Raw genomic sequence first — 58,793 nt, forward strand, 5'->3', positions numbered from 1 at the left:
TTGAACTCTTCAGGGAATTCAATTCTGGCCTCTAGGCACCTCGTGTAAACTTTTGAGCAATTTTTTGTCGAGTTGGATTTTTGGGTCAAAAACTGACTTTTTCGATGATGCCGGCTATGGAAAACGTTGAAGTTTTTGGGGGCATTTTGTAAAAAGCCAAAAAGTTTTGTTTTCTCACTGGATACTGAATGTAATGAGTTGAACTCTTCAGGGAATTCAATTCTGGCCTCTAGGCACCTCGTGTAAACTTTTGAGCAATTTTTGTCGAGTTGGATTTTTTGGGTCAAAAACTGACTTTTTCGATGATGCCGGCTATGGAAAACGTTGAAGTTTTTGGGCATTTTGTAAAAAGCCAAAAAGTTTGTTTTCTCACTGGATACTGAATGTAATGAGTTGAACTCTTCAGGGAATTCAATTCTTCTTTCTGGCCTCTAGGCACCTTGTGTAAACTTTTGAGCAATTTTTGTCGATTGGATTTTTGGGTCAAAAACTGACTTTTTCGATGATGCCGGCTATGGAAAACGTTGAAGTTTTGGGGCATTTGTAAAAAAGCAAAAAGTTTTGTTTTCTCACTGGATACTGAATGTAATGAGTTGAACTCTTCAGGGAATTCAATTCTGGCCTCTAGGCACCTCGTGTAAACTTTTGAGCAATTTTTGTCGAGTTGGATTTTTGGGTCAAAAACTGACTTTTTTCGATGATGCCGGCTATGGAAAACGTTGAAGTTTTGGGGCATTTTGTAAAAAGCCAAAAAGTTTTGTTTTCTCACTGGATACTGAATGTAATGAGTTGAACTCTTCAGGGAATTCAATTCTGGCCTCTAGGCACCTCGTGTAAACTTTTGAGCAATTTTTGTCGAGTTGGATTTTTGGGTCAAAAACTGACTTTTTCGATGATGCCGGCTATGGAAAACGTTGAAGTTTTGGGGCATTTTGTAAAAAGCCAAAAAGTTTTGTTTTCTCACTGGATACTGAATGTAATGAGTTGAACTCTTCAGGGAATTCAATTCTGGCCTCTAGGCACCTCGTGTAAACTTTTGAGCAATTTTTGTCGAGTTGGATTTTTGGGTCAAAAACTGACTTTTTCGATGATGCCGGCTATGGAAAACGTTGAAGTTTTGGGCATTTTTTAAAAAGCCAAAAGTTTGTTTTCTCACTGGATACTGAATGTAATGAGTTGAACTCTTCAGGGAATTCAATTCTGGCCTCTAGGCACCTCGTGTAAACTTTTGAGCAATTTTTTCGATTGGATTTTTGGGTCAAAAACTGACTTTTTCGATGATGCCGGCTATGGAAAACGTTGAAGTTTTGGGGCATTTGGTAAAAAGAAAAGTTTTGTTTTCTCACTGGATACTGAATGTAATGAGTTGAACTCTTCAGGGAATTCAATTCTGGCCTCTAGGCACCTCGTGTAAACTTTTGAGCAATTTTTGTCGAGTTGGATTTTTGGGTCAAAAACTGACTTTTTCGATGATGCCGGCTATGGAAAACGTTGAAGTTTTGGGGCATTTTGTAAAAAGCCAAAAGTTTTGTTTTCTCACTGGATACTGAATGTAATGAGTTGAACTCTTCAGGGAATTCAATTCTGGCCTCTAGGCACCTCGTGTAAACTTTTGAGCAATTTTTGTCGATTGGATTTTTGGGTCAAAAACTGACTTTTTCGATGATGCCGGCTATGGAAAACGTTGAAGTTTTGGGGGCATTTTGTAAAAAGCAAAAAGTTTTGTTTTCTCACTGGATACTGAATGTAATGAGTTGAACTCTTCAGGGAATTCAATTCTGGCCTCTAGGCACCTCGTGTAAACTTTTGAGCAATTTTTGTCGAGTTGGATTTTTGGGTCAAAAACTGACTTTTTCGATGATGCCGGCTATGGAAAACGTTGAAGTTTTGGGGGCATTTTCTAAAAGCCAAAAAGTTTTGTTTTCTCACTGGATACTGAATGTAATGAGTTGAACTCTTCAGGGAATTCAATTCTGGCCTCTAGGCACCTCGTGTAAACTTTTGAGCAATTTTTGTCGAGTTGGATTTTTGGGTCAAAAACTGACTTTTTCGATGATGCCGGCTATGGAAAACGTTGAAGTTTTGGGGGCATTTTGTAAAAAGCCAAAAAGTTTTGTTTTCTCACTGGATACTGAATGTAATGAGTTGAACTCTTCAGGGAATTCAATTCTGGCCTCTAGGCACCTCGTGTAAACTTTTGAGCAATTTTGTCGATTGGATTTTTGGGTCAAAAACTGACTTTTTCGATGATGCCGGCTATGGAAAACGTTGAAGTTTTGGGGGCATTTTGTAAAAAGCCAAAAAGTTTGTTTTCTCACTGGATACTGAATGTAATGAGTTGAACTCTTCAGGGAATTCAATTCTGGCCTCTAGGCACCTCGTGTAAACTTTTGAGCAATTTTTGTCGAGTTGGATTTTTGGGTCAAAAACTGACTTTTTCGATGATGCCGGCTATGGAAAACGTTGAAGTTTTTGGGGCATTTTGTAAAAAGCCAAAAAGTTTTGTTTTCTCACTGGATACTGAATGTAATGAGTTGAACTCTTCAGGGAATTCAATTCTGGCCTCTAGGCACCTCGTGTAAACTTTTGAGCAATTTTTGTCGAGTTGGATTTTTGGGTCAAAAACTGACTTTTTCGATGATGCCGGCTATGGAAAACGTTGAAGTTTTGGGGCATTTGGTAAAAAGCCAAAAAGTTTTGTTTTCTCACTGGATACTGAATGTAATGAGTTGAACTCTTCAGGGAATTCAATTCTGGCCTCTAGGCACCTCGTGTAAACTTTTGAGCAATTTTTGTCGAGTTGGATTTTTGGGTCAAAAACTGACTTTTTCGATGATGCCGGCTATGGAAAACGTTGAAGTTTTGGGGCATTTGGTAAAAAGCCAAAAAGTTTTGTTTCTCACTGGATACTGAATGTAATGAGTTGAACTCTTCAGGGAATTCAATTCTGGCCTCTAGGCACCTCGTGTAAACTTTTGAGCAATTTTTGTCGAGTTGGATTTTTGGGTCAAAAACTGACTTTTTCGATGATGCCGGCTATGGAAAACGTTGAAGTTTTGGGGCATTTGTAAAAAGCCAAAAAGTTTTGTTTTCTCACTGGATACTGAATGTAATGAGTTGAACTCTTCAGGGAATTCAATTCTGGCCTCTAGGCACCTCGTGTAAACTTTTGAGCAATTTTGTCGAGTTGGATTTTGGGTCAAAAACTGACTTTTTCGATGATGCCGGCTATGGAAAACGTTGAAGTTTTGGGGCCATTTTTTAAAAGCCAAAAAGTTTGTTTTCTCACTGGATACTGAATGTAATGAGTTGAACTCTTCAGGGAATTCAATTCTGGCCTCTAGGCACCTGTGTAAACTTTTGAGCAATTTTGTCGAGTTGGATTTTTGGGTCAAAAACTGACTTTTTCGATGATGCCGGCTATGGAAAACGTTGAAGTTTTGGGGCATTTGGTAAAAAGCCAAAAAGTTTTTTTTTCTCACTGGATACTGAATGTAATGAGTTGAACTCTTCAGGGAATTCAATTCTGGCCTCTAGGCACCTCGTGTAAACTTTTGAGCAATTTTTGTCGAGTTGGATTTTTGGGTCAAAAACTGACTTTTTCGATGATGCCGGCTATGGAAAACGTTGAAGTTTTGGGGCATTTTCTAAAAAGCCAAAAGTTTTGTTTTCTCACTGGATACTGAATGTAATGAGTTGAACTCTTCAGGGAATTCAATTCTGGCCTCTAGGCACCTCGTGTAAACTTTTGAGCAATTTTTGTCGAGTTGGATTTTTGGGTCAAAAACTGACTTTTTCGATGATGCCGGCTATGGAAAACGTTGAAGTTTTTGGGGCATTTTTAAAAAGCCAAAAGTTTTGTTTTTCTCACTGGATACTGAATGTAATGAGTTGAACTCTTCAGGGAATTCAATTCTGGCCTCTAGGCACCTCGTGTAAACTTTTGAGCAATTTTTGTCGAGTTGGATTTTTGGGTCAAAAACTGACTTTTTCGATGATGCCGGCTATGGAAAACGTTGAAGTTTTGGGGGCATTTTGTAAAAAGCCAAAAAGTTTTGTTTTCTCACTGATACTGAATGTAATGAGTTGAACTCTTCAGGGAATTCAATTCTGGCCTCTAGGCACCTCGTGTAAACTTTTGAGCAATTTTTGTCGAGTTGGATTTTTGGGTCAAAAACTGACTTTTTCGATGATGCCGGCTATGGAAAACGTTGAAGTTTTGGGGCATTTTGTAAAAAGCCAAAAAGTTTTGTTTTCTCACTGGATACTGAATGTAATGAGTTGAACTCTTCAGGGAATTCAATTCTGGCCTCTAGGCACCTCGTGTAAACTTTTGAGCAATTTTTGTCGAGTTGGATTTTTGGGTCAAAAACTGACTTTTTCGATGATGCCGGCTATGGAAAACGTTGAAGTTTTGGGGCATTTTGTAAAAAGCCAAAAAGTTTTGTTTTCTCACTGGATACTGAATGTAATGAGTTGAACTCTTCAGGAATTCAATTCTGGCCTCTAGGCACCTCGTGTAAACTTTTGAGCAATTTTTTGTCGAGTTGGATTTTTGGGTCAAAAACTGACTTTTTCGATGATGCCGGCTATGGAAAACGTTGAAGTTTTGGGGCATTTTCTAAAAAGCCAAAAAGTTTGGTTTCTCACTGGATACTGAATGTAATGAGTTGAACTCTTCAGGGAATTCAATTCTGGCCTCTAGGCACCTCGTGTAAACTTTTGAGCAATTTTTGTCGAGTTGGATTTTTGGGTCAAAAACTGACTTTTCGATGATGCCGGCTATGGAAAACGTTGAAGTTTTGGGGGCATTTTGTAAAAAGCCAAAAGTTTTGTTTTCTCACTGGATACTGAATGTAATGAGTTGAACTCTTCAGGGAATTCAATTCTGGCCTCTAGGCACCTCGTGTAAACTTTTGAGCAATTTTTGTCGAGTGGGATTTTTTGGTCAAAAACTGACTTTTTCGATGATGCCGGCTATGGAAAACGTTGAAGTTTTGGGGGCATTTTGTAAAAAGCCAAAAGTTTTTGTTTTCTCACTGGATACTGAATGTAATGAGTTGAACTCTTCAGGAAATCAATTCTGGCCTCTAGGCACCTCGTGTAAACTTTTGAGCAATTTTTCGAGTTGGATTTTTGGGTCAAAAACTGACTTTTTCGATGATGCCGGCTATGGAAAACGTTGAAGTTTTGGGGGCATTTTCTAAAAAGCCAAAAAGTTTGTTTTCTCACTGGATACTGAATGTAATGAGTTGAACTCTTCAGGGAATTCAATTCTGGCCTCTAGGCACCTCGTGTAAACTTTTGAGCATTTTTGTCGAGTTGGATTTTTGGGTCAAAAACTGACTTTTTCGATGATGCCGGCTATGGAAAACGTTGAAGTTTTGGGGGCATTTTCTAAAAGCCAAAAAGTTTTTTTTTCTCACTGGATACTGAATGTAATGAGTTGAACTCTTCAGGAATTCAATTCTGGCCTCTAGGCACCTCGTGTAAACTTTTGAGCATTTTTGTCGAGTTGGATTTTTGGGTCAAAACTGACTTTTTCGATGATGCCGGCTATGGAAAACGTTGAAGTTTTGGGGCATTTTGTAAAAAGCCAAAAAGTTTTGTTTTCTCACTGGATACTGAATGTAATGAGTTGAACTCTTCAGGGAATTCAATTCTGGCCTCTAGGCACCTCGTGTAAACTTTTGAGCAATTTTTGTCGAGTTGGATTTTTGGGTCAAAAACTGACTTTTTCGATGATGCCGGCTATGGAAAACGTTGAAGTTTTGGGGGCATTTTTTAAAAGCAAAAAGTTTTGTTTTCTCACTGGATACTGAATGTAATGAGTTGAACTCTTCAGGGAATTCAATTCTGGCCTCTAGGCACCTCGTGTAAACTTTTGAGCAATTTTTGTCGATTGGATTTTTGGGTCAAAAACTGACTTTTTCGATGATGCCGGCTATGGAAAACGTTGAAGTTTTTGGGGCATTTGGTAAAAAATTAAAAAGTTTTGTTTTCTCACTGGATACTGAATGTAATGAGTTGAACTCTTCAGGGAATTCAATTCTGGCCTCTAGGCACCTCGTGTAAACTTTTGAGCAATTTTTGTCGAGTTGGATTTTTGGGTCAAAAACTGACTTTTTCGATGATGCCGGCTATGGAAAACGTTGAAGTTTTTGGGGCATTTTGTAAAAAGCCAAAAAGTTTTGTTTTCTCTCACTGATACTGAATGTAATGAGTTGAACTCTTCAGGGAATTCAATTCTGGCCTCTAGGCACCTTGTGTAAACTTTTGAGCAATTTTTTCGAGTTGGATTTTTGGGTCAAAAACTGACTTTTTCGATGATGCCGGCTATGGAAAACGTTGAAGTTTTTGGGGCATTTTGTAAAAAGCCAAAAAGTTTTGTTTTCTCACTGGATACTGAATGTAATGAGTTGAACTCTTCAGGGAATTCAATTCTGGCCTCTAGGCACCTCGTGTAAACTTTTGAGCAATTTTTGTCGAGTTGGATTTTTGGGTCAAAAACTGACTTTTTCGATGATGCCGGCTATGGAAAACGTTGAAGTTTTGGGGCATTTTGTAAAAAGCCAAAAAGTTTTGTTTTCTCACTGGATACTGAATGTAATGAGTTGAACTCTTCAGGGAATTCAATTCTGGCCTCTAGGCACCTCGTGTAAACTTTTGAGCAATTTTTGTCGAGTTGGATTTTGGGTCAAAAACTGACTTTTTCGATGATGCCGGCTATGGAAAACGTTGAAGTTTTGGGGCATTTTGTAAAAAGCCAAAAAGTTTTGTTTTCTCACTGGATACTGAATGTAATGAGTTGAACTCTTCAGGGAATTCAATTCTGGCCTCTAGGCACCTCGTGTAAACTTTTGAGCAATTTTTGTCGATTGGATTTTTGGGTCAAAAACTGACTTTTTCGATGATGCCGGCTATGGAAAACGTTGAAGTTTTGGGGGCATTTTGTAAAAAGCCAAAAGTTTTGTTTTCTCACTGGATACTGAATGTAATGAGTTGAACTCTTCAGGGAATTCAATTCTGGCCTCTAGGCACCTCGTGTAAACTTTTGAGCAATTTTGTCGAGTTGGATTTTTGGGTCAAAAACTGACTTTTTCGATGATGCCGGCTATGGAAAACGTTGAAGTTTTGGGGCCATTTGGTAAAAAAGCAAAAAGTTTTGTTTTCTCACTGGATACTGAATGTAATGAGTTGAACTCTTCAGGGAATTCAATTCTGGCCTCTAGGCACCTCGTGTAAACTTTTGAGCAATTTTTGTCGAGTTGGATTTTTGGGTCAAAAACTGACTTTTTCGATGATGCCGGCTATGGAAAACGTTGAAGTTTTGGGGGCATTTTCTAAAAAGCCAAAAGTTTTGTTTTCTCACTGGATACTGAATGTAATGAGTTGAACTCTTCAGGGAATTCAATTCTGGCCTCTAGGCACCTGTGTAAACTTTTGAGCAATTTTTGTCGATTGGATTTTTGGGTCAAAAACTGACTTTTTCGATGATGCCGGCTATGGAAAACGTTGAAGTTTTTGGGGCATTTTAAAAAGCCAAAAAGTTTTGTTTTCTCACTGGATACTGAATGTAATGAGTTGAACTCTTCAGGGAATTCAATTCTGGCCTCTAGGCACCTCGTGTAAACTTTTGAGCAATTTTTGTCGAGTTGGATTTTTGGGTCAAAAACTGACTTTTTCGATGATGCCGGCTATGGAAAACGTTGAAGTTTTTGGGGCATTTTCTAAAAAGCAAAAAGTTTTGTTTTCTCACTGGATACTGAATGTAATGAGTTGAACTCTTCAGGGAATTCAATTCTGGCCTCTAGGCACCTCGTGTAAACTTTTGAGCAATTTTTGTCGATTGGATTTTTGGGTCAAAAACTGACTTTTTCGATGATGCCGGCTATGGAAAACGTTGAAGTTTTGGGGCATTTTCTAAAAAGCCAAAAAGTTTTTTTTTCTCACTGGATACTGAATGTAATGAGTTGAACTCTTCGGGAATTCAATTCTGGCCTCTAGGCACCTCGTGTAAACTTTTGAGCAATTTTTGTCGAGTTGGATTTTTGGGTCAAAAACTGACTTTTTCGATGATGCCGGCTATGGAAAACGTTGAAGTTTTGGGGGCATTTTCTAAAAAGCCAAAAAGTTTTGTTTTCTCACTGGATACTGAATGTAATGAGTTGAACTCTTCAGGGAATTCAATTCTGGCCTCTAGGCACCTCGTGTAAACTTTTGAGCAATTTTTGTCGAGTTGGATTTTTGGGTCAAAAACTGACTTTTTCGATGATGCCGGCTATGGAAAACGTTGAAGTTTTGGGGCATTTCTAAAAAGCCAAAAAGTTTTTTTTTCTCACTGGATACTGAATGTAATGAGTTGAACTCTTCAGGGAATTCAATTCTGGCCTCTAGGCACCTCGTGTAAACTTTTGAGCAATTTTTGTCGAGTTGGATTTTTGGGTCAAAAACTGACTTTTTCGATGATGCCGGCTATGGAAAACGTTGAAGTTTTTGGGCCATTTTTTAAAAAGCCAAAAAGTTTGTTTTCTCACTGGATACTGAATGTAATGATTAAACTCTTCAGGGAATTCAATTCTGGCCTCTAGGCACCTTGTGTAAACTTTTGAGCCATTTTTGTCGATATTGATTTTTGGGTCAAAAACTGACTTTTTCGATGATGCCGGCTATGGAAAACGTTGAAGTTTTGGGGCATTTGGTAAAAAATTAAAAGTTTTGTTTTCTCACTGGATACTGAATGTAATGAGTTGAACTCTTCAGGAATTCAATTCTGGCCTCTAGGCACCTCGTGTAAACTTTTGAGCAATTTTTGTCGAGTTGGATTTTTGGGTCAAAAACTGACTTTTTCGATGATGCCGGCTATGGAAAACGTTGAAGTTTTGGGGGCATTTTCTAAAAAGCCAAAAAGTTTTGTTTTCTCACTGGATACTGAATGTAATGAGTTGAACTCTTCAGGGAATTCAATTCTGGCCTCTAGGCACCTCGTGTAAACTTTTGAGCAATTTTTGTCGAGTTGGATTTTTGGGTCAAAAACTGACTTTTTCGATGATGCCGGCTATGGAAAACGTTGAAGTTTTGGGGCATTTTCTAAAAAGCCAAAAAGTTTTGTTTTCTCACTGGATACTGAATGTAATGAGTTGAACTCTTCAGGGAATTCAATTCTGGCCTCTAGGCACCTTGTGTAAACTTTTGAGCAATTTTTGTCGATCTGGATTTTTGGGTCAAAAACTGACTTTTTCGATGATGCCGGCTATGGAAAACGTTGAAGTTTTGGGGCATTTTCTAAAAAGCCAAAAAGTTTTGTTTTCTCACTGGATACTGAATGTAATGAGTTGAACTCTTCAGGAATTCAATTCTGGCCTCTAGGCACCTCTGTAAACTTTGAGCAATTTTGTCGAGTTGGATTTTTGGGTCAAAAACTGACTTTTTCGATGATGCCGGCTATGGAAAACGTTGAAGTTTTGGGGCCATTTTTTAAAAGCCAAAAAGTTTGTTTTCTCACTGGATACTGAATGTAATGAGTTGAACTCTTCAGGGAATTCAATTCTGGCCTCTAGGCACCTCGTGTAAACTTTTGAGCAATTTTTGTCGATATTGGATTTTTGGGTCAAAAACTGACTTTTTCGATGATGCCGGCTATGGAAAACGTTGAAGTTTTTGGGGCATTTGGTAAAAAGCAAAAAGTTTTGTTTTCTCACTGGATACTGAATGTAATGAGTTGAACTCTTCAGGGAATTCAATTCTGGCCTCTAGGCACCTCGTGTAAACTTTTGAGCAATTTTTGTCGAGTTGGATTTTTGGGTCAAAAACTGACTTTTTCGATGATGCCGGCTATGGAAAACGTTGAAGTTTTGGGGGCATTTTCTAAAAAGCCAAAAAGTTTTGTTTTCTCACTGGATACTGAATGTAATGAGTTGAACTCTTCAGGGAATTCAATTCTGGCCTCTAGGCACCTCGTGTAAACTTTTGAGCAATTTTTTTCGATTGGATTTTTGGGTCAAAAACTGACTTTTTCGATGATGCCGGCTATGGAAAACGTTGAAGTTTTTGGGGCATTTTCTAAAAAGCCAAAAAGTTTTGTTTTCTCACTGGATACTGAATGTAATGAGTTGAACTCTTCAGGGAATTCAATTCTGGCCTCTAGGCACCTCGTGTAAACTTTTGAGCAATTTTGTCGAGTTGGATTTTTGGGTCAAAAACTGACTTTTTCGATGATGCCGGCTATGGAAAACGTTGAAGTTTTGGGGGCATTTTCTAAAAAGCCAAAAAGTTTGGTTTTCTCACTGGATACTGAATGTAATGAGTTGAACTCTTCAGGGAATTCAATTCTGGCCTCTAGGCACCTCGTGTAAACTTTTGAGCAATTTTTGTCGAGTTGGATTTTTGGGTCAAAAACTGACTTTTTCGATGATGCCGGCTATGGAAAACGTTGAAGTTTTGGGGCATTTTCTAAAAAGCCAAAAAGTTTTGTTTTCTCACTGGATACTGAATGTAATGAGTTGAACTCTTCAGGGAATTCAATTCTGGCCTCTAGGCACCTTGTGTTAACTTTTGAGCAATTTTGTCAGTTGTGATTTTTGGGTCAAAAACTGACTTTTTCGATGATGCCGGCTATGGAAAACGTTGAAGTTTTGGGGGCATTTTCTAAAAAGCCAAAGTTTTGTTTTCTCACTGGATACTGAATGTAATGAGTTGAACTCTTCAGGAAATTCAATTCTGGCCTCTAGGCACCTCTGTAAACTTTTGAGCAATTTTTGTCGAGTTGGATTTTTGGGTCAAAAACTGACTTTTTCGATGATGCCGGCTATGGAAAACGTTGAAGTTTTTGGGGCATTTTCTAAAAAGCCAAAAAGTTTTGTTTTCTCACTGGATACTGAATGTAATGAGTTGAACTCTTCAGGGAATTCAATTCTGGCCTCTAGGCACCTCGTGTAAACTTTTGAGCAATTTTTGTCGAGTTGGATTTTTGGGTCAAAAACTGACTTTTTCGATGATGCCGGCTATGGAAAACGTTGAAGTTTTGGGGCATTTTTAAAAAGCCAAAAGTTTTTTTTTTCTCACTGGATACTGAATGTAATGAGTTGAACTCTTCAGGGAATTCAATTCTGGCCTCTAGGCACCTCGTGTAAACTTTTGAGCAATTTTTGTCATCTGGATTTTTGGGTCAAAAACTGACTTTTTCGATGATGCCGGCTATGGAAAACGTTGAAGTTTTGGGGCATTTGGTAAAAAGCCAAAAGTTTTGTTTTCTCACTGGATACTGAATGTAATGAGTTGAACTCTTCAGGGAATTCAATTCTGGCCTCTAGGCACCTCGTGTAAACTTTTGAGCAATTTTTTTCGATCTGGATTTTTGGGTCAAAAACTGACTTTTTCGATGATGCCGGCTATGGAAAACGTTGAAGTTTTGGGGGCATTTTCTAAAAAGCCAAAAGTTTTGTTTTCTCACTGGATACTGAATGTAATGAGTTGAACTCTTCAGGGAATTCAATTCTGGCCTCTAGGCACCTTGTGTAAACTTTTGAGCAATTTTTGTCCTTCTGGATTTTTGGGTCAAAAACTGACTTTTTCGATGATGCCGGCTATGGAAAACGTTGAAGTTTTGGGGCATTTTCTAAAAAGCCAAAAAGTTTTGTTTTCTCACTGGATACTGAATGTAATGAGTTGAACTCTTCAGGAATTCAATTCTGGCCTCTAGGCACCTCGTGTAAACTTTTGAGCAATTTTTTGTCTAGTTGGATTTTTGGGTCAAAACTGACTTTTTCGATGATGCCGGCTATGGAAAACGTTGAAGTTTTGGGGGCATTTTTAAAAAGCCAAAAAGTTTTGTTTTCTCACTGGATACTGAATGTAATGAGTTGAACTCTTCAGGGAATTCAATTCTGGCCTCTAGGCACCTCGTGTAAACTTTTGAGCAATTTTTGTCGATTGGATTTTTGGGTCAAAAACTGACTTTTTCGATGATGCCGGCTATGGAAAACGTTGAAGTTTTGGGGCATTTGGTAAAAAGCAAAAAGTTTTGTTTTCTCACTGGATACTGAATGTAATGAGTTGAACTCTTCAGGGAATTCAATTCTGGCCTCTAGGCACCTCGTGTAAACTTTTGAGCAATTTTTGTCCATCTGGATTTTTGGGTCAAAAACTGACTTTTTCGATGATGCCGGCTATGGAAAACGTTGAAGTTTTGGGGGCATTTTGTAAAAAGCCAAAAGTTTTGTTTTCTCACTGGATACTGAATGTAATGAGTTGAACTCTTCAGGGAATTCAATTCTGGCCTCTAGGCACCTCGTGTAAACTTTTGAGCAATTTTTGTCGATTGGATTTTTGGGTCAAAAACTGACTTTTTCGATGATGCCGGCTATGGAAAACGTTGAAGTTTTGGGGGCATTTTCTAAAAAGCCAAAAAGTTTTGTTTTCTCACTGGATACTGAATGTAATGAGTTGAACTCTTCAGGGAATTCAATTCTGGCCTCTAGGCACCTCGTGTAAACTTTTGAGCAATTTTTGTCGTTGGATTTTTGGGTCAAAAACTGACTTTTTCGATGATGCCGGCTATGGAAAACGTTGAAGTTTTTGGGGCATTTGTAAAAAGCCAAAAAGTTTTGTTTTCTCACTGGATACTGAATGTAATGAGTTGAACTCTTCAGGGAATTCAATTCTGGCCTCTAGGCACCTCGTGTAAACTTTTGAGCATTTTTGTCGAGTTGGATTTTTGGGTCAAAAACTGACTTTTTCGATGATGCCGGCTATGGAAAACGTTGAAGTTTTGGGGGCATTTTCTAAAAAGCCAAAAAGTTTTGTTTTCTCACTGGATACTGAATGTAATGAGTTGAACTCTTCAGGGAATTCAATTCTGGCCTCTAGGCACCCTGTGTAACTTTTGAGCAATTTTTGTCGATCTGGATTTTTGTCAAAAACTGACTTTTTCGATGATGCCGGCTATGGAAAACGTTGAAGTTTTGGGGCATTTTCTAAAAGCCAAAAAGTTTTGTTTTCTCACTGGATACTGAATGTAATGAGTTGAACTCTTCAGGGAATTCAATTCTGGCCTCTAGGCACCTCGTGTAAACTTTTGAGCAATTTTTGTCGAGTTGGATTTTTGGGTCAAAAACTGACTTTTTCGATGATGCCGGCTATGGAAAACGTTGAAGTTTTGGGGGCATTTTCTAAAAAGCCAAAAAGTTTTGTTTTCTCACTGGATACTGAATGTAATGATTGAACTCTTCAGGGAATTCAATTCTGGCCTCTAGGCACCTCGTGTAAACTTTTGAGCAATTTTTGTCGAGTTGGATTTTTGGGTCAAAAACTGACTTTTTCGATGATGCCGGCTATGGAAAACGTTGAAGTTTTGGGGCATTTTCTAAAAAGCCAAAAAGTTTTGTTTTCTCACTGGATACTGAATGTAATGAGTTGAACTCTTCAGGGAATTCAATTCTGGCCTCTAGGCACCTTGTGTAAACTTTTGAGCAATTTTTGTCGAGTTGGATTTTTGGGTCAAAAACTGACTTTTTCGATGATGCCGGCTATGGAAAACGTTGAAGTTTTGGGGGCATTTTCTAAAAAGCCAAAAAGTTTTTTTTTCACTGGATACTGAATGTAATGAGTTGAACTCTTCAGGAATTCAATTCTGGCCTCTAGGCACCTCGTGTAAACTTTTGAGCAATTTTTGTCGAGTTGGATTTTTGGGTCAAAAACTGACTTTTTCGATGATGCCGGCTATGGAAAACGTTGAAGTTTTGGGGCATTTTCTAAAAAGCCAAAAAGTTTTGTTTTCTCACTGGATACTGAATGTAATGAGTTGAACTCTTCAGGGAATTCAATTCTGGCCTCTAGGCACCTTGTGTAAACTTTTGAGCAATTTTTGTCGATTGGATTTTTGGGTCAAAAACTGACTTTTTTGATGATGCCGGCTATGGAAAACGTTGAAGTTTTGGGGGCATTTTCTAAAAAGCCAAAAGTTTTGTTTTCTCACTGGATACTGAATGTAATGAGTTGAACTCTTCAGGAAATTCAATTCTGGCCTCTAGGCACCTCGTGTAAACTTTTGAGCAATTTTTGTCGAGTTGGATTTTTGGGTCAAAAACTGACTTTTTCGATGATGCCGGCTATGGAAAACGTTGAAGTTTTGGGGCATTTTCTAAAAAGCCAAAAGTTTTGTTTTCTCACTGGATACTGAATGTAATGAGTTGAACTCTTCAGGGAATTCAATTCTGGCCTCTAGGCACCTCGTGTAAACTTTTGAGCAATTTTTGTCGAGTTGGATTTTTGGGTCAAAAACTGACTTTTTCGATGATGCCGGCTATGGAAAACGTTGAAGTTTTGGGGCATTTCTAAAAAGCCAAAAAGTTTTTTTTTCTCACTGGATACTGAATGTAATGAGTTGAACTCTTCAGGGAATTCAATTCTGGCCTCTAGGCACCTCGTGTAAACTTTTGAGCAATTTTTGTCGATTGGATTTTTGGGTCAAAAACTGACTTTTTCGATGATGCCGGCTATGGAAAACATTGAAGTTTTTGGGGCATTTTCTAAAAAGCCAAAATTTTTTGTTTTCTCACTGGATACTGAATGTAATGAGTTGAACTCTTCAGGAATTCAATTCTGGCCTCTAGGCACCTCGTGTAAACTTTTGAGCAATTTTTGTCGAGTTGGATTTTTGGGTCAAAAACTGACTTTTTCGATGATGCCGGCTATGGAAAACGTTGAAGTTTTGGGGCATTTTCTAAAAGCCAAAAAGTTTTGTTTTCTCACTGGATACTGAATGTAATGAGTTGAACTCTTCAGGGAATTCAATTCTGGCCTCTAGGCACCTCATGTAAACTTTTGAGCAATTTTTGTCCATTGGATTTTTGGGTCAAAAACTGACTTTTTCGATGATGCCGGCTATGGAAAACGTTGAAGTTTTTGGGGCATTTGGTAAAAAATTAAAAGTTTTGTTTTCTCACTGGATACTGAATGTAATGATTTGAACTCTTCAGGGAATTCAATTCTGGCCTCTAGGCACCTCATGTAAACTTTTGAGCAATTTTTGTCCATTGGATTTTTGGGTCAAAAACTGACTTTTTCTGATGATGCCGGCTATGGAAAACGTTGAAGTTTTGGGGCATTTTCTAAAAAGCCAAAAAGTTTTGTTTTCTCACTGGATACTGAATGTAATGAGTTAAACTCTTCAGGGAATTCAATTCTGGCCTCTAGGCACCTCGTGTAAACTTTTGAGCAATTTTGTCAAGTTGGTTTTCTCACTGGATACTGAATGAAATGAGTTGAACTCTTCAGGGATTCTGGGTGCGCCACTGAGTCAAACATCTTTGTTATTTAGTGAATTAGTTCCGTTTAAAGAAACTCAAAGAACGGCAGTCGTCGAGCTGCCACAGAAGCCTGGTCCCTGGTTTTGAAAACTGCTATGTGCATTTTCCCCAACGGCAATTAGTGTTTTGCTGTGATTCCATGAAATTACTGAATTATTCATAAGTGGCTTCACCCACGTACGAGAAAAACACGCGCACAGCATGCCATTCGTAAGATGCAGGCTGAATGGCACGCCGTGCTCCATTTGTGCAAAATAATGGCAAGAAAAAAAAACAAAGTGTGACGTTACATGTATATGAGGGATGTTACTCTACGTGAAGGAGTAAGGAGTTAGTGCACTAGTAAGGATTGCAACTAAAAATTGATTTATTTGTTTTCCCAAATAGGTCTTTGGTCCAGAGCATCCACAGACCATGCATGTTGTACGGTTACTTAAAGAACCGGCAATGAAACGGATCGAGCAAGGCGGGACAGAGAAGCAAGCAAGACTTAAAGAGCACCAGACTACCAACCCCTTTCCACAATGCGACATCTTGGTATAGTACTGTACTATATTGGTATAGATATCACACGCAGTGGGTTACCCCCATTTATTGGTACCAACCTGTTGTTTGCTTCAGAGGGTGAAAGACTTTTGTTAAAACTGTTTAACTCGCCTCCTCTCAATAGATTATTGGCCATTTTCTGTTGTATATTTGTACAGAACGTACAAGATTTGGTCAGAAATTACAATTTCGATTTTGACAGTATTATTTTGTGACACATTTACCAAAGTTATAGATTTTTCTTTTTGGAAGGTCCGTCCACAATCTTTATCTCTGGCGAAACAGGTGATCTAAATACTGTAACGCCGACCGGATCCTGGGTTGTCACATGCCAGACGAAGGAAACCACAGACACTATTCTTCAGGGTTTCGGGGCTCTAGCCCATTTATTCTTGCCACTTTCTTTACACGAGGCTCTCTCTTTATACAACTCACAACAATGGCTCTAGGCCATTTATTCTTGCCACTTTCTTTACACGAGGCTCTCTCTTTATGCGACTCACAACAAAAGGAACGTTATACAAAATGTCCCACTACGAGTCGGCGCAGTCTGGCAACGGGTCTCCCTGGCCCAGCAACAGGGGTCCCAACGCTACGGTTGCACCATGGGTCTGTGCTGGTGCCCTCTGCAGGTGGCCCGGCACCGCTGTTACACAGCCCCCTCCGAGGACCCTTGTTCGTCCCCGAACAAGGCGGCGCCTCCGCTGGGGTATCCGCTGGAGTCTCCTGGTCTCCTCTGTGGTCTCCTCTGTGGTCTCCTCCGGGGCCACCTCTGGGTTCTCCTCTGGGTTCTCCGCTGGGATCACCTCTAGGATCACCTCTGGGTTCTCCTTGGGGCCACCCTGGGGTCTCCTCTCCATTGACTCCTGTGCGGAGCAACTCTGTATCGGCTCCGCTCCATTGAGTCCCGTGCAGAGCAACTGCGCCGACTCCGCTCTATTACTCCCATGTGGAGCAACTCCACGGCTCCACTCCATTGCCTCCTGTGCGGAGCAACTGGCCGGCTCCGCTCCATGGACTCCTGTGCGGAGCAACCTCGCCGGCTCTGCTCCATTGACTCCCGTGTGGAGCAACTGCGCCGGCTTCGCTCCATTACTCCCATGTGGAGCAACTCCACGGCTCCACTCCATTGCCTCCTGTGCGGAGCAACTGCGCCGGCTCCGCTCCATTGACTCCCGTGCGGAGTAACTCTACCAGCTCCGCTCCATTAAATCCCATGCGGAGCAACTCTACTGGGGAACACGCATCCGGCGTTTGTACATGCGTGGAACGGAGCCGTTTCCGAAGGGAGACGTGCATCCGTCGTATGAATGCATGTGTCATGGGGCTGCTCCGGAGGGAAACGTGCACCCGGTGTATTGGTGTTTGTGAAACTGAGCTGTTCCGGAGCAAAACATGCGTCCGTTGTATGAATGTGTGTGTTATGGGGCAGTTCTGGAGGGAAACGTGCACCCCGTGTATTGTTGTTTGTGAAACAGAGCTGTTCCGGAGAAAAACATGCGTCCGTTGTATGAATGTGCGTGTTACGGGGCTGTTCCCATCGTGGGCCCTGGCACGTGTGTTGATGCGGGGCGTCTCCGGACGATCAAGCCCGGCCACCCCTACTGCATCAACAGGCGCAACTCGGCAGTGTTCCAAATGGAACGCAGCATCCCGAGCATCGCGATTCCCTATGGGATTTAGCATGTAGGCCTAGCTGGCTCCCTGAAACCCTAAAAATGTAACGTTGACCGGATCCTGGGTTTTCACACGCCAGACGAAGGAAACCACAGACACTATTCTTCTGAGTTTCGGGGCTCATCAATGGCCATTATTCTTGCCACTTTCTTTACACAAGGCTCTCTCTTTATACAACTCACAACAAAAGGATTTAAAGGAACGTTATACAAAATGTCACACTACCGAGTCGGCGCAGTCCGGCAACGTACAGGTCTCCCTGGCCCAGCAGCAGGGGTCCCAACGCTACGGTTGCACCGTGGGTCCGTGGTGGCGCCCTCTGCCGGCGGCCTGGCACCGGCGTTAAATATTGTGACACATTTACAAAAGTTATAGATTTTTCTTTTTGGAAGATCCGTCCACAATCTTTATCTCTGGGGAAATAGGTGATCTAAATACATGTACATATAATTGGGCCAGTATTTCAAGCTACTTTAAAAAGCCCTTTTCACACTAGACAAATATTGGGGTTGGCGCAGGTTGAAAACATGCATCGTTTCACACTTGAAGAATTTCACCCCTGTGTCAACCCTGCGTCAACCCCAAGCTACTTTAAAAAGCCCTTTTCACACTAGACAAATATTGGGGTTGGCGCAGGGTTGAAAACGTGCATCGTTTCACACTTGAAGAATTTCACCCCTGCATCAACCCCGAGATTGATTTCAAAATAACCGAGCATGATAAGCTTGATTTGCATGAAACAAGTGTGAAACAAGGGGTTGAAAAATCTAAAACTCAACCCGGGGCGGCACTGGTTCGCCCAGGGTTGAGTTCAACCCGGGTTGAGAGTGTGAAAAGGGCTCAAGTTGAGTCATTTTCCTAATTGCGTAGCAGTTGTGAGTAAACGCTTAATCATGTTACGATTGTTTTTCAATTCAAAAGCTGATGTTCACCCATGATTTATCCCTGATATTGAGATATTAACCCATCAAATATCACACGCTGTTTGGCCGTGTTTGTTTTCCAAAGCTAAGAACATGTAAATACTGTAACTATGTCCAAAAAAAAAAGTCTCCGGTTTCTGGTATGCGTTGCCGTAGCCATGCGCGTCGGCAAAATGAAAAAGTTTTTTTTTTCAATGAAAGATGATGTCTCAAAACCGCCAAACTCACTGGTTTGACTGGAATCCTGCTGCTGCGCAGTGTTTTTAGATTGGGTTATGGTCGAGAATAAGCTTTATGTGGCCTCTCTGGACTCCCATATATTTGCACTAAGTTTAGTCGGGCACCATTTGCAGTCATCAGCCGACATTTGAAGCAAAAAAATCAGGTAAAAAAAAAAAAAAGCCGCGTCGCCACACCACTTTTTGGGCAAGCTCCATACCAGAAACCGGAGACTTTTTTTGGGCCTATTATAGACTTTCTTCACTGTAGCCCGATGTAAGTTTAATTCTATTTTACCTGGTGGCATATGATCACCTTGAACCATTAACTAATTTGTTTGTCTCATTTTCTTTTAACTGAAATGTGCCTTACGAGTTTGTCACAATTATTATTAAATTCAATATCAAACTGAAATCTTGTGTATTTTTAGGCGAGACATTCATAATATATATTTTGTTCAGTTGTGTTTTACAATTACCGATGTTCAGTTTTTATAGAGTGTATTTAAGTGAATTTTTATCTGTATATGAGAGTCCTAATGCTATACATATAAAGTTGTACAGTGTTTTTCTATAAAAAAATTTTGAGAAAAGAAACCTCATAGTTTTGATACTCCACCATGCAAAGCCTGAAATATTATCTTTGGAATATTTTTAATACAAAAGCGTTCTCAGGATACAGCTTGACATTATAAAAAATAACGAATGTTTGTGAGTGCAATGGTAAGAATAATTTCATTAGGTGAAATATTGAATGTTCCATTCATTATCTTATGTAACACCTGAATAAATCCTTGTCATCTGATTGGTCAGGGCCACGAATAGTGTGACCGTGCAATGGAAGTTCTATTTACCCTGGGACAGTGGAATGGAACTTCTATTTTATTGCGGTGTGGTTGCGCTGTGCATTGGGACGAGTATAATTAATTCAAACTTATACATGACAATGTACATATGGGATTTGTGCAGATATCGATGTGAAGGTAAGCCTAATACATTATAGTACAATATTCTAAAACCAACCCCAACCTACCCTGTCTTGGATGCGTGGATGGGCGAATGCGCGGATGCGGGGTGGGCATGAAGTAAATTTTCATCAATAGAGGGCGCGTTATTGGATGCCTGGATGCGCGGATGCGGAGTGGGCATGAAGTAAGTTTCAATCAATAGAGGGCGCTATAGAAAAGCGCGGGTGGCATGCATACTGTGGTGGCATGAAGTTAATTTTCATCAATAGAGGGCGCTTTTTGATGCGCGGATATATGCGGCCGGCCGGCCGGATGGGCATGAAGTAAATTTTAATCAATAGAGGGCGCTATAGAAAACTGACTGCGAATCCACGCAGCCGCTATGGAATGGAGTGGCCCTGTATTACACTAGTTGTACCTAAGAATCTTTCCAGACAAGATAGTATCACATATCACCTTCCGGAAGCACATTTTCAGACGAAGCTAGCCCTTAATTGCAGTTGCAGGGATTTCCCCGACTTGACCATGTTCACCCGACGTACGTGCGACGGGGTCACGTCATTAAATTTACGGAATTAATGAGGGCGCTCTTTCAGAATAATGGACTTCCCTCCTTGCTGGAACAGTGGCACCTTGATCAGTTTCAAGGTTGCTCAGTCTAGAAGCTGCAGAGTGTTAACCACAAAGAAGAACAACCAATAGGGCCTAATAAAACTGAATACAATGAATGAATGAACGAACTAGCCGCGATTTGGGCACAATTTCGGGCTGCGGCTCTAGCCCCGAACTCGCACAGAAGCATAAAATCTAAAATACATGTAGCACAGGGAGATAACGAATACCGGGAAAATAAAACATAAAAGACAAATTTCTTTCAAATAACTTATGAAAATATTGTGTAAAAAACATCAGCATCTCCCCCCCCCCATATTTTGTAAAGACTGCCCTTTTCTATACAAATGCCACGTGAGGCTTAACCCCTCAATAATTCTTGGAGTTCTTTTTATAAGAAGTGCCCTTTTTTCTGAACAATGTCCTTAAAAAAAAAAATGCTGCCTTTTTTGTGCCATCGGCCTTTTGAAATTTCACACATTGTGTCTCCCTGAAATTCCCTGAAAAGCATCATACTCCGTTAGTGTGTACAAAAAGTACATCGTCGGTTTTGAACAGTGCTCCCATCGACAGTTGGTACCAGCCCCCCCCCCCCCCCCCCCCCCCACCCCCACCCTCCGGAGGCCATGTGTTCGGAGAAAAAAAGCATCCACATTTCACCTTGGATGTGCAAGTGCAGGCTTTTCAAGAAATGTTTACCCCCCCGCCCCCAATAAATATGACGTGCTTCGCCACTGGGATGAGTTGCCCTGCTGAGAACGTAATTGTCTGATTGTTTTGCTAATTTTATGCATGTATGATGTTTGACATACCTCAAGTACTTTTATTTGTTGCTTTCTATAGGGAAACAAAATGTCATTTTCATTAATGGCTGGCCATAACTAGTGGGCTCCAAAATTATAGTATGCCCAGTGGTACGATGGGTACATACACTTTCTGTTAAATTGCCTAAACTCCACCCAAAATATTAGGGACTTGAACGATGCCATATTTTGCTTTGAGGTGGCTGGCCATAATTAGTGGACCAATTTAGCCTTATTCACAATGATGTGTGTCCAGTGGTATAATCTTGCAATATGCAATAAAAATGTCAACTTTCCCCAGCATGACTTTGTATGAAAAAAAAAACCTACACGGGCCCCATGCCCGAAGGAGGCCTATATATATATTTATAAGCCATGGTTGGAAATTAAATGATGGTCCGAAGTTACTTTTATTTGATGTAGATATTTTCTTAACAATTTTTATTCGAATGTCAGTTGATGTCTTTTATGTTTTGAATACTGTAATTTGTTCCATTCATTCCCAAAATGATCCGCAAATTAACGAAGATATCGTGAAGCTTCCTGTGCTGCATGTGTTTTAGACTGTATGTTGTGGTGTGGGATTGGGGCTGAGTTCGAAGCTGAGTCGAGGCCCGAAGTCAGGCCCATATCCGCGGCTAGGTTCAACCTGGTAAAAAGAATGAAAGAGGGCGCTTTTTATGTCTAGCACCAATACTTCTTAAACTATAGAGAAATATCCCGGTCGTTTGGGATCCGACTAATACCTCGCATTAATTCATTTGTGATTGGCATAGCAACGTTTAATATGACTGAGCTGAGTGCTGCAGATGTTGCATCATACATGTCATAAATAAGTCATTAATCCGGATCTTGCAATCCACACAAGCACTACATAGTTAGTACATTATTGCTGTTTTTTTTTCTCTTGTCGTGACGACCACGACATGTGCGCAATTCTTACGTTTTATTTCCTACTTTTGTCTAGCTAGTAGCATGTCTAGTGTCTTTGTGGTTTTTTTTTAGTGACACGTGGGGACAGCGCCACCAACGTTGGTTTTGGAAGGGGGCCCCATTTACATGAGTATAGTAATAGGCAATTGCCTATTTTAAAATTAGCATTAGCTTTAGAATAGAACGAAGCCCTCTTTAGTTCCGATCAAATTATGTGTTTATAAAATTACCCCCCCCTTCCCCCTCCCCCTTCCCCCCTCCCCCCCTCCCCCCTCCCCCCCCCCCCCCCCCCCCCCCCCCTGCGCTGGCCAGGGTTTGATGTCGGGGGGGGGGGGGTTTCATGGAAAAAATGTTGCAATATGTCCTGACGCCACTTCCGCGATTGTGTACAAAAGTTTTCCAAATATTTCCTAACAAAATTTGAAATATTTTTCAGGAGGCCTACCAAATTCATGTCTTAATTATCATCATTTTTGCAATGAATGACCTTTATTGAGACGATATATGAAGAAAAAAGTGGCGTCAGGTTGCAACTTTTTTCCGTTTTCATGCCCCAGGGTTGGGATTTTGGTCACTCAAATAAAAAAAATTGTTATTTGCGTATTGGTACTTGGGGTCTATGCCAGTATGCGGCCCATGGGAAGAAAACCATACGTACGCCACTGACGCTAGTGTTCCCCTGTAATATCAACCATCAGACTCTTTTTTCAGAGAGATGAATGACAATCCCCATGTCTTGGGCGGGGCATCCTGGAGGGAATGGGGGGGGGGTTGGAAATAGGGGCTTTAGAGTCGCGGAAGTTTTTGTTTCATTCCAAAATGACTTTCACAACCTAGAACAGACTAACCTATAGCTTGAAATAGCTGGAGTTACCTTAGCCTTATATTTTTATCATTGGGTTGTTATTAGCTGGAGTTACCTCAGCCCCATATTTTATCGTTGGAACGTACCCAATGATAAGATATAGCTGAGGTAACTCCAGCTAGGTTGTCATATGATAAAAATATAGGGCTGAGGTAACTCCAGCTAAGCTTGAAACATTCAGCTCACTAGATTCTTGAAATGGAATAAGGGCCAATATATCCTCGACCCTCCATAATCTGCACAGGTAATGCATTTGTCATGTTAGCAGAGCCATGAAATTGCGCCAAGATGATACGTGATTAACTTGTAAAGTCTTGTGGCGAATTCAGTCTTGTGTCACCAGCTTAGATTTGGCCTTTCTTTCCAGTTAGTCCACCATGGGATGCGGCTCGTCTAACGCGGCCGTCAGCTACCAGTCTGACATCAACACGATGTGGGACCAGGTCAGCCGGACCATCGACATCCAGCGCAACAAGGACAAGAGCCTGGTCATCCGACGGTCTGGATGGAAGACAGTCAGGATCTTTGTATCCTCGACGTTCCGGGACTTTCACGCCGAGCGAGAAATATTAGTCAAAGAGGTAGGACCTGTTGTGGAAGGGGTGTACGTATTAGAAGTTAAAAATATAAACCAGTTTCTTGTCCCTTCCCGCTTCCTTTTTCCCGCCCACTTTTTTTTTGTAATTCATACATTTGCAATATATTTTGTGCATTTTGTGAATATCTTGTCTTTTTATTTGTTTCCAACAAAATTGTAGCTATGTAGAAATCGTAACAGCTCCTTTTGACACATGTTTGTATCGGCAAAAGAGTCGAATAGATGAAAGAATCAATCTGCCAGTTTGGAAATAAAAGGGGGGCCAACTTCATTTTTTCAAAAAGCCTAGACAAGAAACTTTTTTGGTTACACTGCCGAATACGCACCGACTTGTTGGAAAGCTTGTACTTCCTAAACTGTAAGGTTTTTTTTTTACAGAAAGACCAATTGAAGTTGCTGTAGCAGAAAATTCTCAATTTTTTCCGACCTCCAAACCCTCCTGTCTTGAAATGTTGGGCCTCAATATTTCACAAGTATTATCTTGATGTGGATAGGCACCTCTAGGGTAGATTGAAATTCCTAAAATGTCAAACACACATGTGAAATTTACCAGAATTTTGTTCATCAGGATCACAAGACTCTCACACTCGGCCGTCTCTCGGCGTTTGCCTTCGACTGAGGGAGCTTTAATTCTCTTGACCAACCACAGCGTGGCTTTCATTTCATCGCGGGAGGCACAGAGACACTCTCGGAATGAAAGCTGCGCTGTAGTTGGTCAAGAGAATTAAAGCTCCCTCAGTCGTCGGCAAATGATGAGAGAGACAGCTGAGTGTCTTTCTATAAGGTTTGTAAAAACCTTACAGTTCTGGAAGTAGAAGGCTTGAGTTCAAACAGGCTTGAGTTCGGACCATCCCAACAAAAGTCAGGGTGTATACTAGTCCGAAAATTTGGGACTCTCAATACTGTGTATGAGAGTCCCAAAACTTAAGGTATCCATATCGTGCAAAACTTTGTGCTGCATAATAAAACCAGTGTGAATCAAATGTGCAAGCTTCTTACTCACTACAGTTTCTTCAATAATCCCCGAAACTTCTGCCTAGCAAAGTTGCTGTTGTGAGCATTGCATCACCAAAATTTCAGCTTTTAATTCTAATTTTGCAGAGAGTTATCGAAATCCATACATGAGACATCACATTGATGTGTACTGCAATGCATTGTGAAAAAAGACTCCTCAGCTATAACATTTTCATCGTGTAGATAAAACAGTGCCCTCTTGTTGATCTGAGTGAATGCAAAATGTTTCATTTTTTAGCAGAGGGCGCTATGTTCATTTGGCCATTGATTAAAACACAAGTAAGCTGCAAGGCTCTTCCTACACCTACCCAGAAAACATTGGGAATCACACACCCATTTTCAGAGCATGGAGATTGATGTGGGTGGTTTTTGAACTGCCAAATCCTTGCCTTAAAATTGGATTTAAGGTCTGAAATTTTGCAGGTGACATGCTTGCAACTACAGCATTTTGATGTATGTGTTGTGTGGGCATTAATTAGCCAAATGGTGAGTAAAAAAACGTCAGTAGTAATTTTGCACGTTTTTATGCACTCACGGTCCCAGTCTGGGTGTATACGTACCATGATCTAAACAACCCTCGTATAAAACCAAATTCCTGTGTGAAACCTTGGACTTGACTTGTCATACATTGTGACATCCATCCCTCTGCAGGTGTTTCCCGATCTGCGTGTATGGTGTGAGAAAAGGAGACTCCATCTTGTCGACTGTGACCTCAGATGGGTGAGTTCATTGTTCAAGTTAATAAGTAAAGCCATCCGTGTCTGAATTACATAGCTGCGGCTTGGAATGATACACGAGTCTATGTGAAGTGGCTGCAGCGTCTACCATAGACTTGTGTGTAATTTCAAGCCGTATCCAATTTACTCTGGCCAGCCTAACTCTGTTGTAATCAAGTTGTAATACATTGATATCTCAATAAGTCAAACTCTGATAACTCAAACAACTGTAAGTCAAACAAAGTATCCATTCCCTTCAGTAGTATAACATTGGTATACAACCCTGCGTAATAACTCAAAACTCTGCTTAAGTCAAATTTTGAGCCTGATCCTTGAGGTTTGACTTATTGAGATTTCACAGTACTTAAGTAAATTTGTTTTCATAATAAATGTGGATTGAGCATACATTTTTTTGTTACTCGTAGACTCAAAGATGAAAAAAAAAGTTTTTTTTTGTAAAATGTAGCTATTTTGCTAGCAATACAAAAGTTGTTCACTTTTGACTGAGACAGCGACCCAAAAAAATCTTGTTTATTTATTGAATTATGAGTTTTGTTTATTTATTGAATTATGAGTTTACATTTTTGAATGAATGGCTGCCAGGCAATAATTCCGTGCTTGCAGGCTAGGCCGGTTCCGGCCTGACTATCAGTATCAATAATGTAGGGACCGGTAGCCAGTCTGCCCCCAAAGCGGATCTGTTTGTGACCAAAACAAAACCCCTTTATTCAGAGGGATGCAGGCGTCCAAAAAAGGAAGAAAGGAGGAATAAAATAAACAAGGTGAACCAATTTTTGGGGGGAATGCAACCTGAAGCTACACTGTACATGTAGTACAAGTAGTGAACACCCACCATCCTTTTTATTTGACCTCTTTCCGTCGCTATTAATCCAGGGAGTTCCAAAGGACACCACAACAGAAGAGACGCTGCGAACATGTCTGGGAGAGATTGACAGGTGTTACCAAGACAACGTTATGCCGTTCTTCCTCAATTTGACAAGGTAAAAATAGTCAAACCCTCCCCCCCAAAAAAAGGGTGAAGGGTAGTAGAATACCAGGCCTAATTTCATGGAGATGCGAGAATAACATTCATCAGGGTTCCAGTCACAAGTTTTGGCTGGTAACTAATAGGTTCTGCTCAACACATAATTTTCAGTGCTTAGCAGATTCCTCTCCTAACCAGCTTTGCAAACTTGAAAATGTTCTATGCTAAGCAAGCACTGGCAAAAAAATCGGTGACAAACACTGTTGTGAATCACTTTAAATCACTTTAAATGTGTGATATCTATACGTGTGCAAGCGTGGTACCGATACCACAGTTTTCTCTTATAATGGCTTTTGTTGTGTTAGACACGGATATGTCTGCAAGAAATCAAATGTTATTTTCCTTGGACCAGAATTGTTTTTTGTGATAGCACTCGATTAAGACCTAAATACCAACACAGATGAACTTCCACAAGATATTTTGTTCTCCTTGCTTCAGAAGTAAAGGGTTGAGTCTTTTCAACTGCAATTGTCAAAGTTGTTGAGACGGTTTATTATCCATGGACGACAGGTTATTGTTGGTTTATGCACCCTTTCTCTTTGCTGAACTCAATTAAGTTAATTGTACTTTTTCTCCAGTTGTAAATGTTCACTTATCTTGGTCCAAGATTGGAGTTTGATTCATTTCACTGAAGCAAATCCAGTCTAGGGACTTCGGCAGCGCTACCTACTAAAAGTTCCCCACAGACTGGATTTGAAACATCTTGTTGATATCGACCTCTGCCATCACTGCAGCTTTTCCGCGCTTGTCAGGGACCGGCCATATTTGCGGAATAAAATCCAATTCCAGTCGTGGACTAATTGTTTCGAAGTGTAATTGTTTTTCTGAGTGAAAATCTTTCTCTTATTCTTGATGTGACCACCAAGCTCCCACCGACTGCTGAAAGAGCAAGAAAAATTACTAAACAAAAAATTCCCTGCTGAAATCCAACTCTCTGCGATTCAATATAAGCCTCGACTATTTTCCTAAAAAAAAAATTCGGACAGTCGTCAACAATTTCATTAAATTTGTTTTATTGATTGAAATTAATGAACCTACTCTACATTGAAATGGAAAAAAAAAAATTAAGGAAAAAGTGATCAATATTTAATAGCTTTTTAGATTCAAAGACTTTGAATGATGGAATTTTTCACCGCAGAATTTTAAAAGGTCAGAAATTAGGCTTCCTAGTCAGTTGTTATACTTGTCATAACCATCAAACTTAGCGAATCATTTATTGACAACAACAAATGGAGAAAATATTTCCATCATTCTCATTTTGGAGCTACATGAACTTGGCTTTACTCTACATAAAATATTGTTGTCTGCTCCACTGCAGAAAACATGTAAAAAGTTGAGGCTCTGTGGGATATTGGTGTTTATTTTCTCGACATTCTTTTTTTGTTTCCTCTTTGTCTTTCAGCCCTACTCTTTTCCCAGCTTCATGTTTTTCAGGAACCAGTGAAGGGTATGAAGTTACAATGTACAGAGCAAAGTTGTTTCGCTTTAAATTTTGCTATTCAAAATAAAGAAATTGGGCAGATTCATTTACATGGTGGGTAACTGCTCCAGAGATCTGGGCCCCACGTCCGCATTCAGTCCGTTTTTGTTTTTGTTTTGTTTTTTTCTCACCTAAATTCATTCATTTCTTTCGTGTCGAATTGCTTCACGGAGGAACTACATGTGTAAAAAAGCTTTTAAAAAAATGTCACAGCGATTATTGCAACATTGTTGTTCATGACGTCCCTCCAACATAGTGCGTTTGCCCAATCGAGATGCATGCTTTCAATGATGCCTTGAAGATCTTATTGAAGTAACAGTGATTAAAACAGAATAGTTAATTGCAAAAATGGCTTTTTCTGAATATGCATGGAATTTGTTTTATTAACAATACATTTATGTTTAAAAGTTGATGGAAGAGCATGGAAGTCTATAAAACTAACAGTATGCAGATTATCTGAATCCAATTTGCCATTCGAATCCTAATCAAATTGAGCACTTTTGCATGAAAAAAACTTATATTGTTATACCTTGGTGGTTTACCTTTTGAGTTCTTTCTTCAGATGTTGACCAAGCTTCTGTTTTTTTAGTAGAGCAGAGCATTCAACTGCACTCCATTTTAATTTTAAAAAAAAGAACAAATTGGCAGATAGATACATACATGCAGAGCACAAAAGAGAAGTGAAATTAAAAAATGGGGTATTAAACATTCATCCGCCATTGACCATATTTGCCCAAACAAATTATTTTCCGTTGCAGGTACCAACTCAAATTTAATCTCACTGTCTGCATGCACATGTGTTTGCAACAAAATACATGGGTACATTTTTATTCAGGCGCAGGCTTTCAAGTATTCCTACTTTTCCTGTTTTTTTCCTGTTTTTTTTTCACTTGCTCCCACTTTTTCCTACTTTTTTTTTGAAATTCCTACTTTTTCCTACTTTTTGTGCCACAACTCCGACAAAAAAGAAATCTCATTGAATATTTTTCATAACAGTGTTACACACTGTCATATATGTAAATCACACAGTGAAGGGCTCATGCGTAAAAGCTTAGTTAAAGGGAATATACAACATTTGCAATAATCAGAAAAAAAAACTACCTAGTTTTTACGAAATACCTTGCTAGGATGTTGGTAAATGACGGTCTAAAGCATCCTGTAAAATTATGGCACCTGGTGTGAAGTCATTTTCAAGAAAATGGTATTTTTGTAAAAATTTCCAACGGTGGCCGGCCGACCACCATTGGAAAAACCTAACTATTTTTCAACTACTGCTCCAAATTAACCATTTTTCTTTCAGTCCAAATTTTGTTTGCTATTGGTTACATATTCATGAACGGGTGCAGGCCGGCTAGACTGGTTCCGTTACCTTACAAGTTTCCGGCATCTGTAAATTGATCCATTTTATATTTAGTGGAGTCAGGGAACCAGACTACTTGAACATTTTTGTTTTTCTTGTTTTTTTCCAGCATTTTCGAACACAAACCTTCAAACATGTCAGTCTAACAATATTTGATCTATTATACTAACCCCTCAAATAGTTCATTTCTGAATATTACAGCAAAAGCCAATCATGTATATTCCCTTTAAGGATGGAGCACAAGTGTTGGGATTACCGGTATCTGTAGAACATGCCAAATGAGGTTTTTGATGCTGTGGTATCACCCATGTCCACAGCATCATAAGCTTCATTTGGCATGTGAGTATAAACAAAAACTACAATGTGCATGTACTCCTGACTAAAAAGCCCGAAAAAATCCTACTTTTATCCTGATTGTGTCCTCCAAAGTTCTACTTTCGTCCTGTTTTAATTTTTTATTTGGAATACTGCTGTACTTTTTCATCTTGAATTTCATGGCGCTGCTAAGCACAAAAATTTGCTTAGCAGAAAAAAAGCCAGGCTTATAAAACCAGTTTACCAACCAAAACTGTACGTGATTTTCATGCAATAGCAAACAACAGCTGAATACTAATCACAAGCAATATACATCACATCAAGTTTTTGCAGGTAACCTGCTTTTACATGTATAAGCCAGACTTTTTTGTGCTAAGCAGATTTTTGTGCTTAGCAGCACTGTGAAATTGGCTCCTGGTTGAATGAAAGTCTGCAGGTGGTACATCCTGTACACTACATTGTACCTTGTGCATACATTGCAAAATAACGTATTACAAGTATTTTTAAATGCTGCTTTTCAGCTTGTTTCATTACAGAGGTCATTCATTTGCCTGATATACATGCATTTGTTTTTGCCATACTCATTACAGTGAGTTTTGTGCTGTGACATGATCCATGGCATTTTGCATTTGAATTGAACATGGCAAATGTCAACACAGGCATTTCATAGTCTACAAGACATGAGATGCAGGAAAAATAATATATAAGTCATGTTGGGAATGACATTTTGTTCAACCCTCGTGCTACTTTTGGTGTTGGTTCTTGCCAGTCCATGTGTGAAGTCTGCAACTGTGTTGAACAAAACAGAAGGGACAATAATATTGAAATATCTTGAGAATAATGACCTTCATTTTTACCCTGGGTACATGAGTCATGTACTCTATGAGTCCATGCGTTGGTCATGAACTTACTTCGGAAATACTCGTAGGTCACATGAACAATCTCAACCAATGAAATGTCACAACCTTAATATCATGGTATGACAATGTTGAATGCTTTGCTATTCCAGCTGTACGGTAATATTTGAACTTGCTTAATGCATGTAAGTAATGTTTTTCTTCAAAATAGCACTAAAGCATGCTTCACAAATTCCTAACCAGCAAGAATGATAATGTAAAATGCATGTTGATGCAAGTGAAACCGAAGTGGCATTTTGAGTTAACCTCACAGTCTTGCCAAATTGTCGTGGTTTTCCCCTTCGTTGAAAAAAAACCTCGGTCAGGATTAGATTTTGGGCGGACTGGAAGTTTCATGGCTTTACTTCTCACAGAGCTGTCTGCTTTTGCCAGATCGCCATTTTCTAATTCTGGCTTTAGCAAAGAAATTTGTGATATCCTTGGAAGCAAAAATCGAACAAAACAATGGAGAAAAAAAATGTGTCAAAAACTCCCCGTTTAAATATCCCTCATGAGCTCTCTTGCTTTATCTCGAATTCAGGGACATTCACATTTTTTTAAGATGTGTAATCCTTCTCTCAAACATTATCATATACCTCATCAAATTTTTTTTGAGTTCTTGGAACCTATTCTTTGGTGACCTGGAATTGAAAAGATTTCTCCAAAAAGTAGAGTCAAGATGCCAATCTCAGCCTTGGAATCGGTTCTGTTTGCTTTCTGAGCGGGATACCCCAACCCTGCTGACAGCTTGGACCATTTTTTTGACATACCGTGACACGTCACAATTTGCTTCATGATCTGATGAAGGAAACTAAAAGTAAATACCTTCTGTGGTTTTGTTGGTTGTATAACCATTGTTTTCTCGTGTCATGTCTTGTGTGCAGTGAGCGTTGCGGCTGGATTCCTAATCAAAGCGAGGTCCCAGAATCCATTGCGGCAGACTACCGCTGGGTCCACGGATTGTCCGTCACCGAGATGGAGATCATGCATGGCGCATACAGAAAGGACAACTTCAATTGTAAGTCAGTTTGTGATGAGATTTGTGTTGATTGCCCCAGTTTACCAGTTTCAAATATGTGACCTGCCATAGCATAATGAGGAATAACTCCCACCTTTGACTTTTCATGTTACATACATCATGTTAAAGCACACATCATTGGCTTTTAGGCCATCATCCTGGGGGTTTGGTCAGTATCAAATCAGGGCCTACATGATTATAGTGCGCATGCGCAAGGTATACCGCCCCTAGAGTGGTAACAAGCATTTAGATGGACATTCCTCATTTTGCCTCAGTAGGTCACAAAATACCTTACTGGAGTAACAGTCTAAAAGCATCCTGTAAAATTGGGCTGACATTTTCAAGAAAAATTGTATTTACCCATTTTGTTTGCAATTGATTACACACCTGTGAAGGGGTACAAGCCTGCTAGACTGATTCTCTGACCTTACAATTCCCCAAAGTCTATAAATTGCTCCGTTTCATCTTAAGTGGGGTCAGGGAACCAGACTACAAGAACATGATTGGTTTTCTTGCTTTCTCCAGCATCTACAAGCCCAAAACTTGAAACAAGTCATTTTAACAATATTTGCTATAACATACTAATCCTCCAAATCCATTTCTTTCTGAAAATTGCAGCAAAAGCAAATGTTGCACGTTCCGTTTAAACTAGTTGGAGAGTTTTTTGGTTTTTTTTCATAATTCTTTCTTTTTATTTCTTCCCAATCCAGCCCTCTTTATGATCCGAGATTCAGGATTCTTGGAGAGCGTTCCTGAGAAGCATCACAAGGACTTTGTGGACGTCAACCCCATCGCTCCAGCCAAGTTGAAGATGTTGAAACAGATGTTGAAAGACCGCTTTGGGGTAAGGAAACGCTTTTGGTGCTTTGCAGCGATAGTCATCAGCAATGTGAACTCCTTGCGCAAGAATGCCGACTGGCGAAATCAGAAAGCGATATTTACCCTAACTCCCTAGGTCTTTTTTGCTAGGATGTAGCCTCAATCCTGCAAAATCCTCCAATTGGCCTCATGGAAAAATATCATATAGCCTCAATCCTGCAAATTCCTCCATTATCTCTTGAATATGGTCTGTGGAACGTGACCACTGCCTGAATCCTGCAAAATCCTGCGGCAGTGACTGTCAATATGTTGAGGCTTGGCCAGTGACATCCTGGAGCAGTATGGAGGATTTCAAGCATAATCCAGGCCTATATTTATGCATCACAGAGCAAAAACAACACAAGGTCCAGCCAAAGACCTTGACAAAGTGCATCCTACGAAATCAGTAACGCATTTTTGCAATAAACCTCAATCCTCCAAATACCCACCACTTTGGCAAAGAGGATTTGGAAGGATTCAGGGTGGTTAGGGTTAAAAGAGTACATGCATTGTCATTGCCACCATGTGCCTGTGCTCACAAGAAGATGCTCATAACTTGTGCACATTCACAGGGAAATTCGGTGTCAAATTATAACTTCACATCATTCATGCAAAATAGTCCACACAGTAGTCAAATAAAGTTCTGCATAGAATCCATAATAATTTCTTCTTTTTTTGGAACTGATGCAGTAAAATATATCTAAAGGTATTATACAACGTTTGCTTTTGCTGTAATTTCAGAAATGGATGGATTTGGGGATTAGTATTTTATAGCAAATATTGTTACACTGACCTGTTTAAAGTTTTGTGTTCAGAGACGCTGGCAAAAATAAGAAAACATGCTGTGCTTGTAGTCTGGTAGGGGAACCAGACTAGCTGGCTTGCACCCGTTCACGGATGTGTAACCGATTGTGGACAAACTAAATTTGGGAAATGGGGGCAGTGTTTGAAAAAAGTCAGTATTTTTTCCAACGATTGTTCCACTTTTCTTCAAAATGACAGCACACCAGGTGCCGTGATTTCACACGTTGCCTGAGACTATTATTCACTTACAGTCAAGTTAGGTTTTTCATCGTAATTTGGTAGTTTTGTTTTTTGATGTTTGCAATTGTTGTATAGGGGCCTATTACCTTTAAGTGTCAACATGTTTTAAAAATTTGTTTTTGTTTAATTTCAATATTGTCTTTGTCCCATTCACAGAAATTACGCCTAACCAAAACTGGAGGAATGTTCGGATGACATTTTGGAATGAAATAACTGTTTATTAGCTGGTGTTCCAAATTTTATATTAACCCTAACTCCCCAGCATGATTTACTAGGAACCATACTCATCCAGGCAAATTCCAACACCCACATGGGAAACTGCACACGCATACTTCTAACTTTAATTCTGGAGGTGTGCCAACCCAATGTAAAAGACTGTTAGTTTAGGGGTACTGTACCCATCCTGAAAGATTCCAACAAAACATGTCGTTAGGGTTTGATGGGTTGAGTTCTTTTAGGGTTAAAAGCAGTCAATACGTTATGAAATTTGTGTAAAAATTCACTAAATGTAACATATTGTTGATGGAAAAAAAAAATTGTGGAAGGTTTTTTGAGCTTGTTGAAGGGGCAAGCTCTAGTAATCTAGACAGAACTGAAAAATCTTGTACATGTACACGTGTGTATGTGTTATTAAAACATACATAGGTTAATTGGAAGTGATTGGTAATAATGATGTATATTTGTGTACATTTGTCCACAGCGCGACCAAGTGCATTTCTACAAGTGTGAATATGACGGAATGAATGACCAAGGCAAGGTGGAGTTCAAGGGACTTGATAAGGCGTTAGGAGCTACTGTAAGTATACTGTCATGTCTGGGTACTATTAGCTTTCTTTCCTTTTATAATAAGCAAACTTATGTAACCTTCTTTGGCAGAGTGTTATGAAGTTGAAAACTAATTTTATGTAATTTGATTTTATCTAATCTGGTCGTATGATCACTGTTTTCTGTGTTTGTGTTTTCAAAATATATTAGATTTTGTCACATTGGAGGCTAAATAAATTGGACTAAAGTTGCATAATTTTATATATATTTCAATAAATGTATATCAATATCTTTTTTTTTTTAGGTGTTTAAGCACTTCAAGCAGATGATCAGTAAGCAGTACCCCTTAGAGGATTCCAATTTAGATCCCTTCCAGCAAGCCAAGGAGGCCCATGAGGTATTTGTGTAATTCAGTACATCCATACATGTACCTTTTCTTCAACAGTTCGTGACATACATAAAAGTGTGTTAATGCACTTTTCTGACAACCCAAAGAAAACTGGTTTCTATTTTCTTGGCTAGTGGACAGACGTCAAGCTGCTCCCCCAATAATTTAGTTGTGTGGTATTTAAACAGATTCTGACATGTCTGATGTTTTATTTGACGTTGATTCGAATTTTAATAATGTGTCTGTGAATGACATCCTTTTTCTTTCCACTGCATTCAAAAGTATGGCGGCAATAAGTGAGAACAAATTGTTGTCCACACGATGTTGATTCATCATGATTCAGCTGATGTCCTGGAAAAGACACCAGCCAAAAACTCAATAAGCTTCTATTTTTAAAAAAAAAGAAGAAGAAATTGTGACGATGATCTTGAAAAAAAAAATGTACAGTAGAGCATTTCCCCCTTCCCCAAGCTATATGAGGGATTGACTGAGGACTTTCGCTGTTGATTCTGTATTTTTCACATTGTATGTTTTTCGTCTCTGCAGTCTTTCATGAAGAATCGCAGTGTTTCTGTGCTGGGTCGCACGGACATATTGGAGCAGGTATGTCATTAGATGAGTAATTGATGCCCTTTGTTAGAGTTTTCTGCGATAAACCTCTACGAATCTTGACCACCAAGCATTTATGATGTCACAACGACTGCATCTTTGTTATGTCACTGTATACATTTGTATACAATTTGTATAAAATGTGTATCCCTCTGATGCAGCTCATAAATCTCACTGATGGGAACATTCCATCAAGAGTATAGTTACTTTGTTGTAGATTTTTGTTTTCCAGTTCATTCTGTCCAAATGTTGTTTGTATCTGGATTATGTAGATCAAGGAGCATGTGGTAGGGGTAGGCGTGGAGGTACCTTTGTTGCTTCTAGGTGGTCCAGGCACAGGCAAATCCTCCATCATGGCTAGGGTGTCCGACGTGACTGTCTCCAAGGCTCTCACTAAAGAAATACCAGGGTGAGTTGGATTGCAGTTTGCGTCAGTGTTGTAGTCGAGTCCATCACAAGTTAATCACAAGTTCAGTCACAAGTAGATTACAAGTCCAGTAACAAGTAACAGGGGACGAACAATAACAAAGGGGTGCCTCTGACACAGTTCTGGACTGGAGGAGGCGTGATGGACTTGTGAGGACTTGCAAGGACTAATTGCGAGGACTTGAAGGGACTTGTGAGGACTTGCAGGGACTTGTGAGGACTTGTGAGGACTTGCAGGGACTTGTGAGGACTTGTGAGGACTTGCAGGGACTTGTGAGGACTTGCAGGGACTTGTGAGGACTTGCAGGGACTTGTGAGGACTTGCTGGGACTTGTGAGGACTTGCAGGGACTTGCAGGGACTTGTGAGGACTTGCAGGGACTTGCAGGGACTTGCGAGGACTTGCAGGGACTTGCGAGGACTTGCAGGCTCTTCCAAGGACTTGCAGGGACTTGCGAGGACTTGCTGGGACTTGCGAGGACTTGCAGATACTTGCGAGAACTTGGAAGGACTTGCAGGCACTTGTGAGGACTTGCAGGGACTTGCGAGGACTTGCAGGGACTTGGGAGGACTTACAGGGACTTGCAAGGACTTGCAGGGACTTGCGAGGACTTTCAGGGACTTGCGAGGACTTGCGAGGTCTTGCTGGGACTTGCAAGGACTTGCAGGCACTTGTGAGAACTTGGAGGGACTTGCAGGGACTTGCGAGGACTTTCAGGGACTTGCAAGGACTTGCGAGGACTTGCTGGGACTTGCAAGAACTTGCAGGCACTTGTGAGAACTTGGAGGGACTTGCAAGGACTTGCAGGGACTTGTAAGGACTTGCGAGAACTTGGAGGGACTTGTGAGGACTTGCAGGGACTTGTGAGGACTTGCAGGGACTTGCAGGGACTTGTTAGGACTTGCAGGGACTTGTGAGGACTTGCAGGGACTTGCGTGGACTTGCAGGGACTTCCAGGGACTTGCAGGGACTTGCGTGGACTTGCAGGGAATTGTGAGGACTTGCAGGGACTTGCGTGGACTTGCAGGGACTTGCGAGGACTTGTGAGGACTTGCAGGGACTTGCGAGGACTTGCAGAGACTTGCGAGGACTTGCAGGGACTTGCAGGGACTTGTGATAGATTTGACTACAACACTGGTTTGTTTCCAAGGGTCAATAGACCGGTCCATTAGGCTCCGCCCACTGGGCTTGTGGGCAACAACACATGCAGCTCTCCGATACAATATTGCATGTTCAGGCCACATGCATCATATGCCATCTACTAGAGAGAGTCTTAGGTAAGATCCCTGGCCACATGGCACATATAGGTGTATATCCTCTAACAAGCATCCCATGAACAAAGGCATTCAACAATTTCAGACTACCAATACACAGGTTTCAATAGCTTGGTTGCTCATAGAAAGATATTACAGATGTTCCTGAGATCGCAGCTTCAAATCCTTACTGCTTCAGTGTGTCTCTTTAGTTTCTAATATAATGAATTTTGTTTTAACTTTTTAACTCCCAGAGGTGGGACACAGGGCTGGCACGTCTTCTACCATTTTGTCGGAGCTGTTCCTGGCTCGCCAAATCTGGAAGCCACACTGAAACGCCTCTTGAAAGAACTGGGTGCGGTCAATGTAAGTTTTGGTTTTTGAATATGAGCTTCTATAAAAAAAAAAATATATATATAGTATAAAAAAAACTTTGGAGCTTCTCTAACAACTTCTCAATTCCTTGCATTTTTTCACCTGCCTCATCTTCTTCTACACTCCTACATTAGTTAGTTACATACATGCATGTAAAGCTAAAAACCTTAAGGTTTTACTACGAGAAGTTGAGATACTTCATCCCAACTTTTGCCAAGTTGTGAGCTGATGTTTACCCTGCCGAACACAAGACCCTCCCCTTCCCTCCCTTGAACAAGATTGTAAATTTGTTATCTGAAAGATAGATTTTATTAATCGGAGAACTCTGTTATGGCAGGATTTTTTTTTTCATGAATTTGTGAATAAAAAGCATGAATTTTAGGTGAATTGATAATCTGAATTGATAAACGGGGCGTATAATTTTGCGTAATTCATGTTATCTTGTAGAGTGCTATAGTTATGGGCATCTGAATTGTTTTAAGAATTTAGCCCTACTTTCCAGCTCTCCGATACAACATAGCAAAAATATTCCACACAGATCAGCCTAGTTCCAAGGGTCTAGAAAGCAAGACTTCCATGGTCCAAACCATGCTTGAGTAGCAGAAATGCTGATTGACATTGTGCTGTTGTATTGTCACACAGGAAACCACCATGCCTAAGGATTTGGAGACGGCCTGTCAGCTCACCTACGCAACTCTATCCAATCCCAACACCCGACCTCTGATTATTGTCATTGATGCTCTCAATCAGGTAAGAGAGACTAGCCAAATGCATGGCATTTTTATTTGCCAGTTAAATTTGCATTCCCCATGCTATTTTTGAGTTTCATTTCCCCAAAATAGATTCTTTTTCTAGAGGGCTATCACATAACCAGTACAAAAGTTATTCATTTTTGAAAAGAGACATCGACCAGAAAAATTGGAACTACAAGAATCCCAAAAGATATAAAACCATGGTGCAACAAAACAATTGTTTTCTGCCATGATGTAGTCATGTGGGTTGTTTTTTTTGTGGACAAAAATAGTTTGATGAATCCAAGGAGTCCACCATTCTGAACTGGCTGCCCAACAAGCTGAGTCCCCAGGTTCGCTGTATATTCTCCATGATTGATGAGACGCCGCAGCACAAGACCCTACGCTCACGACCCAACAAACCTACTGAAGTCTACGTCACGCCCCTGGACATGACTTCAAGGGAGGTAGGTTCCGCCAAATCAAATCTATTGCATCGTACAGGGTGATAAACGAACCCAAATGGCAGGACCATTTTTGATGGAGTTTTGACTGTAGCAAACCGGAAAAGTGTTTAAGACTAGCTACTTGGTGTTTATCAACAGTGTAAGACCGGCCACTTAACAGGCTCGTGACCAATAAGAATGGGTAAACTCTCTTATGAATATATTCTTATCTAGATTCAGTTATTATCATGATTCCATTAAAAAGCTACACAGATATTAGCAATGATTTTTCACATCGTACATATATATTATATTTTCAGCAAAAATAGTCTTGCTCCTAAGGCCATAAAAAAATGTCTCCGGTTTCTGGTATGCGCGCGCCATAGCCATGCGCGTCGGCAAAATGAAAAAGTTTTTTTTTCAATGAAAGATGATGTCTCAAAACCGCCAAACTCACTGGTTTGACTGGAATCCTGCTGCTGCACAATTTTAACGTGTTTTTGGATGGGCTTATGATCGAGAATAAGCTTTATAATGAAAGGTTTGCGGAAACACCATGTGCGAATAATTTCTCAACTAAGAGAATACTGGTCAGAGCATACTGACCGGAACGTCGAGTTTATACCTCTGGTTCTTTTCAGAACCATTCTCTTAGTTGAGAAATTATTCGCACATGGTGTTTCCGCAAACCTTTCATTATTTAGTATCTCCACCATGCAAAGCCTCAAATCTTACTTAATAAGCTTTATGTGGCCTCTCTGGACTCCCATATATTTGCACTAAGTTTAGTCGGGCACCATTTGCAGTCATCAGCCGACATTTGAGGCCAAACAAATCAGGTAAAAAAAAAAAAAAGCCGCGTCGCCGCACCACTTTTTGGGCAAGCTCCATACCAGAAACCAAAGACTTTTTTTTTTGGCTTAAGGAAGGTATTCAAGACATGAAAGCAACTAGAGATGGCAAAAGACTTACTGGCATTTAGCATCAGATTTTTATCATATTGCCTTGAAAGATGACCTTCTCATTGACATTTCTTTCTCCAGGCAATCGTCAAGGAGACCCTGGGTAAATACCAGAAGCGTCTGGACGCCCAGCAGATGGCCAGCCTACTCAGTAAGGACTCTTCCCAGAATCCTCTGTGGCTGTCGGTAGCTTGCGAAGAGCTCCGAGTCTTTGGCTCGTTTGAGTCGCTGTCGGACAAGATCAATGGCTTGGCAGACGGCTTGCTCAAGTAAGTTGTCTTCTTTCAATGGATCCAGTGTAGGAACTATAAATTGTGATGTGTGGCCTCAAACACTAGTGTTAATTACAATTTAAGACTGAAACAAATGGTTTTTGTAGATTGAGTTGCATCTAGAGACAAAGCCAAAGTTTGAAAAATGCCCCATGTCTTAATTCTAGGCCAAATTTTATTTTAAAAAATGTTGGAATCGCTTTGTCCTACTGTCTCAATATGATCAAATATGTATACTTTAGTTTACTTGTAAAAATGCAAATAAATCTGGGTGCTTGATTTTAAACTGTGGCTGTGTCTGTGCAGTAATTCCTCCATTTTTTTTCCAAATGATTATATTTTATTTGCTTAGGTTTACAGCAATGCAAATTTTCCTCGGATCAGCTGATTTTCTCTTTTTGTGTTTTAAATTCCCACGTATTGAAAACACTGTACAGAGTCTACTTAAATCTAGGAACCTCCTCTGTTATATGGCTTTAAAGTTGCATAGCCTGCTTTTAGATTACAGGAGAAAGTACTCTTAAATTTAGGTACCAGAGAGAAAATTGCAATTATTTTCTATGCCATTCTTTGAAGTTTGTGTCTAATATTACTGCAGTCGTGCCTTTGCAGTAAATTTTCCTAAGTCTAAGTGATCAAAATTTGCTTGCTTTTCTTTTAGTTTATTGGAGCAAATCCTGACACGTTTTGAGCAGGAGAACGGTGGGGAGATGCTGGTAGCGACCCTGTGTCTGCTGGAGTGCTCGTGCCACGGTCTGCTCGAGACAGAACTGCTCTCCATCCTAGGAGACGAGGATAACCTGATGCCCCCCAAGGAAAGCTCAGGGAAGGAGAAAGGAGAAAAGGGTAAAGGAGCTTAACCCTCTAAGATGGGGGGGGGGGGGGGTGTGAGGGGCCATCTTAGAATGGACCTTCTGATCTCAGAAATTAAGCGATCAATTTTGTTAATGAAATTTTGTTAGCCGGTAGAGACATTTGTATAGCGTGTCTCAAAATACCCGCAACGTTTTTTTTAGCAAATCTCTAGTTTAGGGGCTAGACATTGTTCTGGTTTTTATACTTGATAACCCGCGGACGCGATTACCCGCCTTGCGAGACGGCGCTATCACGACCAACCGATATCGCCCGAGGACTTGTCAGAACAATATTTTATAGCGAGGTTCTAGCGTCGCTGCAGAAACACCTACTGCCATTATTTTAATATCATTTTAAAGCTTGAAATCTAAACTTTATCCCTGGTAAGTTGTTGGTTTGATTTTCAAAAGGGTTTTGAACTGATTCTTGTTCAAATAAAGGCATGGGATTGGGAAAAAACAAACTCAACCAATTTCAAGGAAAATCAATCGTGCGCATTTTTTCTAATGTGGAAATGGTTCATCGTGTTCATTATGTGACAGTTTCGTTGCCTTTTTACTTTCTGTGTTTTCTGTTTTTCCAATCCACATAGACTACACACCTTAAATAAATTCACAATATTGTTCTGCGTTTCAAGTTCAATTTTGAAAGTCACGTGCAAGTATGTACCTATTCAAAAAGCGTGCTCATAAAGTGTGACTCGAGTTTGCATTTGCTGTACAGCATCATCGATTTTCCTCGAAATGGGTTGAGTTTGTTTTTCGACATGCCTTTTTTTGCACACGAATAATTTTAAAACTCTTGGTTTTACTGTCCAACGAATACTCGCCAGGCATACAGTTCAAATTCCAAGCTTTAAAATGACATACAATAATGCTCACCCCACCATTCATCCTTATTTTCTTTTACTCACAGAGTCCAGGGAAAAAGGGGCGTCCGATATCGGCCCACTGTCGGCCCACAAGTGGGCTCGGGTGTTCCGCGCCCTGAAGCCGTTCCTACGGCCGTTCGGCGACAGCGGGGAAGGCAGACTGGATTTCTATCATCGCTCCCTCAGCAAAGCTGTCAGGGCTAAGTGAGTAGTATACTTGAAGTCGTTAGACAGTCGTGTTTTGTTTGTTGCACTGCCAATATCTATTATATGTGACTGGCTCCACAAAAAAAGGGTATTAAGTCGTGTAATGGCCCGCTCCACATTGAGAGGGAGAAAATTTCGTCAAAATGTGATTTTCAGTTTTTGTCATAAATGACATCTTTAATAGCTACAGTTTTAGGTTTCATTCACAGAAATGTTGATTTTGATGAACAAAGTGGAAAAAAAAACATTTTGTGTGAAGCGTTCTGTTGTTCTGCAACAAAACCAGCTATTTCAAAGCCTGTTTTCTCAGTTGTGTAATTTGAATTCTAAGGAAGTAGTTAATATGCAAATACGTCATATCTCCAGAACGGGCTATTAGGGGCTATCATATACCAAATGAAAACTTACACTGTGCTTTCCAACCATATATATAACAAAATTTCACTTTTATGCGACATAATACCCTTTGTTTGTCACATATAACACCCAAATAAGTCCTTGTCATTTGATTGGAGGATAGTAGGTCACGTGGCATTCATTAATCGAATCACGGCCTACGACATAACTGTGCATTTTTGGTTCCATTCACCGTGCATTTTTGTCCTATCCCTTTTGATCTATTGCACGCCGCGCGCACGCTAAGACGCGCAGCGGCAGGGCACTACACCATCCTAGTGCTATGAAGACCTTATCATGCGTTATGGCAGTACACAACTTGCCTTTGAAGTTGTTGCCGTTGCCTGGATGAATTTTTTGCATTATTTTAAGAACTTTCAAGGTTGATTTTTCGTTTTATGTCAAGACCCACAGTGGTCAATGTATCCTGCGAACTTGACCCTGCCATTAGGAGGATATTCCATGTGGCACTCGTCACTTTTTGTTGGCGTGAATGTGAGCTGGATGGGAACTTCTGGTGATATCAGATCTCCGATTTCTCCCACCACTAACACGAAATAATAAGTTCAGTTTTTTTTTATATTTGTGACTACAGGTACTTCAGCGGTCAAACAGGGAATAACGCAGGCCACTCAGTTGACAGGTTGTACCAATGGTGGCACAGCAAACTAGCCAACTATTTTGAGAAGGTTGCGAACCTAGAGCGCAAGGCGGAGGTATGTGAACAGTCCGCATCTTCTTTAAACCCTAACCAACTGTAATGGCAGAAATGACATACAGTGCCAATATTACGCTGACCCCTCTGCTATCTGAACAGTCACAGTCAGTAAAACAATCAGTTCACTTCCCCTGCCATGCCTTTTACACAGGCTAGTCACCAGCAGTCAGAATATAGTTCAAGTAAGCACTGTGACTAGTCAAATTCAGTCAACAGACAAAAACAGGCAAGTGTTAGGCACTTTGGTGGACTTCCTTCTGGACTGGAATGTCTAAATATTCATAGCAGTGATATTTCTCTCATTAAATATTCAAGAATTTATCCATCCTTCCACCAATCAGGAGTATCCCCACCACCTGATCAAGATCAATGACAAGAAGCGATTGGTGGATTTCCTTCTAGACTGGAAGGTCTTAATATTCATAGCATTGATATTTCTCTCGTTACTCGTTAAATATTCATAAGTTTGTCCATCCTTCCACCAATCAGGAGTATCCCCACCACCTGATCAAGATCAATGACAAGAAGCGATTGGTGGACTTCCTTCTGGACTGGAAGGTGTTCAATCACTACTTCAAGGAGGACTTCAGCGGAGAACTGCTCTCCTTCTGGCGACAGGTAGGGAAAAAAGAAGCATGTGTTACTTGTCTCCTGCATTATGTCACAGGGTTGTGAAAAAAAAGAGAAAACCACATCGAAAGTTGCAAAGATTGGATATCAGAATGACTGTATGGCCTTGATAACCATGCATATTACTGAATAACAGATTATTTACAGAGCTGTATAATGTATATTGTTATATCGTGTGCTTGGATACTGTAATTTCATTGGTCTAGGACGGCCACATGTCCCGACAATTATAATGCGTGTCACACACTGAGGGTGATATCGCACTGTGTTCGTTGCGTTCACAATCTTCACTCAGGCATGCACAATACTACCAATGAGTCCAGATTTCATGGAGTCCTAAATTCACGCTACACCGGCACCACCGCGTTCTCCGCCACATCACGCAGTGTGCGCCATGTGCGCGCACGCCAATCTCCATATAAGGAGATTTGTATCACTGCTTGCAAGAGGCACATACCGGTACCATAAACATACAAGGAGCTAGAGGGGTGTTTAAAAAAAACATGAAGTAAAATTGTTGAACAAAATCGTTGGAAATTTATCATTTTTGACTTGTTTGACTTTTTGACAGAAAGGTATTTATGAATGGGAATAAATATGTGCTTGGCGATAATGTCCCTCGCCTTTGGCTCTGGCCATTATCAGCGTCTAGGCCCTAAGCCGGTCTTAAACATACTTGTTTAAGACTGGCCAAGCACATATTTAGTCTCATAGTGATATCATCTGTTTCTTATCAAATTAGGTTTTGCCCTTCACCGACGTTTAAACTCTGTATACTCAGTGTGTTACCTCCCGAGTGAAAGTTGGAAAAAAATCACTCGGGTGGGAATCGAACCCACGACCTCCTGCTTTCTAGTGCAGATGTCGTACCACTCGACCACCGAGCTAACAGGATCTGTTTCTTGTTTCTTTTCTGTATTGGGCCTTGCCTGCATGCACATCTTTACATTTACCGTTTTTGTTAACTTAGGCTGCAGATAGCATGGCTGAGATGGAGAAGCTTTACGTAGCCCAGGTCGAGAAACTCACTGATGACCCTACCATGAATGAGGAAGACCTCAGTCTGCTCTACGAGAAAGTCGGAAGAGTTCTGTAAGTTGGTCTTTTCCTATTTTTTTTAAAAATTTTTTAGGGATTCTCAGTATGTAGGTTTAAAATTCGAGGTGTTACAAGACAATTTTGAGAGTAAGAAGGACAGTCGAATGAAAAATGTGACCTCTTGTGACTTCATTTTTGACATCATTTTTGGTTAATTGTTTTTTGTTTTTATTTGCAGTATGCAGGCTGGTCAGCTGGAGACTTGCTTCTCCTTGTTGGAGAAGTCAATGGAGATTGAGAGCCGGTTGGGCCAGCGTCGGGAACGGATGCTGATCCTGTACGACCTGATAGCCAGCATGCACAATGAGGTGAAGGAAAACAGACCTTATAATGTGGTTATTCTGCAGCACTTTTTTTTAACCTATGGTCTCAAAATGCTATAGAAGTCTTTATAACACCTCACCCACAAATTCTGTGTCTTGATTGGCCGAGAGCGAGTCACATGTTACTTTCTAATTTTGCTAGCTTTCTGTGCAAGGCCAAAAGTACTATACCCGTAGCAACCAAAGTACTATACCATTAGCAACCAAAGTACTATTTCCACGGCGCGGTATTTGTGTGCAAATGGATACTGGTGTGCGCCTTGCGCGTAGCACGTATTGTTCCAAAGAGAGCGCGCCGCAGACTTGGGTTCAAACATTTTGGGAAGGGGTAGTTTGGAAGAGAGAAATACATTTTCCACCAATTTTGTATTGAAATTGAAGTTTATTTCAACTGTGTTCAGATTTAAATAATTTAAAATATTAAAACCAAGCAGAATCTGTGGATGAACTGTTAAAGAACAAATATTGAATGCTTTATCTCATGGTGAAGTAAAACTAGCCTCCCTCGGTGATCCATGGACCATTCTATTAACCCGAGGCGAACCATGGATCACATTGGGAGGCTAGTTTTACTACACCACTCGAAGAATTCAATATTTGTATACTGTCAATTTTCTTTTCAATTTTACCAGATCTAATTAGGTTTTGCCCTTCACCAATGTATAAACACTGTATACTCCGTGTGTTACCTCCCGAGTGAAAGTTGAAAAAAATCGCTCGGGTGAGACTCAAACCCAGGACCTCCTGCTTTCTAGTGCAGATGTCTTACCACTCGACCACAGAGCTAACGGGATCGGTTGGCTGGTTCGAATTTGATGAACATAGCAGCGGGTACCGCATTAATTATTCATAAGGTGGAATTTTTTTTTCCAACTTTCACTCTGGAGGTAACGCACTGAGTATACAGTGTTTATATGTCGGTGAAGGGCAAAACCTAATTTGATTTACATTACCCCGACGCAAAAATTCCATCTTATGAATTTTACCAGAGATAGTCCGGTCAACTGTTTGATTGCCAATCTGCCTGCCCAGGTCTATGTGGCCCCCTCCTCCGTCCGAAATGGGCCCAAAATTTACAGGTTTTTGAGAACGAAATTCCTAGAGTTGGAAACCACATGTCCTAGATGCTTGACCTCCAGAAATATTTCTACAATCTGTCCCAAGTATAGGGTGCAATGAACCAATTCAAGCCCCATTGAAAACAGTGTAAAATTAACAAAGTTCAGGGCCAAATAACATGCAAGCCAACATCACTGGGATTACTCAAACAAAAATCAAATTGTCTCGTCCTTCATGTTTTCATTTCTTTTCAATTTTGGGTAGACTAGCCGATTACATTTTTAAATATTAACCTCAAAGCAAAAATCACCTTCCGAAAAGTGGCAGTTCCTTAGCCTGCATGTAGCCATTTTACGAGTGGCATCTTTCCACTTCTCAGGCAAAAAGGACCCATTTTTCAACCATAATTTTATTAGACCTGCCCTCAGATGGAAGCCCAAAACCCAGGGAGTTGATCCTTGGCTATATTTACACAATTTCACCTTTTTTAAAGCCAAACGGTCTCCTTTTTTAAAAGAAATTGAGGGGTCACTTTTTATGCTAATCAGCTGGCGTAGAAATTCTCGCTTGAATTAGTTCACTCCACCCTATAGGCAGTATGGACCTCTTATTCAAAATTACCTGTGGGATCACAAAATATTAATGAGCCCGAACGGAGTGATTCACAACTGTTTGGTGGTATACACCCATAAGGTTTGCCTATTCTACCTGTGCCTGTGCACACTCGTTTGTTTATGGTGTAAATCAAGGATTTTCTTTTGTTCTCTTTCCTTTTCCTTTGTTTATTCTCCAACTTTTTCGCAACAGCTCTCATTGGTTTTGTACACGTTTTCTCATCGAGGTCGTCCTCGATTTGGTTCCTGTCCTCGATTCACCGATGATGTTGCACGTGTGTGTCCTCGATTTACACCATAAACAAACGCCAGCATACACTTACTCTTATCGTCTGGCTGACATGGAAAATAATGCCCAATTTCTGTCTGTACACAGAGATTGGTATTACACGACTACATGACCAGGAAAATGATGCCCGACTTGAAGCCGGCTATTCAGTACCGACAGAAATCACTGGAACTCGGCAAAGACTTGACAGAAGATCGCTTCAAGGTAGACAGGGAATGGGGATTGGTTATCTTCAAAAAAAGTTCACCTTAAAACTCAAACAAATTAACCTTTGCCCTTTTAAAGGTAACATACAACATTTTGCTTTTGCTGTAGTTTTCAGAAAAGGATGGATTTGGGGGTAAGTATTTTATAGCAAATATTGTTACACTGATCTGGGCCAAATTTCATACAGCCGCTTAAGCGTAAAATTTACTTCAGCACAAAAAATCTTTGATTAATATAATCAGGTTACCCACCAAAACTCCATGCGATTGTTATGGAACGTAAGCACCAGCTAAATACCAATGTACATTGCATGGAGTTTTGGCCGGTAACATGACTATATTAAGCGAGGTTTTTTGTGCTTAGGCAAATTTTATGCTTAAGCAGCTCTATGAAATTGGGCCCTGTTTAAAGCTTTGTGTTCATAGATGCTGGAAAAATCCAGACAGAAATGCCGTTCTGGTAGTGTGGTTTTCCTACGGTACTTCAGACGAAACAAAGCAATTTTATTGATTATTAATTCTGTAAATTGTCGGGTCAGAGTACCAGACTAGCTGGTATGCGCCCACTCACGGATGTGTAACCAATTGCAAACAAAATGTGGACTTACTAAATATGGTAAACTGAGGGCAGTATTTGAAAAAAGTCTGGGTTTTTTTTACAATGGTCGACCCACCCTTATTTAAATTTATACAAAAAGTCCACTTTTCTTGAAAATGACAGCATACCAGGTGCAACGATTTCACAGGATGCTTGGAAGTATTATTCACTTACAGTCAAGTAAGGTATTTCATAATGATTTGGTAGTTTTTTGATGTTTGCAAATGTTGTATATTATCTTTAAGGTGGAATTTACTGCATCTCGGTTGGACATGCCAATGCACTCCGGTTGTGCGATGAGTGTAGTGTTGAGTTTTTAATTTGTTTTCTCGTGTCTCTAGTTTATGCGGGCCTTTTCTCTGATGAAGCTGGCGTTCAACTTGCGTACCTGGATCTTCTTGAGGGGAGACAACAGTCTCTCTGCATCAGAAGCAACCGACTTGGGATTTGACAGTCTGAAAGAAGCCAAGGAGATCTTTTATGAGGTGGGTTTCCAACCTGCAAACACGGATCACAAAAAAGGTGTGCAATTCTTTCAGCAAAACGAAAACAATTCACACACATCCCTATGTGATTTTTGTTCGTTTTGCTGAAAGAACACTTACCTTTTTGTGATCCGTGGACAGAACTTTATAACGATGGTTGTGTTTAGTAAAACTCATGAGGAGTACATGAGCTATTTGAATGATTCTTGTTCCAAAAGAAAGCTTATGAATTGGGCTTTCATGTCCTAGATTTTTAAATTGCTACATGCAGAACTTCACTGAAACATTATAGTTTTTTTTCTACCAACCCCCCCCCCCCCCCCCACACACACACACACACAGGACATTATTTGTATCAGTTAAAAAGAGAATAGAATGATAATATTCCGCAATAGTCATGTATTTCTGAACCAGGTTTACATACTTTCATGTTATATATGGGATCACATATTGAAAAAAGGACAGTTTCTTATTATTTATAATAATTCTAGACTTGTTGTGTTTTGTTGGTGGTGTTGTTTGTAGTTGGATGACAAGGCACATGTGGCTGAATGCATCATGAATGAAGCTATGCTGAAGAGTGACGATCACAGAGAAAAAGCCCTAGAAGTAAGTTATCACGGTAGGGCTCTGATCACTGACCCACGTGACCTGACGCCATTGTAGTAGGCAACTATCGTATCTGTTTTGATGCAAATGACTCGAGACTCGGACTTCAACCAAATGACCCGATCTGGACCCTGATTTGAAGCAAATGACTCCAGACTCAGACTTCAACCAAATGACTCGATCTGGACTCTGATTTGAAGCAAATGACTCGAGACTCAGGCTCAGACTTCAACCAAATGACTCAATCTAGACTCTGATTCGAAGCAAATGACTCCAGACTCAGACTCGGACTTCAACCAAGTGACTCGATCTGGACTCTGATTCGAAGCAAATGACTCCAGACTCAGACTCAGACTTCAACCAAATGACTCGATCTAGACTCTGATTCGAAGCAAATGACTCCAGACTCAGACTCAGACTTCAACCAAATGACTCGATCTGGACTCTGATTCGAAGCAAATGACTCCAGACTCAGACTCAGACTTCAACCTAATGACTCGATCTAGACTCTGATTCGAAGCAAATGACTCCAGACTCAGACTCAGACTTCAACCAAATGACTCAATCTGGACTCTGATTCGAAGCAAATGACTCCAGACTCAGACTCAGACTTCAACCAAATGACTCGATCTGGACTCTGATTCGAAGGAAATGACTCCAGACTCAGACTCAGACTTCAACCAAATAACTTGATCTGGACTCTGATTCGAAGCAAATGACTCCAGACTCCGACTCAGACTTCAACCAAATGACTCGATCTGGACTCTGATTCGAAGCAAATGACTCCAGACTCAGACTCAGACTTCAACCTAATGACTCGATCTAGACTCTGATTCGAAGCAAATGACTCCAGACTCTGACTCGGACTTCAACCAAATGACTCGATCTGGACTCTGATTCGAAGCAAATGACTCCAGACTCAGACTCAGACTTCAACCAAATGACTTGATCTGGACTCTGATTTGAAGCAAATGACTTGAGACTTCGACTCAAGTCTCAACCCTTGGGACTGAAACTCAATCCAAACGCGGACCCGAGTGGGTTCGAACCTTAGCCATCGCAGTGTAAGTCGAGGAAAGAACCACTGCACCTACCGGGTACCTATCATTCTTCTTTTTTGCAGATGTACAATGAGGCTGAGGCGCTGTGCTACCAGGCCTGTGGAGAGATGAGCGTCCTGACTAGTCGTATCGTCATTAATAAGGCCATACTGCTGGAAGAAATGGGCAAGTTGGAAGAATCCTACGACTATTTCTACCTCGGCTTAGTCATCAAAACTCAGGTAAAGCTTACCATCGTTTGGATTTGTTTTGGTAATTTTTTTAAGTTCCCAGGGGTAAGATTTGTCAGGATTTCTCCTGATTTCATGGTTGTTCCTCATTTCAGGATGTGGAAAGAATCCCTATTGAAATCTGGACATCTACCTGTAAAGTTTTATGTAGAATAAAGAAATTGTAATTTAGGAGTGCCTTCAGGCAAATTGGTAATTGTGACCAAGTGGTAAGGGTTCCTCAATCGTGATCAGAGGGTCAGGGGTTCGATTCCAGCTGCTGGCCATATATTTGGTCCTTGGGCAAGGCATTTAACCCCAACTTGCTTCTCTCGGGGATTCACATCTGGCTTCAATCCACCTGGTGTGAACATTTTACTTAATTCTGTGAAGTTGGATTTTGGGCCAAAAATCAGTATTTTTGATGACCGCGGATATGGAAAACTTTTTAGATTTGGGAAATTTGTTTAAAAAAATAAAATGTTTGGTTTATCCCTGGATCCTGACTGCAGTGAGCTGAAATTTCTCGGGGATTCATTTACGGCCGATATCCACCTTGTGTGAACATTTGACTTAATTTTGTGAAGTCCGTTGTTTAAAAACTGCTTTGTCCATTTTTCCAATGGCAATTTTGTTATTGAAGTGGAAAAAGGAGAACAAAAACCTTACTGTCTTGCTGTGAGTCTATGAAATTACTGAATTATTTATTAGACGCTTCACCCATCTACATTGAAAAAGCATGCACGCAGCATGCCATTCGTAAGATGCTGAATGTTGTGCCATGCTCTATTCGTGCAAAATAATGGCGAGAAAAAAAGCAAAAGTGTGACATCACAGGAGGGTGTCCCACTACGTGAAGGAGTGAGGAGTTAGTGCACTAGTAAGGATTGCAGCTGAAAAATTAATTAATTTTTTTTCCACTTAGGTCTTTGGTCCAGAGCATCCACAGACCATGCGTGTCATACGGACCCTTGATGAACCGACATTCAAACGGATCAAGCAAAGGCGGGACAGAGAAGCAAGCAAGACTTAAAGAGCACCAGACTTCCAACCCCTTTTCACAGTGCGACATCTTGGTATAGTACCCTGAAAGCATGGTAGGATATCACATGCAGTGGGATTCCCCCATTTATTGGTACCAGCCTGTTGTTTACTTCGGAGGCTGATAGACTTGTGTTAAAACTGTTTCCTCTTGAGTCTGGTAACTCACCTTCCCTAAATAGATTATTGGCCATTTTCGGTTGTAAATTTGTAAAGAACGTACAAGATTTGGGTCACAAATTACAATTTTATTTTGACAGTATTATATTGCAACACATGTACCAAAGTAAAAGAGGGTTGTTTTTTTTTGAAGGTCCGTCCATATTCTTTATCTCTGGCGAAATAGGTGGAAAAATCTAAATATGTAAGAATTTCTTTGGTCCAGTATTTCAAGCTGCTCTAAATTGAGTTATATTCCAAATTGCACAGCAGTTCTCAGTAAGTAAAGCTTAATCATGTTACGAATGTTTTTAAATTCAAAAGGTGAAGTTAACCCATGATCTATCCTTGATATTCAGATATTAACCCATCAAATATCACACGCTGTTTGGACATGTTTTTTTCCCCAAAAGCTAAGAACTTGTAAATTCTGTAACTATTATAGACTTCTTCACTGTAGCTCGATGTATGTGTAATTCTATTTTACCTGTGGCATATGATCACCTTGAAACATTTCCTCAACTAATTTGTTTGCTCATTTTCTTTTAACAGAAATGTGCCTTATGAGTTTGTCGCAAGTGTTATTAAATTCAATATCAAATCAAAATCTTGTGCATTTTTAGGCGAGACGTTCATAATATATTTTTTGTTCAGTGATGTTTTACAGTTACTTATGTTTAGTTTTTATAGAGTGTATTTAAGTGAATTTTGATCTGTATATGAGAGTCCTAATGATATAGAAATGTAGTTGTACAGTTTTTTACTTCTTTTTTGCTCCTCTTTTTTTGTTGTTGTTTGTTTTTTGGAGAAAAGAAACCAAAAGTTTCGATACTTTACCATGCAAAGCCTAAAATGTTATAAAAAAAATTTTAAAACGCCCCTCAAAGCATAGCAAGAGATACCAAATGTTGTTGAATAGGGCTCGCTTAATGGCGGCCATCTCTGTAGGAGAACTGCAACTGCGTATTTTACGCCACCAAGCATGCATTGCGCAGTGTTGAAAATGTTCCAAACACGCGCGCTCATTGCTTAAAATGTGTTCGACATACGATGCAGCCGATGCGAATGGAGCAAGTTGATGCTCAAAATGCCGATGCACTGTAGGACGTCTGTAGGAAATGACGTCATTTGAACGAGACCTACCGCACATAGTAGTCTATGTAAAACACTTTGGAATATTTTTTAAGACAAAAGCGTTATCAGGATGTAGCTTGACATAAAAGTAATGAATGTGAGTGCAATGGTAAGAATAATTTCATGAGGTGACCTATGGAATGTTCCATTCATTATCTTATGTAACACCTGAAGAAATCCTTGTCATCTGATTGGTCAGAGCCACAATAGTGTGACCTTGCAGGGAAGTTCTATTTACCCTGGGAAGGAGCTTCTATTTTTTTGCGGTGTGGTCGCGCCGTGCATTGGGACGAGTAAAATTCAATGACATGTGATCAACGACCCACCAATCAGACAACAGGGATTTATTCAGGCGTTATATGAACTGCATTATAAGCACATCAGTTCTTAATTTTAGACTAGTACTAAGACAAAGTGACTGTAAACTTGGTTATATTTAAAACTATCAACAGCAGGTTTCCTTAAACGTTTAATATTTAAGCAATAATCATTGAAATGACCAAACTCGCAGTATTTTCATACGAGCAGAATTATTTTAAAAGTTAGCATCGAATAGCATAATCGGAAAGTGTATAGTCATCAATATTATATAACATTGAGTGCTGTGTAAGTGTGATTTTGAATTATATAGAACTAACTGTACCTTGTTTTAGATGACAAGATTATTTTTAAGTGCAAGATGAACATGTGTAATAAGAGCTCTCAAGTATAGCAACCTCCAAAAAATATGAACTTTTTTTTGTTTACGCAAATCTCAAAATAAGTGAAATAAGTGAGGTTTACCTTTTAAGGTAAGACGTACTGCAAACTCCTTCGGGAATTTTTAACATCTGAAAACCGATCTCAAAAACCGAATTATGAGAAATGTCTTTAATGTAAAGTTAGTTGTATAGATTGATAACGAGATGAATAATTTAGGAATATGTACAGTACTAATGCTACACAAGAAAAACGCAGCTTGAAATGTCTGTCACATGGTTCTCGGGTAAGTACGGCAATACGTTTCTTTATACTAGCTATATTGGTGATTAAGAAGAGATTTAGGCCCAGGCCTACATCAAATAGATTGTACATGTACTATACACTGTGAGTCAGAAAATATTACAAAGTTATGTGGCTCGCTCCATTGAATAAAAAACAACAACATAGGAATAAAGTACCTGTTTCATATTGACTAATAACTTTGAAAAATTCACGCAATTGACATACTCTATTTACAAGCTATTTCCATTTTAATAGAAATTCCACAAAATTCAGCTGTCCACCAATATCATTTACCAAACGCATTGATGAACACATTTTTAAATACAAATTACAGCAAACGAAAATTTGCAAAGGAAAACAAACAAAACTCGCCATTTTCCTTTCAGAAAAAGATTGATTAATTTTTCATTATATCCTGTAGGCCTACAAAGCACAAATTTTGACAGTAAAAAAAATAATGTTTCAGTCTTGACTCAAATTAAATCGCATTCGATTTCGAATTAGAATTTGAATTTGAATAGCTGTGTGTAATCTCTGGTGCTCACCCCTACTTGAATAGCTTCAAAACATTTAGCATTTCACGGACAGCTGTAAAAGTGGGTTCTTTTAGTAAAACATGCATAATTTCTGATAGCTCATTGGGGAAAAAAATTCAGATGAGTGAAAGAACACGCTTGTTTTATACATGTTTCATTTGTATATCTTTTTTTTTTTTATTGTAGCCTAAGTACAGTGAAAACGAAAAATCTTTAATCTCAGCGGTCACTTTCTTTTTTGACTCGCTGTATTATCATCCCAGTGTAGGCCCACTGCACAAACATTACATTATTCTTTTTCTTTTAGGAATTTGGCCAAACGTGTACCTGTAATTTAGGTACCATACCATTTTTGCAGCTGTTTCAAAGCTGCGACTGTTACGCAATTTTTTTTTCAACGGAATTTTGTGATGTGTCTCTCTGCGTACCGCGTTATTATGCTAATATTATTGTTATCAACACGTGTGCGCGCATGCGCGGCTGGTTACCGCGCATCGCGTGTTCGTAGCGCCCTGCACGCGCCCTGTACGCGCACGTACGCCCGCGCATGTTTCCTTTATTTTTCGATTTTATTGAAAGCATCATTTCCACAACACGAGAAATACGGCGGAAAATTGTTTTTTAAAGTTAATGTCAAAGTAGATTCTCTTTTTGGTTCAGATTTCAACCGAGTCTTTTTCAACGGTGCAGTTGTACTGTAAAAGTTTCGGCCAATCAGGAACGGCGAAAAAATTATGTGTTGCTAGCTGAGCTTAGAGCTGCCAACTAACAACTCGTCGCCATTTGGTTGCTGTGTTTTCTGCATTATTCTGTAAACTACATAAAGACAAAGCGATCTGACTGCCGCCGGTTTCGCAGTCAAGCCAGCCAGACAGTCTTGGAAAAAGGGTAGGGATTCTGATCGTGTTTTGGACTTTGAAATTTCGCAAGGAAAACGTCACCGTGTCCTGCAACCATGGCGAAAAGCTTCGATGTATCGTCCTTCGTCAAGGATTTGATGGCGGGCGGGACGGCGGCTGCCATTTCTAAGACGGCTGTGGCGCCCATTGAACGTGTCAAACTTTTGCTCCAGGTTCGTAGCTTCTTGATATATCCTCCAATATTTGTACATGGGCCTAGGCCTAAATTTCACTTTTCTGAATTCAGAAAGTGGTTCAAGGTCAGGCAAATTTACACAAGAAAAAAATGAAGGAGTCCTTTCTTAGCCCAGGTTGGACGACGTCTTCATTGCATGTACGTGGGGAGATAAGGGAGTTCACTGGGCTGAGTCCTTTCTCAACGTTTTCTTCTTTGACTCTTTAAGTTATATATTTTCAGTGCGAATATAAGTCCTAAACTTTAAACACAACTCTCTTTTAATTAAATTTTGCCTAGGCCTAATTTAATAAAGATAAAGCATTTATTTTTATTTTCTCATTAAATCCTATCGTGACCAGCTAGGGTATGTTGGGTCTTCTCATGTCGGGGAGGGGGATATATTATTGTGCCAAAGCGGTCAATTTGCCGGAGCTTTTAGTTTTACAGAAAAATATTCGGCATACGGTGCAACCCCCCCTCCCTCCCCCCTCCATGGTCCTGGATGAGTTAAATATTTACATTTTCTTTTCCTTTTGGCAAATACAGGTTCAGGCTGCCTCCACACAGATCACAGCGGACCAACAGTACAAGGGCATCGTGGACTGCTTCAGTCGCGTGACCAAGGAGCAGGGTTTTCTCTCCCTCTGGCGGGGCAACCTGGCCAACGTCATCCGCTACTTCCCCACCCAGGCCCTCAACTTCGCCTTCAAGGTAAGGAGGTGACGTTTACAGGTTGAACCCTTAAAAATTAGAAAATTAGAAATCTGTTCACAAATTTGCCGAATTCCCCCGGTTGAACATGGAGGAATATCACTGTTTAATGCCTGACTGCCATACGAGCAATGCGCAAATACTCTGGCAGGTTTTGCTAAACCTTTACTTTTTACCAAAATAAAAGCGGATTTTCTTCTATACTTCAAGGACAAGTACAAGCAGATATTCCTGAGTGGGGTGAACAAGAAGACCCAGTTCGCACGCTACTTCGTCGGGAACCTGGCGTCTGGCGGTGCGGCCGGTGCTACCTCGCTGTGCTTCGTCTACCCGCTGGACTTCGCCAGGACTCGCCTGGCAGCCGACATCGGGAAAGCCGGCACCGGCAGCCGGCAGTTCAAGGGTCTGGGAGACTGCCTAACTAAGATCGTCAAGTCGGACGGTATCATCGGTCTGTACCGGGGCTTTGGGGTATCCGTCCAGGGGATCATCATCTACCGGGCTGCTTACTTCGGCACGTATGACACCGTGAAGGGATTGATTCCATCCCAGTACAACAACATCCTGGTGAGCTGGATGATCGCTCAGACGGTCACCACCGGCTCGGGTGTGGTCAGCTACCCCTTTGACACCGTGCGTCGCCGCATGATGATGCAGTCGGGACGTAAAGACGTCATGTACAAGAACACCATGGACTGCTGGAAGAAGATCTTCAAGCAGGAAGGACCGTCTGCCTTCTTCAAGGGAGCCTTCTCCAACGTTCTCAGGGGCACCGGCGGGGCTCTGGTGCTAGTGTTGTATGACGAGATCAAGGCACTCCTCTAAAGCTCCTGACAAATACCTCCCACCTGACATAATTATATATACCTTCCGCCCTTTTTTCAAATTTCTATAGTTTCATATTCCGATGATACATTCGTTACAAAAGTACGCTTTGTTTTAGATTGTAGAGCCCTACGTAACGCAGGCTTCAAGTATAATACATTTTGGGTTTTAAATTTCATAAAATAAATATTTTCAGGGCTGGTTTAACATTGTAAACATTAGAAATCTCGACCCATATTGGTTCAGGCTAAATGAATCAGTCCGTTATAATGTATTGTTTGAGTAATAAGAGAAAGCAATTGGTTTTACAAGAGATTTTGAAAGGCATCAACTGTTCAGGTTTTCAGCAAAAAAAATGACTCAGTGGGCAGAATAAATTTGAAACCCAACTCGCAGTATCAACCAAACGTGGCGTGATGTCATTTTGTGTACTGTGGAAATAGAAGAATTGAATGTTCCTCCTGGGGGTAAATTAAAAATGGAAGTTTCATTGTAATGATTGAAGAATAAGGATAATTAATTCTGAAAGACGTCTCAGCAAGTTGGCAGAAAAATGTCAACAGAGGACAAAATAATTGAATATCAGAAACATCCCGGATGTACGTGGCGGAATAGTGTCCCAAAACCTGGGGAATCGACTGGGATCGAGGGGAAGGTCGGGATGTGAGACGGCAGAAAGTGAATCGAAGCGAATACATTATTTTCCCGTAGCAAATGACTAAATAGAACATGTAGGCCTATTTCTTTATAATTCACACATGGTATTTGTGGCGCATATGCGCAAGGAAAATGTCGACAGTATATAATGTCAGGTACATTAGTTTCGACATGAATATTAGGCTTTGGGACGAAATTGGGCCTTCGGGTGCAGTGGAGCTAAGGGTAGTACCTCTGAAATAAAATGGGCAGCCGCACCCCTAGGTACGGTTGGCACTGTCCACTGGTCGGTCTGGTCCTCACACTGCACTCCACTCTTACGTCTATACCTTCAAGTCTGATATCACAGTGGGTAAGCCCCGGGCAACGACCCGGGCTGGTCGGTTATTGGCCATGTTCACAGTAATTATAATCACCGCAGATGACAGCTTTGATGCTGAGATCAGCGCTACAGCATCAAAGCTGCCTGTACACCATTTGCAAGGTTATACACCCTCGTCTCTGCATGGTCTCAGAGAGGCGCCCGTGCAGTTGTCCATGCCAACTTTCTCTATATAGGCTATACTTTGGAAACCCTTGCTCTCTACCTGCAGCAACAACCAGCGTCACATCTAAAAGTGAACCAGGCTCAAGCGCTCAATCCGTCATCTCAGTCTGTTTCAGTATCCTTGGCATAAATTGGCGCGACAGAGTTAGTTCCCAACATCGTGGTTCTTCAGCTTGCGCAATGTGTCCAACTTGCTCAAGATACATAGTATGGTCTGACCATGGTTGTGAGGATGGACGATTCCAGGCTCCCGCCCAAAGCTGTGCTGTATCATTCTGAACTTCAAAACCGGGAGAGAGACCCATTGGTCTTCCAAGCACCGCTTTAAGGACACATTAAAGAGAGGTATTTCGCAGTGACGTAACGATGTGGCAGCAGATCAACCTCAACGGCATAGCAGCTTCTGAGTCTCGCTGCGGCGGAAACCTCGGACCTCCCCTCCTCGGTCCTCGCCACTACAATCAAAAGCTCGTGTGCAGTGACAAATGCGAACGTGTTTGTTGTGCTCGTATTGGCCTGCGCGCGGTCATCGCTTCGGGGGTCAGACAAGTCGACCGTTGAGACAACTCGACTCGGGACAAGTCGACCGTTGAGATAACTCGACCGTTGAGACAACTCGCCCGTATGTGCGATAAATGGAAAGACAAGTCGACCGTTGAGACAAGTCGCCTCACATGTTTTGGGGATAGTACCGAGGATTTTGACGGCGGCTGATCGCCGTTTGGGAGTGATGATACATGAGTTTTTTGTTGTTGCATATAACAGAGCCGATATAGCGCAGCGTGATTGTCCGTGCAGATCGTTCGTTTTTTTTTTCAAGGCCACCGTGCGCGCATCCCCGGTCAACGTGACATCGTTTGTGCCGGGCCTGTGCGCCCATTTGCCGCGCCGGTCGACGTGCCCTCGTGCCGGGCCCGGCCCGGTCCTCGCGGCCGGGCGGGGCGCACCGGCCCGACGCGACGCCCTCTGTACATCGAGTATGCCCGCGCCGCACCCGTGATCGGTCTAGCCACAGATTTGTGCAACTTTTTCTGCTCCACGTGTATTCATTTCCATTAAGTCGAGCAGTCTCAACAGTCGAGTTGTCCCGAGTCGAGTTGTCTCAACGGTCGACCTGTCTCAACGGTCGAGTTGTCTCAACGGTCGACTTGTCCCGAGTCGAGTTGTCTCAACGGTCGACTTGTCTGACATTCATTGCTTCTCTCAACTGACCAGGAGCAAAAAATGGGTGTACCAGCGAAAGCAGAGATGGTTGCTGTGATCGATTTTGAGGCAGCTTATCCGACGGTACATGACTCTGCCCGGGGAGCTGAGATTGTGGTTTGAATGTTTCATTGGCCCGATGACAATAATAACGTAAAGCGCTTTGATCTTAAGACAAGATAAGTTTGCGGTAGCGCCATGTGAATAAATCTCTCGGTTCTTTTCAGAACCACACATACTCACAAAAGAGATTTATTCACATGGTGC

The 58,793-nt window shown here is 40.6% G+C and overlaps 2 protein-coding genes across 5 annotated transcripts; both read left to right on the plus strand.

Annotated features, from left to right (window-relative positions):
* Positions 1 to 21,792: 21,792 nt before the first annotated feature.
* On the plus strand, positions 21,793 to 53,143 carry LOC119737492 (telomerase protein component 1-like). 4 transcript variants are annotated; one of them, XM_038211894.1, is made up of 26 exons: positions 21,793 to 21,932; positions 23,202 to 23,434; positions 25,117 to 25,185; positions 26,076 to 26,182; positions 27,629 to 27,673; positions 31,162 to 31,295; positions 32,006 to 32,139; positions 33,898 to 33,993; positions 34,267 to 34,359; positions 34,897 to 34,953; positions 35,232 to 35,368; positions 36,893 to 37,004; positions 37,656 to 37,763; positions 38,038 to 38,211; positions 39,234 to 39,421; positions 40,086 to 40,270; positions 41,195 to 41,354; positions 42,349 to 42,469; positions 42,961 to 43,089; positions 44,072 to 44,193; positions 44,378 to 44,507; positions 46,572 to 46,688; positions 47,630 to 47,773; positions 48,299 to 48,382; positions 49,506 to 49,664; positions 50,578 to 53,143. In XM_038211894.1, the coding sequence occupies exons 2-26, from the start codon at positions 23,231 to 23,233 to the stop codon at positions 50,683 to 50,685; spliced, it is 3,117 nt and encodes a 1,038-aa protein (XP_038067822.1). In that variant the 5' UTR covers positions 21,793 to 21,932; positions 23,202 to 23,230; the 3' UTR covers positions 50,686 to 53,143. The 4 variants fall into 4 exon arrangements, with proteins under 4 accessions (XP_038067822.1, XP_038067820.1, XP_038067821.1 ...); XM_038211892.1 differs by having other exon boundaries at positions 23,221 to 23,434; XM_038211893.1 differs by having other exon boundaries at positions 23,225 to 23,434.
* Positions 53,144 to 54,057: 914 nt separating this feature from the next.
* Positions 54,058 to 56,526, plus strand: LOC119736888 (ADP/ATP translocase 3-like). Its single transcript, XM_038210904.1, has 3 exons — positions 54,058 to 54,578; positions 55,130 to 55,294; positions 55,505 to 56,526. The coding sequence occupies exons 1-3, from the start codon at positions 54,462 to 54,464 to the stop codon at positions 56,117 to 56,119; spliced, it is 897 nt and encodes a 298-aa protein (XP_038066832.1). The 5' UTR covers positions 54,058 to 54,461; the 3' UTR covers positions 56,120 to 56,526.
* Positions 56,527 to 58,793: the final 2,267 nt, after the last annotated feature.

The sequence above is a fragment of the Patiria miniata genome, unplaced genomic scaffold, assembly GCF_015706575.1.
Source record: "Patiria miniata isolate m_02_andy unplaced genomic scaffold, ASM1570657v1 HiC_scaffold_3, whole genome shotgun sequence".
Lineage (NCBI taxonomy): Eukaryota > Metazoa > Echinodermata > Asteroidea > Valvatida > Asterinidae > Patiria > Patiria miniata.

Bases quoted from the DNA above. Each gene is read 5' to 3' on its own strand.
- LOC119737492 (XM_038211894.1), top strand. From the start codon at position 23,231: ATGGGATGCGGCTCGTCTAACGCGGCCGTCAGCTACCAGTCTGACATC. The intron at 35,369-36,892 runs GTGAGTTGGATT...TTTAACTCCCAG, and splicing joins CTCACTAAAGAAATACCAGG to AGGTGGGACACAGGGCTGGC. The intron at 48,383-49,505 runs GTAAGTTATCAC...TCTTTTTTGCAG, and splicing joins ACAGAGAAAAAGCCCTAGAA to ATGTACAATGAGGCTGAGGC.
- LOC119736888 (XM_038210904.1), top strand. From the start codon at position 54,462: ATGGCGAAAAGCTTCGATGTATCGTCCTTCGTCAAGGATTTGATGGCG. The intron at 54,579-55,129 runs GTTCGTAGCTTC...TGGCAAATACAG, and splicing joins GTGTCAAACTTTTGCTCCAG to GTTCAGGCTGCCTCCACACA. The intron at 55,295-55,504 runs GTAAGGAGGTGA...CTATACTTCAAG, and splicing joins CCCTCAACTTCGCCTTCAAG to GACAAGTACAAGCAGATATT.